This window comes from Thermobia domestica, chromosome 12, assembly GCF_964235325.1.
Source record: "Thermobia domestica chromosome 12, izTheDome1.hap1.1, whole genome shotgun sequence".
Taxonomy (NCBI): domain Eukaryota; kingdom Metazoa; phylum Arthropoda; class Insecta; order Zygentoma; family Lepismatidae; genus Thermobia; species Thermobia domestica.
In genome coordinates this window covers 224014725-224086813 of record NC_137465.1, presented here as the reverse complement: position 1 = coordinate 224086813, position 72089 = coordinate 224014725, and the positions used below count along the sequence as shown (strand labels likewise).

Below are 72089 nucleotides of genomic sequence, written 5' to 3'. Positions count from 1 at the left end.
GCAAAGGCCCCACTAGACCCTTGTAGCTACGGCTCTGCTTGCAACGGTCGTCACCTTTTCACTTTTTTGGTAGTCCTATCTTGTGTATTTTCACATTGTGATTGGATAAAAAAAATTCAGTTTCGAGAAACCCAAAATTGTAATTTCCCTCATTTCAACGATTTTTTTTTCTTAAAGCCACTTTAGGTAAGACAAGGTTTCTTATTTTGTCTTAAATGCCAGACACAAAACTTATCATTTATCTGTCATAACTGTATGAAATATAACTGTTCAGGCAAAATCAGGATTAGAACAAACGAATGCAAGATCGGTATACGATAGGGTATTTGTCGACAGAACCAAACTATTTGTAGAAAAGCCATCAGGAGATAGTCCCTGAGTTCTCTTACAACGCGCCGAGGGGAAAGAATGGTCCCTACTTTGGTGCTTGTGTTACCAACCAGGGTCACTATGTTTCACACCATTAAGAAAATTGTCATTGTAGATGCCACGGGCACCATTAAGAAAAAATATTGACACGGGAATAGTGGCAACACTGCAGCGAACTATCGGAGACCTTCTTTTGCTGGCACCGCTATAGTCACTTGAAAAATGTGTATGTGTATGTATATATATATATATGTGTGTGTGTGTGTGGGACCACGGCGAGTAAATTTATGGGGCGTAGTCATGGGCACTGTTGCGTTATTTGCACTTTTCATCCCTATAATAAATTTCAAAAATGAAGTTTCGAGCTCATGTCTTCTGATAGCATATCATTAGAAAACCCATCTACATGCATATAAAATATTTATTTGTTAAAGAAATTAACCCTAATCACCTTGAATTCACTGTACAAAACAGATAAGTATGTTTACTTTGTTCCCCTTAGAATTTATATCCTTTATTAATGCATGACATATTATTGTGTTATGCTCTTATGCTTTGCCATAGTGGATTTTTGTTTTTAATATTACAAAAACAAAGGGTCTCGTTTCCTCTTATTGTCTATACATTGCTCGGTTACTTCTTTTCGGTGAACTGTGTTAATATGTATTTGTAAAATAATGGTATGTTACGTGTGCTTCGATATATACATGTGTGTGTGTTAGGTCGCTATATATATTCCGGAATAGCCCGCATGTTATACAGCAGCCTACCTTCAAACCAAATGCGGCGGCATGAAAAGCAAACTTGCGTTCAATGTGGGTAATTATCTTCTTAATAAGCCAAAGCGCGTCATATTACCCACTATCCCCCTTCCCCTCACCACTCACAAGCTTCGCCATTTGCTATAATTTTGCAAACGAACCATCATCAGTGATTCGAGAACCCCCATTTCAGTTAGTGTATAACACAGTAATTTCTGATTTTCCTTTCCACTGCTATTATATGTCATTTTTTTCTATTTGTACATAATAATAATACTAACAAAGACTTTCATCTCCAAATCTATGAAATGAGTCAGTCATTTTACTGTGTTCTCATTTGGATGTAACATGACTTTCACATTCTTGAAAATCAGCGCAATCTTTCATTTTAAGCCTTATATATATATATATATATATATATATATATATATATATATATATATATATATATATATATATATATATATATATATGTACCGGGTGATTCAATAAGAACGTAGCAGCCTATATCGCAACTAATACTGCACGTAGAGCCTTCAAACAAAAAATTGCATTTCCTAATCGTATGTGTAGAATGCAATAAAAATAATAGGGAGACCAGTGGCGTCTCGTGAATACCTCCAACGGAGGGCAACTTCAAAATTTGCAATGGAATGTGGTGTAACTGTTGGAATCGTTCGAAAGGACATTAAATGTCATGCAACTTTTAGAGGACAAACTTTGTCATATCCTTTCCCATTTAGCCGCTAGAGGCGTTGTTCCAAACTTTTATCTGATCTCAGCTAATAATGCACATAGAGCCGTCAAACAAATATTGAACTATCAAATCGTATGTGTAGAATGCAATAAAAATAGTAGCGACACCAGTGGCGTATCGTAAATATCTCCAACGGGGGTCATCTGCAAAATTTGACATGGAAACAGGGGTTGGTTGTGCCTCCATTGAAACAAGCGCACAATGGGAGAAACGTCGAGAGGAAACACCTTGGCATATTTTTTCCTCGTTGGCAGCCACAAGGTCGCATTACTAGGTGAAAGTCAGATGATGCGAGGGTGTTTCCTCTTGACGTTTCTCCCATTGTGCGCTTGGTATTGACACAAATGCATGTTTGAGATTTATCAATATACCACATTATTACGCACACAATGAGCTCGTTATCATCGAGAAGCTGTTTCCCACGCAGATGAGCATTTAGTCGGCCCCATAGTTAGAAATCTGATGGTGGTGGATCGGAATCATCACATAAGTTCTTCCTGATTTTCATCATGTTTCTTGTCAAGAACCTTGGAACTCACCGAACATATTTTCTTTTCTGTATCCCACACAGAGAAAAGAACTTAAGTGGCGTACGTAAAAACGTAGGTTGCATGGGTAAATCCCGTGGTTTTCGGATTTAACATATGATTATATTTAACATCCTGCATCAAACCTATGATTGAAAACGTATGTTTTATAATACTTTCCGTATCCATACTTTTCGTATGAAAGAAGGAACTGTATTTAGGCTGTCAGGATCTCACATACGTATATAACAAATATTCATGCATGCAAATACATGTACGTATACGTATGATATATACGGAAGACTGTTAGATGTCAAACATCCTGCAGCGCTTTAATGTAACTTGTAAGCGGGAAAAGGCAGTGCGTATGTAGCATACGGATAACATATGCTCCGTACTGATTTCCATAGTAAACGTATTGATTCCGTACATTGGTACAATAGACTGCTATTCAGATAATGGATTTTTCTCAGTGCAAATGTTGGATTACCGTTCACAGAAATCCTTTTGCCATACCTGTGTGCTCAATGAGTTTCTCAATTACTGATACGTTTCCATCGGTTACGACAGTTTACAGTCTATCAGATCGTGATTGGTTTCAGATGTCGAGGAAACATCAAACCGAAACTTATGAATCTGTCGCCATACATTAGTCCGAAGTATTGTGTTGTCCCATAGACTGACAACAGCTTATTATGAAAGATTTTGCTGAAATGTTTCTATATTAGTAAATGAATTGGATTACTGCATCTTCGCACAGCGAGGTGGCTGACTAGTAAGTCCATGGTGGCTTATTCGTAATAATAAGACATAAAAATTAGGTATAACTAAGGTGGTAAGGGTTGAATGAGTATAGAATTTCATTTCTTTGGGTTTCACAATTATTGATTGTGTATTATTTTTGACCGATCCGTACACACATATATATATATATATATATATATATATATATATATATATTACGAAATTTTAATTCTTATAAAGTAAGAGATATTTCGCTAGAGAAATGAAATGAAATTTTTGAGTTTTACTTCCCACGGTTATGCCGGCTAGACTAAAGGAGACGGTGATGATGAAAAATGAAGGAAATGGTGGAATGAATAAATGTCGAGGAAACAATAGAACCCCGAGGAAAACAATGCGCTTGGTGTTTGTCCACCACAAAATTCGGGTTATGTTCCAAAGTTGGGCGTCCGTTTCCAGCAAAACTTTTAAAATTTACAGGAAAGATTTGGATAATCTGATCGTTTGTGTGCTTGATAATACATAATGGTGTCGAAAAATCTGTTTATTTGTTATATATAAGCGGTTATAAACATGGGACTATACCCCGAGCGGAGGGAACTACTTGGCGCAAGGTAACCGAACAGTTGCATTGTGGGAAAGTAACGGGCATCTATGTTATCAACATGGCGAATGTACAAGGGCAATGGGCTAACAATTTTAACATTTGTGAAGCAATACGTTGATAACGAGCAAAATCTTTTAAAAGTTTGTGAAGAGCACGGATTAATGAACCTAATAACAAATTGCAGAAAACGTGGAAAGGAGATAAGAGCGAAAAAACGTGGCTCAAGCGGACGCTCAACTTCGGAATAAATGCCCAAAATTCACTTGGCGTTAGCTGGGATCGAACCAAGGACCCCATGCACCAGAGGTGAGCTCTGTACCACTGAGCCACCGAGGCCCCATTTAGCTAGAGTTAAAGAAGAAATCAGACAATTTGAATCATTCTTTGATCAATCATTGAGCTATTCTTTCAAAGAAAAGAGAAAAGTAATCCCTAATATAAATCAATGGACTGAAAAATCAAACTCGACTTAGGAATCCAAAACTTTTGACTAGAGACGAAAACTGTTATATTAAGTTTTATGTAGTTATAAGCTCTCTTTGTAAGATAGAAATTCTGAAAACAAGAGCTGAAACACGGTTAATGTTCCTAATATGCTCATAGTTCCTAATAAAGGCACTTCCTTCTTGCTTCAGAAATGCTCAAGGTTCTAGAGCAGTAGCATTATTAGATCTTACTTAAAATGGTTGTTGAGGAAATAAAGTGTTGTTGTCTTTTAGTAATATCTTGTTATAATTTCCGTTCTATTCTTCAATTAACTTTCTTTCCCTTTTTTTCACTTCTAAAAAATATCCTTCAGAACTAATATAAAATTATTAAGTGGAAGTTGTTGGAGATAGCCTAGGTTGGCTTTTCATAACATGATTTTTATACATGTTCTTATCTAACTGAACATCTGTTTAGAATAAACTTTGCTGTTGTTTTCGACTTCCAAATAATTTTGTATGCAAGCATGCAGGAGGATGAAATCCGTTTATCTGTTTGTTGACAGGAATCAGAGCAAAAATGATAAAAGATAGTCTGATTGCAATATGGAATAGAAGTTATAAGAAGTACTTACATACCTACCATTTTTACATACCATTCTTTAAATTACAATGTTTCAACCGTAGCATCAAATCTTGGAACCATAATTTAATTCATTTCATGACGTCAAACAATGATGAAAGTTTGCACAGTGACGTAAGACGGGTGACAATACAATATTCCATTATTACTTTAACGCATTTCTACATTTTGCTTAGTTAATTAAGTTATTGATATACTCTCTACTAACTATATATCCTATTTGTTATGCAACCAAAATTCCCTGGTGGTGGTATGTACAGTATAACATCCAGGAGATCTTCGTAAATTGTGTTGCAGATTTCGAAAGTACAGTACGCCCCGAAAGTATTGACACCCCCATTTCTTTATAAATGTGTGTATTTGAGCTCCATTTTTTTTTCAGATGCTGACACAAGTAGCTACAGTGTGGAAGAACGTGTTCGAGCAAGGGCATGGAGTAATAAACCTCCACACACGGAAAAAACAATGAAACATTTTCAATGGGACCCCAGCTTGATTCAATAAAGATGCTCCGCCCAGGCGAAAGTTACTGCGATAGCAAGAGATATTCTTCGGCACTGGATCTATTTTGGATAAGAAGAAGGTAAGTTAACCATCAATACAGCAAGAAACATGTGTAGTAGTGGCAGATTCTGTGATGAGATCTCCCAGAAAATCATTGCGGGAAAGATCCAGTGAATTTGAAGCTCCAAAAACAATTATGCTGATACACATGATAAAAAGATCTTCAATTCAAATCTTTTAGGCCACCATTCATAAATGAATTTAGTGATGTAGACATGCGACAAAGACTGATGATGACGACATGAAGCTTGCTCAACTTTATTCAATGTGTTTGTCACGTTCCCACGGCGGGGCAAAGTTTTCTTCTCAGACAAGTGTTCAATTTGAAGATTTTTCGGAATATGGGTAATGTTTTTTTTTTTCTGGAGTAAGGAAAATCCGTATTATTATGGAGATTGAGAGCACAATTCCCTACGAGCTGCAAGTTGTGCACAATTATGTCAATAAGTGCTAAAAGCATGCACTAGTTTTCACTAGATGGTCACTGAAAGCTAGTAGTGCAACTGATCCGCATAAAGTCTGGGTAAAATAGCTCGAGGATGCGTGCGTAGAGAGCAGGCTCGTAAGCGATGGTTTGCATGGGCATAATGAAACATTTGTTGGTTTCATCATTTCCTAATAGTGGCAGTTGGCTCTTATGGTTGGAAGTAGTCCCAGTTTTTGTACCTGGGTAAGGATACCAACTCGAGAGGGTGTAGCAAACAAGGGGCGCCGATTCTGGGACTTTTTATATGCTTAAGAAATCACCAAATTTTCGTGTCCCGTGTTTTCATCACCGGTTGTGTTCTATCTTTAGACCACTTCCACTGACTTTTGCCCGGCATAGAATTTACCATTGCAGGATACTACGTTGCATCTATAAAATGGGTGTTGCACCTGACTAGTCTTTACATGCTTTCCACAGACCGGAAACGATGCAAGTGAGATAGGCGCCGCTTGAGGAGTCCAGAAACATAATAGTCCATTGCGCTGGTATCTGCACTATCCACTGAGATGTTAGAGAAAGAAATTGACTCAATTTCAGTTTCCTGTTTCATACAGTGATAAAATTCGAGCGATGTTTTCGTTGTGTGGCTGGATGCCTTGTCTTGATGTAGTTCAACATGGTTATCATCTTGTCCGTACAATGCTAGGATTGTATGCTGGTACATTTCAGTCAGGACTTGAGTCTAATAATAGATAGCATTGATTTTGACGGTTTGCGCCACCTTTCGGAGACACAGTTTGCCCTGTACGAAAAACGGATCAAAATTATGAACCCTTTTGGGAAATGGTGTGGTCGGTCCAGAAATCTGTGCTGCATATTTTCGTGCAACATGATGCACAGTGGCACGACCTGCACGAAAACTATTAACTTGACACATTTCTATGACGCGCGAAGCCGTGAACTTAGCATCGGAAAGGGCCATAGTGAATCCCTCCTAAAACCTATTCAGTTTCGGTAACATCAAACTACTCTGGATCACACTGCTCTACTACGTGTCTAATGAGATAATGGGTGATATCAATAAAAATAAGTAACTACTCCTGAGAAGTCCTGCTCGAGAATCGGAGTAACTACACCTGGAGTAATCTCCTCCCTCAATTTCGTATCAATAAAACAAGCCACTACTCAGGTCTAGTCTGCTCCAGATTTATGAACGTTTACTCGCGCTTCCTCTGCACGTAGCACTGAGTCGTATCAATAAAAGAAGTGATTACTAATTTCTCCCATTCATCGCGCAGTCATTTCGTTGTTTTTAACCTATGGCGTGTATCTTAAAAGCCATGAAACGGGCAAGTAGCAACGATAGCTTCAATCAAAGTGCATTTGTGGATATTCTAAAAGAGTTTCCAGTGGTACTTTCAAAGTCACAGCTACCAGAAAGTAAACGAAGGAAAGCCGAAACTTTGAAGGTAATTACAGTGAAATGCAACGAAATATCAAATACATCTACGACTGAGACACAAATTCAAAAGAGAATTTTTAATATTCGAGCGAGAATAAAACAAAAATAAAAAAGAAAAACAAAAAAAAAGAAAGAAAGAAAGAAGAAAGTAATATTGAAATCATGGGAATGAACCTATTTGAGCTGACGGATGTTGATTGGAATCCAGCAATATCAAGATTAACACGACAAGCGCATATCACGTGTTGTCCAAGGTCTTTGTAGATTGTTTGGCTTTAAGAACGAAATCAGACACTTGGCTCCTTTGTTTTCTTTTTAATAAAGTCCAGCCACCCACGTCATAAATCACGTCCATCTGATTGCATTTTCCACACTAGGGATGGCCAATTCCGGAATTTTTACTTTCCGGAATCCGGAAAGTAAAATCGGAAAATTCCGGATTTCGGAAAAATTCCGGATTTCGGAAAAATTCCGGAATTCGGAAAAATTCCGGAATTCGGAAAAATTCCGGATTTCGGAAAAATTCCGGAATTCGGATAAATTTCGGATTTCGGAAAAATTCCGGAATTCAGAAAAAATCCGGATTTCGGAAAAATTCCGGAATTCGGAAAAATTCCGGAATTTGAAAAAATCCGGATTTCGGAAAAATTCCGGATTTCGGAAAAAATCCGGAATTCGGAAAAATTCCGGATTTCGGAAAAATTCCGGAATTCAGAAAAATTCCGGATTTCGGAAAAATTCCGGAATTCGGAAAAATTCCGGAATTTGAAAAAAATCCGGATTTCGGAAAAATTCCGGAATTCGGAAAAATTCCGGAATTCGGAAAAATTCCGGAATTCGGAAAAAATCCGAAATTCGGAAAAATTCCGGAATTCGGAAAAAATCCGAAATTCGGAAAAATTCCGGAATTCGGAAAAAATCCGAAATTCGGAAAAATTCCGGAATTCGGAAAAATCCGGAATTCGGGAAAAAATCCGGATTTCGGAAAAATTCCGGAATTCGGAAAAATCAGGAGCTTAAAAAATCTGGATTTCGGTTAAATTATCACTCCAAGTTTAATCTCGAATATATATATATATATTGTGTTTCAAAACAACAACAACAACATTTGGGAGGTGATTCTTGACACCAACAGACCAACTTGGGCATAGAAAAGCTTCCTTTTGGAGCTATGACCAGCCGAAAATTTGTCGAAGAATTGGAAGGATAACTATAATTTGAGAATAAAATGTCAGATCAAAATCAGGTAAAACAGAATGCCCATTATTTTAAATCATGGATTTCACTAATACACAATTGAATGTGGTGATGGTGATCCCGGAAGAGACTGAAGAATTCTTGTTGTGTTTTATCCAACACTGAATAAGGAAAATAAAGCCCTATCAAATATGATATTTCAAAAACGGTAGTACATCGTTTAAGTTAGATCACTGTTAGAATTCGAAAAAAGCAGAGAGAGACATGTTTGGCTGATCTACTTTGTCTCAGTACAGAATAAATTCTTGGAGAAGAATATTTGCATCCGATGGATACATGCTTTATGTGTATGATTTATCATTTACAAAAATTATTGAAATATGTAGGGCTATGATAAATAGGAGTTTGCAGCTTTTTTAAGTGCAATTATTAAGAATGTATTGTATTTTAAGAACAATATACCTAATTAATTTCTTTGATCTCTCTTTTTTAATGTAGAATTTATCTTTGGTGTGCTTACATTTTTAAACTAATGCACTATTGAACTTTCTATTATACGACGTTTTTACCTTCGTTAATACCTTAATGTCTTTTTCCTCTTATCTTGAAGTTTCCCTAATTGAAGTTTCATAGCAACGTTTCCTTCTCGGTACCCTTCTACTTAATATGTCTTACGTTTGCGGTATCCTGAATGATGGAAAAGTTGAGAACAGTGGCACCGTGGCAAAGGCGAGAACAGGAGGCAGGTGCCCGCGCCCAGCTCCTTCGAGAAATGTTGAGTTGTAGTGTAAATCATGTAATATGATACAAAATCACGCTTTTCAGGATAGAAAGATTTTCTGCCCCTATAAATTTTCCTCCCTCTCCGCTTTTTCTCCTCCAAGAAATTAAAGCTGGGGACGTCACTGTTAAGAACCCTCCAGTGAGTTCCTGTATCCGAATTTAAAATACAACTGAATATTTTGGGGATAAGAAATAGTTATTGTGCCTCAATGAAGTGGAGAATACAAGTAAGTTCACTATTGGTGGCTACGTTGGTCTTGTAGAATTAATCTTAAAACTTCTGCCCAGAAAATATCACATAGACTGGAACTTGTAAATGTGAATTGAAGTTGCTTATACTATTTCTCGAGGCAGTCTCATGTCACGTTCTTGCATTTGGCTGTTAACTTCTTACTTCGGCATCGTTGGTTTCTATTCCCCCGTCCCCCCACTATTAGAAAACTGTCTGGATTACTTCGTTATGCGTGGTACGACTCGTAAATACGAATTTTGAATTTTGTGTCATGTTTAGATGGTAGATAAGGCTTCATATAGCCTTAACCTCGACATGTAAAACAAGTCGAAATAAATAAATCGAATCTACTTGATGTCCTTATACGCTATTGATTCAAATTAGTTTTTTTTAATTAATCAAGAAAAGGAGTTCTTAGCTCTTGAACACTAAGACCTCCCTTTTTCCTTAGCCCTATAGACCCCTTCTTCCTTACAAACAATAAAAATAGTGAAATTTATTAAAAGGCACTTTAATGTCGACCTATCTACAATCTGGTCGCAACCTCATACCAGTTGAGAATAAATGACCTAAAAACGTACTTATCGTTTACGGACGAAAAATGGACTCTACTCTGTATGTCTTTGAACATTGATTTATCAAATATAGTTTTTACTTGACCGATACATCTATAGTTCTAGTTTTTCTCTCAAAGAGGAGTACGTTAGTTCAGTGATAAAGCACTCATTTCTGGTGCGAGGAGTTCCTTGTTTGATCTCAAACCATGAAAATTTGTAGCGAATAACATTGTGTCCGTGAGTTTTGTCAGGATTTACTTGTTTCCTCTTACACTTTCATTTCATGAACTATATTGCAATAATTAGTTTTCATTTATCATTCATCACCATTAGCCTAAATGACATAAACGTAAGACTTTAAAGGCATCATTTCATTTCAGTTTACCTCCGAGAGTTCTTTGTTTAGTTTTACGTCTTACAGTTATGCCCTTTAGGCTAAAAGAGACGGATGATTAATGAAAGTGAATGATTGTAAAATTACTTTTTATGCGCTCTCAGCAAGAATCAAATCCGGGACCACATACACCAAAAGTTCATGCGCGGCCACTAGACCAGCGGGAAGGGTTCTCGGAGAGTTTATTCTGTATTGAGACAAAGTAGATCAGTCAAACATGTGTATCTCTGCTTCTTTTGAATTCTAATCATGTTCTTATAATCGTTGAAATATTAAATCCTAATGCGAATATTCGGACCCAAGAGTGATGGGAATGAATAATGTCAAAAACTTCATAACGAGAAACTGCATAACTTATACCATTTACCAAATCAAGGGTAATCAGGTCTAGGAGGCCTCAGGTGAGCAGATAATGTAGCCAAAATGGAAGAAAATAGAAATGAGATCAAAATTTTACTGGAAAGCTAATCAGAAAATGACCATTAGGAAGACCTAGGTGAAGATGGGAGGATTAAGATGGACCCAACAGAAATAGGAACACAAAGTACAAACTGGATTCAGTTGTCTACGGACGGAAGTAAATGGAGAGCTTTTGTGAGCGGTATTGAACCTCCGGGTTCCATAAGCCAAAGGATTAGAAATATTGTATTTCATTCTTGTTTATTTCCCTCCTTCAACGTTTAATAAAATACCCCAGGAATTCTCCAGTTTCGTTCGGGGTCACACTTGCGCCGCTGCTATGCCACATTTAATTGTGTTAATGGTAACTACGATTTTAAATAATGGATTTTAATTATTTCCTTTCACCCGACTTCGATCCGACATTTTGTTCTCGAGTTATGGCCGTTTTTGCATTTTTCCGACAAGTTTTCGGCTGGTTATAGCGCCGAAAGGAATCATTTCTATGCCCAGGATGGTCTATACTTTTCGTCTTATCTTGGTGTCAGGAATCACCTTCCAAATGTTGTCGTGTTGTTTTGAAAACAAATGAAGGGTACAGGGAAAACCATCAGTCATTTTTTTCTTCGAACATTTAGTTATTTGTGCCAGTTTGTGCAACACAATCCTATACTGATCCAGAACTAAGAAAAAAATAACATTGTGGTAAACAGCTATTAACACTTGAAGTTTTGGTGTATAAGGAGAGGACATGGAGTGTGAAAAATTAAAGTTCCGTTTCATCTGCTTGAAAGATAAATGAAGTATAAATCATTTTAAAGATTTACGGAACAACTAAATCCCCAAATCTTTCAAATATAACATTTTCAGAACCTCTTATTTGATTGATACTTAGGTAGACAGTACTGCAATCAGAGGTAGAGATTACAGAAAACTAGGCATGTTATTACCATATGCACATAATTTATTTTACTAACAAAACAATTTCTGGAGTAAAACGTTAGTCTCAGTTATTGTTGTTATAAAAAAACAGTCTGGATGATATTAATTTCCTGTTACGTGTCATATAAATCACAATTAAAATTGCCCGTGTGCAAAAATAGTTCGCAGAAGCAGTTTGACTGCGAAATTTCTGTATGGCTTAAGAAGCTCGAAGGTTCCTTACCATTGAAACAAAACGTCTCCATTACATAATATTCTGTGATAAGCTAATGAAATCTGGATAAACATTACAGAATTCACGAAGTTCATTGCTTATAGGCCTATAATGCACCCGTATTCTTAGTGTTTCTCAAGGTCTCCTTTCCAATTAATTTTCGAATAGAACTCTAAACACGCCATTCAATCTTCTATGGATGCAACGTATCCTGTTCATCTTACCTCGATTTTATTATCCATATGATATTCGGTGACCTACGACAAAATATAGTTAAGCGAAAATTAAACCTTTAGTTTAATGTCTCGAAGGTTGAAATTGCAATTGAATGGTTATGAAAAAATTGGTGGAATTAGAAAGTGAGAGGAAACGGGAGTACCCTGAGAAAACCCATGCAGATGATATCGTCCACCACGAACTCACTTGGCCTGGAATCGAACCAAAACCTCTGAACCGGATGTAAGTGCTCTACCAACGAGCCACCACAATATAGTTAAGCATTGTGTATTTTTCTAGAGTTGTTCTTCGATTTGTCTCGTTTCGCGCTAAATATTTTATCCCAAACTTAGTTCTTTGGTATTTTTAGTTTTCGCGCTTCTCGGTGCGTAAGCGACCAATTATTACGTTAAAAGAATACTATGGGCAGGATTATTTCATAATATATCATTAATTTCTTCGATATTGACATATATATATATTTTCCACTATTTTTTATTTTTTCGCTAACTTGTTTCTATTACTATGCTTAGATATTAAAATGTATTCTCACATTATTGTATAGTTTCCACTAATACAGTCTCGGTTCCACATAATGTATTTTGATTATCTACGAGTATCTATGTTGTTCCAGACCGAATTCATTTCCATCTTCAGTTCTTTTGCACTGACAATTAGTTTATTCCATTCAGTGGCAGTTCTTTACAGGGTACGAAATCATTTACAAATGATGAGTGAAAATACTATTACTATTTTCTTCTTCTTCTTCTTTTACTTCTACTACCACCATCACAACAACAACACCAACACCAACATCACTACCACCAACAACAGCAACAACAACAACAACAACAACTACTACTACTACTACTACTACTACTACTACTAATAATAATAATAATAATAATAATAATAATAATAATAATAATAATATGTTTCTTTGAGCTTCCACAGGGAATTAAACCCGGGACCAGAGGCACTGTAAGTACGTGCGCTAACCAGTCTATTAACCACAAGATCCAAACATTTCTTACTAACATTATGTAATTAATAAGAAGTAAACTGTTCTTCCAAATAAAATATATTTATTAGTGCCTGTAAAATTCCATAATACAAACTTTGTGACGAATACTTATTGTGTTAATTATACCAAAAGTAAACATTAATTATAAGATAATACTGTAGTTATAAATTGAATGTATATAAGTAATGTATAATCGATTCTAACAGAATCATACTCAGTGGCGGATCCAGAAGGTATAAACTGGAGGGGGCTACCAGTTCTCAGACTATAATACGTATACCATGATTTTATTATAAACTTTCAAACCATATAAATAATAGCTTAATTCTTTTTTGTCACTCAGAAAACTTGGGGGCAAGCCTCCTCCCGGCCCCGGGCTAGATCCGCCACTGATCATACTGTTACTAAATTTGCTTTGCTTAAATAAGCCTTGGTTTTAAAAAAAAATCTTATAAAAGTACATTAAAAATATTTTGTAAATGAAATTGTTATTATTAAAATTTGTAAGAAAAATTACATATTTTTAGTGAATGTTATAGAAATACACAACTTTTATTACTTACTTATAATAAACATAATAGTAGAATTTTAACTTAATCAACTCCATAAATGTATCTTTTAAAAAACAAGTGTTTGATTTTTAAATGTTTTAACCTTGTCAACCTTCTTTCCACAAAATTTGAAATTTCAACTCTGATTAAATGTAGTGACGACGAATGCTTTACTGTATAAATTTTATTATAATAGGCTACTTCACATTATGTAATAAAGGAGATTGCTATTCCTAATCACACCCTTGCAAATATACAACATAGACGAAAAGAGTTATACTACATTTATACCTGGGGATATAGACACTTTAACCTTAACTATCTCCTAGATTTAAACAATTGTAATGTGTACAAACAAATCAGTAACTTTTACCATAAAAATCAAACATAATTCTAATATTTAAAGTACAAAAATGACGGCAACAACGAATAAGAATATATATATATAGGGTGTTTCAAAACAACACCGACAACGTTTGGGAGGTAATTCTTGACACCAAGATAAGACAAAAAGTAAAGACCAACCTGGGTGGACAAATGCTTTCTTTCGGAGTTATAGGTTGACGAAAACAAAATAAAGAACTTTAAACGTCCATAGCCCCAACACTATGGAACCTACCGTAGTCTGGTCAAGACTTCACTTAGGAACTAGTATATGCGCTATTCAAATATTCATGTTTCAGAATCCTGCGGTACTCACGCAGCAATTTTTGGGAGGTAGTTGGTGAGCACTTCAAATTATATGCCCGTAGTCAAACTCCCTTTATAAAAAATGTTGCGTGAGTACCACAAGATTCTGAAATATGTATTTTTGAATAGCACATATATTAGTTCCTCAGTGAAGTCTTGCCTCGACTACGATAGGTCCCATAGTATTGAAGCTATGGATCTTTAAAGTTCATTTTTTCATGCATTTCGGAAGAAAGCATTTCTGCACCCAGGTTGGTCTATACTTTTTGTCTTATCTTGGTGTCAGGAATTCCTCCCAAACATATTCGGTGTTGTTTTGAACCATCCTTATATATATATATATATATATATATATATATATATATATATATATATATATATATATATATATATATATATTGACGTATCAAACGCTACTTCGCATCATAAAAGTATACTGAACCTTGGATCTTCAGAGAGATATAGAGAGATGCTACATTTTTATATGCTACTTTTCCATGTTCTTATTCAAAAAAATTATTATGTTTGAGTGATCTGGTGTCAGCCTATTTCTTGAAGCACTAATTACCTGTCCTGCTGTTGAAAATACTCTTTCTGAAGGTACCGAAGTTGCTGGAATAAGCAAGTATTTTCTAGCAATGTGATAAAGGCGTGGCAACCTATGGCAATTTGCAGACCACCATTTGAGTGGATTTTCTGAAATTCGCAGAGCAGGATCAGCTAAATACCATGTCAGTTCATCAACTGCTGCTGTTGTTCTTTCTTTGTATGCAGATCCTAATAAGAAATGAAGTCCTGTTTCAACGAATTCATCTCCTGCACATTCTTCTATACGCTCTGTCTCCTGCAACATGTTCCTCACCATATTGTGTATGTCCTCACGACTCTTCTCGTCTGTTATAAATGGCAATGTTTTATAACGAGGATCTAATAATGATGCTATAATGAATGTAGAGTTCTCCAAAGTCATTCTATCGAAACCTACACGTTGACGAAGATCTTGGGCGATTGTTTGTTTTATACACTTGATTGCATCACTATCTGCGCCATCTGGAACTAAGTGAACACTTAGCAGTCCATACACAATGGGAAAGACGCTCGATATGGACACATATTCTTGTCCTGACAACACTTCTGTAGCTATTTTCAGAGACTTGAGGCACGTTACCAGCTCTTCGATACCTATCCAACTTTCCTCAGTTAATGCTAATTTTTTCGAGTCCTGAACTTTCGTAACAGACCTGTCTGCTAGAATATCAACAACAGCCCGTTTCTGTTCAAGCAACCTTTCTAGCATATCATATGCACTGTTCCACCTTGATTTTACGTGCTGAATAAGTTTATGTAAAGGTAAATTTAATGTTGTTTGTCGTTTTCTTAGCTCACGGGATGCAACAGTGCTGTGCTTGAAATGCTTCACAATATCAGTTGCTTCATTTAATAATAATGTCACAGAGGGTAACGAAAGACCTTTGTTTACTGCAAGTTGTAGAGTATGAGCAAAACAATTAACACTTTTATATGGAAGTTGTTCACAAGCGTTTACTATGTTAGGGGCATTGTCGTGCACAATGCCAATAACCTTATCGGATATAGCCCACTTATCTAAAAGACTCTCAATGTGATTAGTAAGATTTTGGGATGTATGTCTTTCTTCTATCACAATAGATTCTAACACATATGTTTTTAATTGCAAGTCCTTTGTCAGTATGTGGGACGTCACTGTTATGTAAGATTCTGTTGTTCTTGATGTCCACGAATCTGTAGTTAAAGATACGAAATCTGATTCTGAAAGTTTTTGAAAAACTTGTTCACGAACAAAATCATAAAGTTCTTCAAGTCGACGAATGATTGTTTGCCTGGACGGTATTTTATATTTTGGTTCTACGTAAAGCATAAGCTCTTTGAAACCTTGACCCTCTACGTGAGATAAAGGTAGCAAGTCCATAACGATCATTTTAGTAATTAAGGAATCCAATTGTTGGCTTCTCTGGGTTGAACAGGGTCGATTCAAGTAACTTTGAATTTTGGTTTGCTTCTCGGATTTAGGAAGCTGACGACGTTTATGTTTGTTCTCAGATCCAGATGGTGCTGTTGTTTCAATGCTTGTCTCACATACATCAGATTCTTCCCGAGGGCCTGAAGCAGGACTTGGGGACGCCAGAAACTTCCTAAAAGTAATAATAATAACAGTAATGTATTACTGTTATCACTAAAACGAATTAAATTATATACTAATGTTAAGAACATTTTTTTTTTTAAAAAAAGCAACATATTATAAAACTGATACAATTGATTTATACACGTATTCTTTAAACAAATACTAGTTCAAGTGGTAGACATTGGCTTCGCATTCGCGAGGTCGTGGGTTCGGTTCCAGCTCTCGATCATCCTGACTTGAGTTTTCCAGGGTTTTCCTCAGTCCTACCAGGTAAATGCCGGGATGGTACCTACTAAACAGGCCCTGGCCGATACCTTCCCAAATCATTTCCATTGTTATTAGATATCCAGTATAAAATGACCTCTGAGCTGTATCTGGTGATTGTTGAATAAATAAATAAAACAAATATGAGAAACACTACAAAACTTTGATAATGAAAATAAAAAAGATACAGCGTTGGAAACATGAAAATTTCGATTTCATCTAAGTAAGTCATCTAATTAGAGAACTAAAAGCCTTAACAAAGCAGTATAAGAAATATATATAGAACTGTTTTCAATACTGTAAAACAGCTTCCTTAGACACTCTGAGATCTAATTCCATTATCCTCATAGTAAATGTATTGCACTTGAACAGATGCCGCGGTCAAAACAACCCCTAACCACAATTTTGATTTGTGCATTATATTATTTTGTATTAGATCTAAGTCTTCCTCTTGCAATTTGAATAGTTAAAGGATTAAAAAGCGTTGAACGTTTAATTATTTTTGCACTAGAATTTTTATTTTAGGGTTTTTTAATAATATTTCTTTATTTAAAAACTTAATAGTGTAAAAGCTAGGAAAAAATTTGAACTGACCGCAAATTGAACCTGAATTTATGGCTTTCCCTGTTACTGTTCACGGCTTTCTCCCGATTTTTCTGCATGCTATCCAGCGTTGCCTTATAAACCTATCTTACCGATATGGATACACCATTCATTTGCCGAACTATCAAATATTTGAAGTAGCAATATCTGTGACACAAAGAAAAAAGAAATGAAGTCTTGAAAAATTACGACAACCGAGTATCCTAGTCTTGGCTTTCCGTGTAAGTGCTTTACAAACTGAGAACTGACATGGAAAGACAAAGTCCCAGGGTTCAACTCCCGGTCTATCCACAATCCACAATGTAAGTCGCAAAATAAGCTAAAATAGAAACTAACGTTGAAATAGGCATTTTAAGCAAAATAAAACTTGGTACTAGTGCTTTAATTTGTCACAAAACCTACATACAGGACTTTGCTTTTCATTCTGAGGTAAGGGAAAAATGATATCTCCCGTTCTGCCTAAACGCCCTCCAGCACATTATTGAAAATATTTTTAAAAATCTTATCTTTATACGGAATAGCAATTCCCGTTCTGCCTAATCTTTTGAGACGGAGAATTTTGTGCAGGGAAGGATTTTTCTTCAGTAATTCCAACAGATTCTGTATGAAGTATAACTATTTCTTCAAGTTTCATCGTAAATTTTAGATGTTATTCTACTTGTTCCTCTCGGAAAAATGACTAGGATATAGTTCTGTTATTAGCAGTGTTATTCACATCTACTTTTAATATTCACATCTAAAGATACATGTGATTTTTTAACATATATATATACCAGCAGGGTAATGGAAAATTGATTGACTCACAAGGAAAGTTCTGGAGAAAGCACTCGGCTGCAGAGAAACTAAGCATACTACTTGAAGGACCAATCCATTCTGACTACTACAAGTTAATAAAATTCCTGTACGGTTGAGAACTGTTCGAGAGACTGGACTTGGAAATTCATATAAAAAATGAGTCTATGCGCATTTAAACGCGTTAAGTACAACATTATTAGCAACGAATATTAACATACGAATTGAAATCTATCGGAGGTAACAGAAGAAACTGTTTTGCAATAACTAACGTGTTTGTTACTTAAAATTAGTCATTATATGTTCATAATAATCATAGGTTAGAGTTGAAAATTGATCACTGCTGCTCTTCTGTTCTGTAAAGAAATGACACGGGCAAAATACTGCCTTGCATCATGAACACTTTATATGTGCAATTGCGTTGCATCCGTCAAGGGAGCAGTTCGCACAATCAAAGCAAAAAACAAATTCGATAGGTGATACGACAAGTGATTGTTCGGTAACATGCCTTGTGGAACGCAAACTGAAACAATCCAATGTATCGCGGTGATCGGAACTAATTCATTACCATGGATACGAACTTCGTTTGATTGTTTCGTTGGTACATCATAACGTCTGGATGAAGAAGTTTCATACTATGTACAAATCTCCTGCCATAATCTTTAATTGATCGGAATCCAAACACATCAAATGGTTGTACAAATCATGTGCAGTTCTTTGGTACATTCTCAATCATTACGTCTTTGCCATCCGTCATTCTACTTACAATGGACAATTTGTCTGTGAATGGACCACAGTGATCAAGCAGTAGTAAGTTTAAACCATCAAAACTGTATAATTACGGTATGTTGCTAGGAGGTGCAATCCTGCGTTTAACATTGAATCTCTTGAAAAGTTCTCAACCGTACATGCATTTGATTACCTTGTTGTAATCAGCATGAATTGGTCTTTCATGTGGTATGATTAATTTCTCTGCAGGCAAGTGCTTTTTCCCGAACTTCCTTTGTCAGTTGCAAGAAAGTCGTTTGACATTGTAACTGAAACGAACGTAAAACAAACTTCGGTCTAATATCAAGCCATTCCACAACAAAATTTTATTCAGTTTTCCAGCAGTTCATCTTCAGCACTTTAAAAGTCTCGCAGTACGTAAAAAGGTGTCACAATTCACACCCTCAAGACATGTTTGGCCATATACTAAACAAACCATGCAAGAGAATGCATAAGACGATCCTTAAAAAAGAGCGTTTGTCTTCTACATCACATCTTTTTTGAGTTGATTAACTCAGTTGCAAGAAAGCCGTTTGACATTGCAACTGAAAGGAACACGAACCAGACTTACCTCGGTTTAATATCAAGTCATTTTAAAACAAAATTTATTCGGATTTCCAGTAGTTTATCTCCAGCATGCTAAGGCCTGCAGTACTTAAAAGGTGTCACAGTACACATTTTCAAAACATGTTTCACCACATGTTAAACAAACAATGCAAGAGGATGCATAAGACGGCCCTTTAAGAAAAGAAGCCTTGGCCTTCTACATGACAACTCCTTTTTCGGCATAACCTGATGAGGTGATTTGTCTTCTATACCTGATTCTATATTACATGCAATATGTCATACGCCAGCTACTTATATTGTCAATGCATATACTAGGAATACTAAATATCACATATCACCAATATAGCCAATACAATTTAGAATCATCACTGTTCTAAATGTGAACAGTATGCAACTGCATATACGTAAGCCACCAAATCTTACACATAATTCCAGACTTCTTCTCAGTGTTGTGATTTTCTGTTCAACTCGCCTATATTTAAGCTTTAATTCCTTGTTTCCTACTTCCAACATTAACATAGTAGCTTTATTTTCTCTTTGTTCTTGTAAAAGTTGCACAAATGTAAAAATATTTGGATTTCTTTTGTCAGTTTTCTGTTTAATTTAGAGTGTCACCCCATGACAATATTAGTTGTTCTTCCCTCAACATTGTCATAATAGTTCCACATCTATCTGGAAAAAGAAAAAGAGTGAACCCAGCAACCATTCACCTTCAAAAGTGCCGAACTGAAACAAAATCTTATAAATCCCTTTCTTCCTCGATTATTAGACCTTTTGATTTGATTGCAACTTTACAAAAACATAGAAGTATTTCAACATGTGATATTGATATTTTGTATTGCTGCTATATACAGAATACAAATCAGCTGACAAGGTGATGCCGGAAAAGGAGTTATGATGTAGAAGACTAAGACTCTTTCTTAAGGGCCGTCTTATGTATCCTCTTGCATTGTTTGTTTAACATATGACCAAACATATCTTGAGGATGTAAGCTATAGTATGTAGTTAGTGTATGTATGTATAGGATGTGTATAGTACTTATCACGCAGAAAATAAATTTCTTTAAATCTGAATGAATTTTTGTTGTAGAATGACTTGATGTTAGACTGAAGTAAGTTTGTTTTGTGTTCGTTTCAGTTATAATATCAAAAGGCTTTCTAATAACAATCAGTTTTCAATTTCCCTGCAGGTATTTTTTTTTTTTAAATCACATTCATCATTAATAAAGTAAGTGCAAATAACACAGCTAATAACAGAATTGTATCCTAATCATTTTTCCGAGAAGAACAAGTAGAATAACAGCCAAAATATATGATGAAACTTAAAGATAGAGTTATTTTTCATACATAATCTGTTAGAAACACTAAACAGATTTAGGAATGCAGAAGAGAATCCAAGAGGACAAAGCCCAAGGAAAATTCTGCCAAAACGGACAAAATTCAAGGCACAGAATCATAGACGCAGCGTAATAAAATGATTAATATTTCTTTCTTTAACTCTAAAGCATCTAAAATGTTATCTGTAATTCTTCCCTTTATTGAAATAACATTTTTTAAATACTGGAAACCCAATAAAACTTTTGTAGCAAGACTTTTGTAGTAAGTATATTTCACATTTGACCTTTGCTTTAAAAATCTTGATCAGCATTTCAGAATTAAAATAAATAAATATTTATAAAACACCTAAAATATGTAAGGACGAGGATTTGCCCTTACTGTGTTTAATTTTTTGTGAATAAAGAATTAGTGTACAAGTGTATATAATGTTGTTATTGATAAAGGTAAGTCTGGCCAGACATATATTTAATTACATATACACGTATTATGTGTTATATATATTTATAATTTCATCTTTGTTATTGCTTATTTATATGTGTATATCTGCTTAAGCTGTGTACTCTAGCTTGGATTTCTTTTCAGCTTTATTTAACGAACTCAATATTCAAGTTTTTTCTATATAGGTTTTCTTATAGTGATCGATGGAATTTTCCAGAGGCTTGTGACGGTTGCTCGTTTTTCAAAAGATTTTTTTTGCAGATTTTTAAGCGAAAATAAAATTAGGTAAACTAAAAAGGGGAAGAGTCATCGACCATATAAAAGGAAGTCTCTTGCCGCATAGGGATATACTGCTGGATGACTATGGCTGTTAGAGCCGACCTGCGTTATTAAGGTCCTGCCTCGGTTTTTTTTTTTTTTTTTTTTTTTTTTTTTTTAACTTTCCTATCTTGTAGGGAACAGTCTGAATGATGGCCGATGACAGAGAATAAATTATTTCTTTGGAGCCTGAGTGATGGCATTAGAATTTTCTGATATTTTAATGAAATAAGTAGGGACTGGCCTAAGTGATGGTCAGAGCAAGGAATAAGTGACTTCCTTCAGTCTGAGTGATGACCAAGTTTTGATGACATTTAGCTAGCCAGGTTATAAGCTTAAATGATAGCTTATTGGGATAAGTGATTCCCATTATCTTCTAGTTAGGAGAAGTAGGTTATAATTTTTTTTAACCTCGGAAGCAGAAAACATTTTAAAGTTTTTTCTTTAGATTTTTTTTTTACCGCCAGAGAAACCTAAGTGATGGTTTTCTCTTTAGAGAAAGAGAATCTGTCGTTGAGCTAAGTGATGTCCATTGACAAACAGATCTCTTACGTTTAAAGACGGAAAGTTGTAGTCAGGCTTTCCTGATAGAGGTAGGCCTCAGATGAAACTGTGAGGGAATGACGGATCGGTGGAGTCTAACTAAGTAAAGTTATAGGAGTCTGTAGTCTGAGTGATGATCATCTAACTTAAGGGACAGGGCTCTGAAGTGAAAGAGTTCCGAATCTTTTTTTTTTTTTTTTTTGGCCTTAAAGAATTTCGTCGAATTACTACGATTTACTTTATTATCTGAATAAATATTTATCTACCCTGATAAGTCTAGTAGTTTTCATTTGAAAATATGACAACCCATATATTTGATGGTAAATTTAAATATTTGATTGTTGTTTAATTGAGATTGAATGCCCTTAGAGAGCCGAAACAGCCTGGAAGGAGGAAACCACAACAAATAAAAGATTGCTATATACTATCTCAAAAGAATGATTTTTTTAAAAAAATCAAATAACATCACAGTTACTTTTCGTAATTAAAATGAATGGTCTTACAGTAATATGCTGAACGTATTTCAAACGTATTAAATTATAATAAGTAGGACTACCCAGGACTGAGTAAATAGGTAGAAGCTATTAATGCAAAAAAGTATGTTCCCTAAATAAATGCAAATTTTATGTCTTGGCAGAAGCACATATCTCTTAATCTAAATATTATCGCAATGTTGTGTGTATAGTGATTTCAAGATTATTTCTAATACCTAAAAATTTTTCATTCGTATATACGTATATGGTTATCCCATCCCTCCAAAAAAAAAACCTTCGATCACGCTACGCCTCTACCTGCTATTAATTTACTATTTACTTTTTTGTTAATTTCATTCCTATTTGCTAACACTGTAGTATTTATTTTGTATCCCCTACTAAGTCTATATCGTCCGTATATTTAAGTAACTATTGTGAGCATTTAATGATAGTCTTTTGTTGTTACTTCTAATTTTCTTAATAGGATATTCTATACAAGATAATAACGGAGATAAGGTATTCACTTGCTAAAAAGGGTACTCCACTATCAGCTAGGAGAAGCATTTAAGCAAAATAATAATAATAATAATAATAATAATAATAATAATAATAATAATAATAATAATAATAATAATAATAATAATAATAATAATAATAATAATAATACACTTGAAGGCATTATTTTAGCTACACAGTACTATCCATTTCCATACCAACGTTTTCAATTAGGTTGTAAAGAATGTGATCAACCAATCTCACGGTACTCTTTTCAAGAAATGTGTTGACGACACTGTGAGAAATCTTCTGCATCTCATACACAAACACCAACAGAAAGCAAATATGCAATTTATGAGATAGAACTTCTTACCAGTCTTGGGAAGTAACGTAACGCAAGTAACGCGTTACTTTTTAAGTAACGTTTCCTAGTAACGCGTTACATTTTTTCCAAAGTAACTGTAACGCTAACGCGTTACAAATTTTTTAGTAACGTACCTAGTTTGCGTTACTTTTTTCGCGTTACATTTCGGATGAGTATCTACAAAATATGTACCGTATGTTTTTTCGGAAACAAATATTTCTTTCCTGTAAGTGAATTTATCAGAATAAAACTATCGAGCATGAACTACGTATGTCAGTGATCTACAGTCACAGACACACAAAGAAAGAGATAAGTTCATAGTGCCACTTGCTGTGTTTTGAAGATGAGGACAGCTTTAGGGAAATCACGTGAATTGATGGCAAGCACCTGGAAGATTTTGTCGTAGATTTTGACAGCTCCAAATCAATACACCCAGTGAGTGAACAAGGAGTGCAATGATACCGGTAGTTTATTTTATTTTGATTGGTGTTGTTTTTATAAAGATGGAGAACGAAAATATTTTACCGTTCGAACATTTGAAAGAGTACTTTTTACTTAAAAGCTGAGGATGATGGTGGACAGAATTTAAAAGTAAAGTGTCTGAAGTGCCCCGGCGGACAGTATTTATCAGCAACTAGGGTGCCATAATTAACGATTTACAGTAAGGGGTTAATATGAATAAACTGTGTTCTAATGAGCAGGCCTACGTTATTACTAGAAAATAGTTTGCTGATGGTATGTAAATTGGAGTTCTTTCAGTTCAGTTTGCTTATCCTGAGTCCCGTTGATTATAGAGTTTGAAACTAGCTTTAAAAAGCATGTATCGATTTTAGAGTTACTCGCAAATTTTGATTCACTCCCAGTTCATGTGTTCTCATTTTATTAGTTGCAGTGTAATGTTTCTCTATATTCTGTATTTTTAATTTTACATAACAACATTGTTATTATTATATAATTAGTTTAGCAGAATAATAATAAGCAACCATTTTTTCTAACGCGGAGGGATGAGCACGAGTCAAGCTAAAACTCGACTCGACCCGAATTCAAGTCGAGTTTCGAGTCAAGTCAAAGGTAATATCCTCGTGTCGAGTTCCGAGCCAATTCAACTTTTCGCGTCGAGTTTCGAGTCCAGTCGAGTTTGATAAATGGCTCGTTCGTTTTAACTCATCTTGAAATCATGGCCTGATTACACTGGAAAACGAAAGCCATGAGAAATGAAAGCTAAACAGTAATATGGAATACTTTTAGTGTTGCTAACGAGAGGGGACACTGCTCGCATCTCGTCTCGTCTCGATAGCGAGACCACAAGAGATTTTTTTATAACAAGCTCAGCTCGGCTCGGCTCAACTGAGAAGATGGCTCGAGCCGGCTAACTTGGGGTGAACCATCGGCTCGAGCTAGCTTGGTAGGGATGAGCCATCTTCTCTGTTCGGCTCAACTGAGCCGAGGGCTCTAGCTGAGTCGGTTGGGTGAGCTGTTGGCTCGGCTCACTTCTCGGTTCGGGTCGATAGTGAATGAGCTGTGAGCCGAGCTGCTCCAGTCGTTGACAATTCTAAACCCGGGACAAGCAGTTTTGAAGATATTTGGCCAGTGCCCTATAACTTTTAACAGTGTTTGGCTCGAGCCCGAATACTCAACCTAGACCCTCAACCCGAATTTAGAAGCTCGTGATCAATGTCCTTGACTCTTAGACTTCACACTACCGATGTTGGCAATCAACTAGTTTTTTAGTATTCAAATACAAAACGCCTATCTTTTATTTTTATATGTAGTGTTGTTATAATAATAATAATAATAATAATAATAATAATAATAATAATAATAATAATAATAATAATAATAATAATAATAATAATAATAATAATAATAATAATAAGTTGTTGTAGTAGTAGTAGTAGTAGTGTCACTGATAATACTTATATTGTCAATGTAATATACTTGAAGAGAGTACTCGAAACTACACACCGGATTTGGCTTGACTCGACTCGAAACTCGACCCTAATTCGAGTCGAGTTGGGGGAAATTTTTCGAGACGAGTTCTCGGGTCGAGCTCAAAGATGTTTGTTTCTTGTCGAATCGAGTTTCAAAGTAAACTTGCTCGTGTCCATCCCTACGAGTAACGCAGTATGGCATTTTATCAAATATTATATGAAAATGTTCATATATCAAGTAAAAATTTGTCCTTGCATTTACATAAAGCGATTCAGGACGTGCAATAATAATAATAATAATAATAATAATAATAATAATAATAATAATAATAATAATAATAATAATAATAATAATAATAATAATAATAATAATAATAATTATAATAATAATAATAATAATAGCGGTAGTAATATTAGCACGGAAAATTGAAGTCATAATTTTTTTCACATTTTTAAAATTTCGGACCTAAAAGTAACGCGTTACTTTCGAGGTAAAGTGACAGTTATTTTTTTGGGGCAAGTAACGCGTTACTAACAGGTTACATTTTAAGAGAAAGTAAAGTAACTTGTAACGCGTTACATTTTTACAAGTAACTTACCCAACACTGCTTCCTACCACTTTTTTCTTTAAGGAATTGCCTATTCTATCTGCTGCAGATGGTACTCATTTTATTGAATTGAACTGAATTGAAAATAATCTTATAGGTTCAACGTATAAAACAAAAGAACGCACACATAAAATACAGACAATGAGATATCTAATTCTGTGATGCGGTAGTTTAAACTACGCAATGCATAAGGTATCAAATGTGCTTGAGCTTAACTCCTGTACGTATATGTACTTAATACGCTTTCAGCTCTTTTTTGAATATATTAAATTATTTAATTTCTCTTAATACTGAAGGTAAAGCACTCCATGATCTGGATGTGAATACCAAAACTATTAATTTGAAATTTTGTATTTGTGACCTGCTGATGTGTGGCATGTTATATTTCTATACGTCGCATATGAATATACAGTCGCTCTAGAACTTAGTTTTATATACGCCAAGTGAAATTTATGGTGGACAAACACCATGTGTGTGGGTTTCCTCAGGGTTCTCCCGTTTTCTCTCACTTTCTTCATTCCACCATTTCATTCATTTTTCATCATCACCGTCTCCTTTAGCCTAACTGGCGTAACCGTGGGACGTAAAACTCAAAGATTTCATTTCATTTCATTGATTATAATTTAAAATTTATGAAAGCCCTATCTACTTATAGTATTATATGAAAAGTTTGTTATTGACGAACATAGAACAAATACTAAAGAGTTTCAGGAAAAACTTCTGGGAAAATATTGAGTACTAAAAAGACGAAAATACAAGTGAATATAGGAATAACGCAAAACGGAACTTTACAGAATCTATTTATTACTGAATTTCATACTAATAAAAAAAAGAGATATTATGTTGATCACATAAATAAAGTCGTGGCGTGGCCAGTCTTCTAGTGAGTAAGGCTGTGGAAACAGACGCTTGGGCACTAAGTTTTAATAGTTCGTATTGTATGGAATCTAATGTAATTCTTTGTTTCTGTGGCGATGAACCATTGAACTCCTTCAGCTATATAGGGGAGAGGGGGGTACATTTGAACAGGGGGTACCTTTGAACATTTAAGATAACAGGCTAGAAATAATAGCATATCTGGTGGTTTCAAAATTTTTAGTTTGGCAAAACTGCGTTGCGTGACGGTCAACTGTTATCTGCCATTGTAGTATAACTGTTGATGAACAGCAGTACTTTATTACATTTGTGGGGTGGAAAGTTGGAATTTTTGTGAAGTTTTGTAAGATTTTTGACAGAAGCCTGTGTTTTGATATTATCTGCCATTCATTGCAGAAGCAAGCACATTAATTTACTTATCTAATGTTGCCCATTGTATTTCACAATAGTTTGTACTATCTGGGCATTACCAAATTCTGTTTGGTCATGCCGGTTGGGGCAGTTTTGAACAAAAATTAGGGGGCACATTTGAACATTGTTCTACCTCTACTTTTCTGAAACTTATAAGTACCAGCAACATGTTTGTGTTCTCAGACAAGGAAGACAAATGTTCAGTGCCAACTGCTGATATTGTGTGTAGACTTTCTAATCCCACAACTTCTGGAGAGACAAAGCGTACTGCAAAAATTTTGACATTTCATGTTGATTTGCAGAATTGTAGGGTAGAATAAATTTCGTGTCCAGTACCCGGTTAGTAGTGAAAAAAAATGTAATTTCTTAGATCTCTTAGATTGCTAGTAGTAATAGGTTTTCCATTAAGCCTAACAGGTATGACGAGCAAAATTAAAAAGTGAATCATAATCATATTTTCACAGATATGCTACGATGATCATATTCTTTTAAAGTTTTCTTCAGATCACACCTACGCCTATAGATATGTTGACCACATATCCTTTTTTTTTTTTGTGTGTGTGTGTGTGTAACGTATAACGTACAGCATATATGCAGGCCCGTATTTAGGTAACTACTATTCTGTGCTCGAACACAGGATGTCACAATTTAGAGGGCGGCAAAATTTTGGATTTCTTTTTTAAAAAAAGTTTCACAATAAAGTTATATTTAACACTACCACACTCAAGAGTCCCGCGCAAGAGCGAGAACATGTTTAATTCGCTCTAATTACAGTAGTTATTAATTAGCTAGCTTATCTGATTATTTTTTAAAAAGTTATTCTCTCCTACTCCCACCCTAAGGGGTGAGGATGAACTTGAACATCATGAAAACTGACATCGTTAAACTCAGCGACCTCGAAAACAATGAATTCAACACTAATATCTGTCGTTTTCGATAACTTTTAAACTCTCGCCCGCCTCAGTCGGGAGTTGAGTATGACCTGGAAGTTGAATTGGATTAAAACTGCCACTATTCTTCTCAGTGACCCCAAAAACTATGAATTCAACTCAATTCAGATGTGTTTCCGAAGGGGAGCCAAATTATTTAGAGCACAGAGGCGCACAATATACAAATACGGGTTTGCATATATATTTCAGCAATTATTACTATTATTATTATTTCCTTGCCATACGCGATTGGTTAATTCTTGTGCCTTAAACCGTTAATGCTGCTTTGTTACGTTAGCCTTGTTGTTCGTAACGAATTCATCCTGAAAATAACGATTATTGTAGTAAAATAATGGTTTGTTCAAAACTGCCCCACGTATGTTCAAATCTACCCCATGCTTGTTTCAATCTACCCCCCAAGGGGGTACATTTGAACGACACCTCCTGCGTCCTTGCACAGAATGACAAGATCAAACAAAGTACTCTGTTTTATGGCAAACATAATGTATATTATATTTAGCTTTTGCTACAGTTCTATAAGGAAATTTACTGAGTGTTTGGAAGCAAAAACGAATTTTCGAAAACAGATGTTCAAATGTACCCCCCTCTCCCCTAGTTAACTAGTTTTTCACCACCGATATAGATGTTCCCAACCAACCATCTATATATTTTACCAAACAGCATTTACGATTTTCTGTTGTATAATACAAAATACGTGCATAACATGTAGAAAGGGTACACAGTCAGGAAAGTAGCATACGGTAAGTATAATTATGTAGTGAAAAAGAATGACATGTGTAAAAAAATGAAAAAAATAAATGAAATCTTTGAGTGTAACGTCCCACGATTATACTCTTTAGGCTATGGGAGACGATGATTAAAGCAAATGAATGATGATCGAAGAATTGATAGAATGAGAAAGAGGGAGGAAACGGGTGAGACAACCCCGAGCATTGACCCCAAGCACCAGAGGTAAGCACTCTACCACTGAGCCACTGTGCCCTCGATATGTCTACCGAAGTTATTCAAAATCTAAGAATACTTAATGTTATAATTCATTATTATTCCTATTTTTACAAACTACACGACAATTTAGAATTTAATGTGCTGCAACTAGATAGAATTTGTTGCTATGCACTATAACTTTATGCAACAATGACGGTACGAAGCTCTCTTCATTCCAAGAGATAAAACGTATTCTTATTAATTTTTCAGATACAACTGAGGTTTTGGAATTACACTAAAACCACACGTCAAAGGGGAAACCAGTACACATAACTGGGAGTCGGGCACAACAAAAATGGATAATTTTACTATTATAGAGTCATATCAGAATTTCTCGTACTTCAGTAACTCATAACCACGGTAATACTTTGAAATTGTGATGTTTTTCTTTCAAGTTCTCAAACAGTGAAAAATATCATCATATAGGACTGACTGGATCATAGTTTTTTTCATTTAGAATAATTACCTTGTATTTGAAAATGAACAAATCTACTAGTGTGTAATATGCACTTTCAAGTCTTCGGTTTATTACTTTTATATAACATAATACATATCGTATTCATAGAGTACTTTATATTTAGAGGTCAATTATTTCTTTTAACTGTGAGAAAGAAATCTCAATAAACGCATTATTCATGAGTGATTTCTATTACGAACATTACTTTACAAGCCAAGGTAGTAAAAAAAAAAAAAAATAAATAAATAAATAAATAAATAGAAAATCTAAACTTAACTTCTGGTTCGACAACCTGTGAAAGTTTGAGCCTACGGCGAACTTTCCTTAGCCAGGACCATGCGTGGACAGCTCGAAAACAACGAACGTCCTTAACACCGGCTTTCTTGACGAGAATCCTCTAGCTTTTTATTTAACTAGCTAACCATTTTCTTTCACAATGATGAGTCAATATCGAAAGTTAGGCCTCGCCAGGAATCGAACTTGGCACCAGAGATTGAACATACCATAGGTATGCACGACAACCATTCTTGTTTTTCAAAGGAAACCACCCTTATCACATTAAAGTTCCAATTTTAACCAATTGAATGCTTTTCATGGATTATATCGGAACTTTTACAACACAACACACACAAGTAAAATGAGGACAGTTGAAAACAAACATGCCCGAAGTGTGATTGGAACCCATGATACTTAGAGCGAGTGATTCTGACCCTACTCGACTAAGTTTCTCGACTAAACGCGAGCACATACGGTCGTATACCTCATATTCAAAAATAAGAACCCCTATATTTGCTAATTTCTATTCTAAATTTTGATAGTATATTGTAATACAGTATTTTCATAAAGAAGAATAGAAAGCAGGTTAATAAAGATACTATTATATAGAAGAATAACAGTTAAATTACAGTACTAAATAAACCACGTAAGTAACTACAGCACATATGAACTGCATAAAATAAAACTTTCTGACTGAAGCAGAGCAAAACATGTTCACTAATAACTTGTATTATATTTTGGATATGTTGTCTCACACATTAAAGGCAATGATTTAGTTATATGGGAAACCCAGGTAAATTTCTCCTTTCCTGGTTTCTCTTCCCTAGCACTAACTTAATTACTGTTTTCCCAGTCTGGGAATAATATTCCACTCACCATCCTAGAAATTCTAGGTTTAGCTATAACGATCCGTAGATTCGACATCATGTAGGATCCAAAAATGGTGAGATCAAAAAAGAGATGAAATCTCATTAAAACCGGTGTAAATAATCCTACTAAAAATTCTAAAAATATCGTTTGAATGTCAAAATAATAATAATAATAATAATAATAATAATAATAATAATAATAATAATAATAATAATAATAATAATAATAATAATAATATTACAAATCAGAATTTGAAGGATTTATATATGATTCACGAAAAAAGTATTCGTTAAGGACTCAGTTGGTCTTTTACCCCCTCAAGAAAATTCACATATAAAACACTAATTACCATAACTTTAATACAACTTATTATTAATATATGTGTTTTGCTTTGCTTTGGTCAGGAAGGGTTATATTTATTTGTTTATTTTTTTACTCAGTACGTACTTTGTATATTCTCAGAATTACAACGAGACAAAGCAAATATTCACTTACATCTTTATTTCTTAAAATTTATTCTAACAAAAGTAAGGAGTGTCTTGTATTCAATAGGATGTTAATTTTGTTCGTAATTATGTACACTCATGTCCAAAATTATTGTCGCATGTCTATAAATATGTTGTAGGAATATAATTTGATAACGAATTTGCCCGATATTTCTTATAATGTTAGTGTGTGTATAATCGGCAAAGACTGGTATGTGGAGAATTTTATGTCAAAAGAGCAGTAAATAAGAACAATAAAGCGAAAATAAAACTTTCGTGTCCATTCAGCAACATTACAACGATATATTGTATTCTATTCTTAATTGTATTATTTTTGAGCAAAATGTGTGATCTTTCTGTAAATATGCACTGGCCAGCTAGGTTAGAAAGAAGAAAAAAAGGAGAGAAAGCTATCTTATTGTAAATCAATGTATGTTTTGTTGTTTATTTTTTAAAAAAATAAATCACCATGACGTTGTATTTATAGGTTACTATAAAAAAAAACATAAGCAAGGTAAGACATGATAAATACTACTGGCTTGTGTATAGCCCGCTCCCCCAGTTCTTTGTCACCGGAACTGGAAGAGTCACTACTACTACTACTACTGCTACTACTATTACTATTACTACTATTACTATTACTACTACTACTACTTATATCGAGAACAGAACCCAACCAACCCCTGCGGGGCTTCTAACCCGTTCCTACTACTACTACTACTATTATTGGTACTAACTACCACTACTACTACTATTATTGGTACTAACTACCACTACTACTACTGCTACTACTACTACTACTACTACTACTACTACTACTACTACTACTACTAATTATACTAAATCTACCTTACCACAAGATTTACATCTTAAATCTTTATAACATGCGATTCCGATTCATTATGAACTAATATGAATCGTTAGAATCACTATGATTCGTTAAAAATCACTGGGGGGAGCGGGCTATACTCAATCCATACTATTTTCTAAAAGGATCGCGAAGATTATTATATAAAAAGAATATAAGAATAAACGACATTTGTATATTATGTCAATTTAGTTTATTCATTGTGGCTCGATAAGATAATGTAATATTAGAATCAGTACTAAAAACGAAACCAAAAAAGGGTTATCGTTATAACATTTTGTTTTCTCATTCTAATTTTCGTTTTTATAATTCTTTTCCTATGAAATTTACCACAAATCTACAATTCTCGATTATACACATAGTATCAGTATTAAAAGTACCCTGCAAAATCATTATCAAATTATATTCTTTCACGACAATCATTTTGGACATGAGTATACTAAGGCCTACTAGAAAATGAAATTCTTACCTCAAACTGTCTTCTTGTTGATTTTCTTGTAGATTGGTAGATGATGGTCCTGGGATTGCAGTTGGTCCAGGTTCATCGGTATTATTACTTTCCTCTTGCTCTCCACGAGCTGTCGGGATTGTTGGGTGTTTGCTATTTACATGATGCCACAAACCTCCTGTACTACTTCCGCTTCTCATCACTCTTCCACAATATTTACATTGGGCACCATTATGTGTTTTTTTTAAAATATTTCCACACTTCAGATCGACCCATTACGACTATGCCAGTAACCAAATTAAATCTTCAGCATTGAAAATTCGTGTTTTTGTCGAGAACAAATCAACGACTAGTCGACACTTTGCCGCGGACGCAACTATACATGTCAAAGCGAGTATACACTATTAGAACTACTGTTCTTTCAACTCTAACCAAGAGCCTGCTCTTTATAATTGGTCAAAATTAGCTGCACGATTGAGTTAAACTTTTTCTTCCAATTCATATATATTCCCTAAACGTGAGAACAGGGTGTTTTCAAGACGTCGTGTGATCCAGTCTGGCGCAAATTTCACATAATGTTCTGGTAAGAAACTCTTCAAGGTAAATTCCCGATAGAGAACCGTCCCATGGGAAAGCAAACTCTTATACTTTCATTGAAAGATAACAAAACAAGTTGTACCAAAATTCATTAATTTAAATTCTTGCAAAGTTTGGGGGCGATAGGCAATTTTTAAATTTCCCACCGAAGTGTGGTAATAAACAATAACTTTAGTTCTTTCCCACACTTCTGACAAAATAAAATCTCCGTTTTATTTGTAATTTTATTCACGTATTGTGGACATTTATAGAGAGAAAAAGATAAAAATATGTTAACATCTTATCTTCTTTCTATTAGCAGTGTGTGTCATGTGACTTTCCTTGGTTCGAAGCCTTCGGAAGTATAACATGGCAACATTTTGGGACCATTGCTTCCTTCTGTGTGAAAGAATTTCTTTAGGCGTTCACATGATAAGGAAAACCAATTTACGTGAAATTCATCGTCAAATCATTGCAAATAAAAAAAAAATCGTGAAATACTACAATATATGACAAACATCTTTTTATTCGTAGACAATTTCTCACGCTGAAATTTGCTAGTAAAGTTTATTTCTTATTTGTCTTATCTCGTTACTTGGCGACTGAACGTTCCGTCTGCTGTTAACTATATTGATATGACTCTACATTTCTCTTTCAATCGATATGTAAGCTCCTAGATTGAATATATTAAACAACTTGTTTTCATTTCATGCGGAAAAAAAATATCTAGTGGTAGGGTTACCAGATTTTTATTTACCCAATCGAGGACATCTTTTCTAAAGACGAGTTCGTGATTACGGAAATACATATAACTAACTAACTCTATGGCCTATGGAACCCGGAGGTTCAATGCCGCGTTCATAAAAGCTCTCCACTGACTTCTATCCTTAGCTAACTGCATCCAGTTTCTACTTTGTATTCCAATCTCTGAGAGATCCATCTTAATATTGTCCTCCCATCTGCGCCTAGGTCTTCCTAATGGTCGTTTTCCGGTTGGTCTTCCAGTTAAGATTTTGAAAACGTTCCTATTTTCTTCCATCCTGGCTACATGACCTGCCCACCTGAGCCTCCTATACTTGATGACCGTAAGAATGTTGGGTAAACCGTATAAATTATGTACTTCCTCGTTATGAAGTTTCCGCCATTCCCCATTCGCGTTTCTCTTGGAATATTCGTCTTAGGATTTTGTTCTCAAATACTTTCAATCTATGTTCTTTCTTCCGAGCAGCGACCATGTTTCACAACCATACAGAACAACAGGCATGATTATCGTTTTATATATTTTAAGCTTCAAATTCCTCGATAGAATTCGCGACGACAGGATATATTGTACTGAATAATAACACGAATTCTCTGCTTTTAGTCGACATTTAATTTCTTCGTGAATATGGTTTTCGCCTGTTAATATTGATCCCAGGTATTTGAAAGTATCCACTTTATCAAAAGTATTATTTGATATTTTAACGCATCCATAATTTGCCGTATTACGATTCCGACGAACTTCCACTTATTTTTCCTTCTTCCATGTAGTTTTCTCTACATTTACTTCCAACCCATGTCCCTACAAGGGTTTAATAAGACCTCTGCATTTCTTTCTATTGTTCTCCTATCATCCCCTATTAAATTTACATCATCAGCATACGCCATAACCTGTTGAATCCCATTCAACTCTAGGCCCTGGTTGCTATCTTTGATTTTCCTTATAGCGTATTTCAGGACAAAGTTGAATAATAAGGGCGACAACACATCTCCTTGTTTCAGGCCATTCTCGACGTGAAAGCTCGTGTACAAAAATTTTCCTATCCGTACTTTACTTTGGGATTCATTTAAACATATCTTAATTAATCTAATTAGCTTCTTTGGTATTCCAAATTCTGTAAGAATGTTGTGCAATGTTTCTCTCCTAACCCAGTCGTCAGCCTTTCTAAAATCAATAAAGAGTTGATGTGCCGGGGTATTGTATTCCCACTTTTTTTCGAGAATTTGGCGAATGATAAATATTTGGTCGATAGTTGATCGATTTCGTCTAAATCTGCACTGATAATCTCCAATAATTTAATCTGCGTATGGGGTCAATCTTGCTAATAGAATGTTTGAGAGGATTTTATAGGATGTTGACAGAAGAGAAATGCCTCGATAATTGTTACAGTCGGGTTTGTCGCCTTTCTTGTGAATTGGAACAATGATTGATTCTTTCCATTCTCGTGGCAATTCTTCCTTGTTCCAGTTAAGGAGAATGAGTTTGTGTATCTTGTTCCACAACTTTTCGCCTCCAGCTAAAAATAGCTCAGACGGAATTTCCTCTACACCCGGAGATTGTGTTTCTTTAATTTCTTTATAGCGATTTCTACTTCTATTCGGCTAGGTTCTGGGATATATGGTTCTGCGGTGTGTATTTCCCTTTCTCCATGCACATTAGTTTTTGGCTGCGTGTTAAGCAATTCGTCAAAGAAATCTTTCCATCTATTTAAGATGCTATCTGTGTCCGTGAGAACTGTTCCGTCAGCTTTCTTTAATATATAGGCACGAGGTTGATAGCCTTTCTTAAATTCGTTGATCCCTTATACATGTCCCGAACTACGCTTAATACAACAGAGACATTTAATTTAATGATAAGCCAGACATGCCCAAATCCTAGTGCACGGGCCACAAGGATATTCTCAAAATTTCCATATAAATGGAAAAGCAATAAAATTTTGAATTTATATTACAACTACTTATTACTGTGTATTTCCGACTAGAAAACTTATTTTTTTGGTATCTAATTTTAGTGAAAAAAAGTTAACACATTTGTAAAATCTGAAGCTTCCAAACGCCGCTGTATTTTCATTTTTTCCCCTAAATTGATGCCCAGCTCCACAACTGGCCCGATGTACTCAAACCGTTGAGCACCCGGGTCGAAAGCTGTAACGTTCAACAAACCTTTATCCAGCGACAATGTATACCCAAAGATGTAAAATCCACATATATTATTATTAGTTCTTCAATCTATTTTGTTTCAAGCAATTTTCAATCTTGTTTGTTTTCCTTTCGTTCCTTGACATTAAAACTGATTAGTTGTTGCGAGTTATTTTCACCAGTGATCCGCAACCTTTTGCTCCTCGCGGCACAACATAAATTACTAAATTACTAAATGGGGGCGCGGTGGCTCAGTGGTAGAGCTTCACCTCCGGTGCTTGCGGTCCCTGGTTCGATCCCAGCTCGCGCCGTGTGGACTTTGTGGTGGACAAACACCGTGCTCGTGGGTTTTCTCGGGGTTATCCCGTTTCCTCCCACTTTCTTCATTCATTTCTCATACTCACCGTCTCCTTTAGCCTAACCGGCATATAACCCGGTTGCGGATCACTGCTTTATACCATCACTAGCATAAGCCTCTAACGTTATTGTTTCATACTTCTACTGCTTACTCGGGTCTGCAAGTAATTCTTTGGATTGCTTATTCGTGCCGGGAGCTGAAGTTTAAGGAATACAATAAATAAACAACTTTCAATCTCAATTAGGGATGGCCAATTCCGGAATTTTTACTTTCCGGAATCCGGAAAGTAAAATCGGGGAAATTCCGTAATTCGGAAAAATTCCGGAATTCGGAAAAAATATTTTTTTCTTTTTGTAATCCTAAGAATTTTGTTCAAATGCAAACGAACAAATTTCCTTTTTGTAATCCTAAGAATGTATGATGCAAGTTAAGCTGAAACTTACATCCTAAAGTATACACTACTCAATCTTCCCATGGTTAATGAGATGTAGTCCAAAAGTACGATGTACTCCTAATATTTAATTTTTGTTTTACTATGATATTGTCCAGAGGTAAGACATATATCACACTGAGATAAACAACTTGACATAATGAAGATGTTATCATATGTAGTTCTCCAGAAAACCGTGAGAAACGAATTTTTATGAAGTTAAAATATGCGTCGCTTGTTGCCAGTGTGATGCAATTGATAACTTTTATGCTGGAATAGTATTATTATTATTATTATTATTATTATCAATCGTTGATGTACTGTAAAAGAAAAATATGAACCGTTAAGTGGTAGATTTTATCTGTTGTTTTTTGATATCTTCTAACAGTGATAACAAACTGCTTGTAAATACTGTACGCAATGATTATCAAGGACAATGGCATATTAATGTAAGGACTACTCTGCAGACTAGCAATAAATAACAGATAAACAATAGTTGCAAAAAAAAAAAGTAACTAACTTGGGCACGTCAGGGGACATCCACATTGCGCATTATGTTCGCGTGGTGTTATCATGTTCATTTGGCTAATTTTAATAAGGTGAGCCTGATGTATAAAGTTGTTAAAGTCATATTATTACTCCAAGGGCCGTACGATGGAGGTATTAACGTTAATATTAATGGCACTAATGAGCACTTACTTACTCTAATGGTTAACCTTATTTTTGAGATGATTCTTAGAAGTGGGCGTGTTGGCATGCAGTTAGAAGACCTATATCCATGATTTAAAAAGCACACTTTATCTGTGGAGTACTAACAATTTGCGTCACTATCGAACACTAACGTAGCACTAGCGACGTTTAAAGTCGAAATTGGGGTCTGACATAAGTGGCTTGTCAACTTCACGGACATTATATTTTCCTTGAATGCGAGAATTTTGCGCCCGGGAAATTTGCGCCCTACCACAAAAATAGGGAAAAATGCGCCCGCAATATATTTGCTCTGGGATGTTTGCGTCCTACCCCAAAAAGAGGGGGAAATGCGCCGGCTATATATTTGCACTGGGATGTTTGCGCCCTACAATTCAACTTATTTCTGTATTGTGAAAAGTAACTTCCACTCACACTTGAATTAGGCTTGTCTCTCATCGTCTCAGTGAATTACTCCATCCGTTATAATATTCCGAACAAATCAAAAAAATACAATTTTAGTTCACTAAAGGGCAATCCATACAAATACAATTTTTCATTATACTACAAAATTTACAATAAAAGTATAAATGACTGATATATAATTATTTATTAATATAATCAAAGAGTATAATTTAATCTACAAAAGGCTGTTTGGCTCTACCCAGATATTTCTGTTCACAATTCTTGCGAGTTGTTTGGCTTTTCAGGACACAAAATATAGAAAAGAAAATGTAAAGTGAATGTAAAATCAGTTCAGTAATATTATCAAGAAAATTATGTACAATGTGTTTACTTGCTGGAATTACACTTCAAACACACAATTGCGTTCAGTCGTTCTTTCAGAAAAAATGTTCCGGGGGGCACACTTAGTATTCCGGAGGGGGGTCAGTGCTGGTACTATTCTATTTATTATTATATTATAAACGTATTATTTTGGTCTCTGAGGGGGCACTCTGAGAGCTCTGGGGAGGCCAGGGTTCCCCCAAAATCATCTCTGGAAGAAGCAGTGATTGCGTTGATCCGTTGTGTTATTTTGGCTTATATTGAAGTTTATTCTCCCCTTATATAGCCACAATGAAAATAAATCACAAATGGCATGGCTGTGGGGGGGGGGAGGATTGTTTATGCTGTAATGTCAGCCCCTCCGAGCAAATGCGTAAGCTCGAATAGGTTCTTTTATTTCGCAGGGCTCAAACTTCCCGGTGGAGGTACATCGCAGGCGCAATTTTCCCTGTTCTTGAGGTAGGGCGCAAATTTCCCAGGCGCAAAATTCTCGACACCGTTCGAATGACCTCGGAAGACTATCTTTTTCAATACTTTTTTATATTCTTTTGCTCGAGATTTCTTCATAGCTTCTTATTAAAATACTTACTAACATATCCTCATTTTATTGTCCTAACCAATCAATATGGGCATGTTGTCAGTAAATATTTAGATTGATCGAGCCCCTGGTGTGTAACCACAGTATTTCATATCATCCCCTCATTAGAAATCTTCTCTAAACGAACCAATATATGTTGTCAATAAAATATTTTAGAATGATTGAGCCCCAGGTAATTAACCACAGTATTTCGTGACAGACCCCCCTTCGTATTACCATATTCTAGCTACGTGCCTGACTCAGCTAATTCTCTACATTCTTTACCAAGCACGCATTTTCTAAAGCGGAAAGTGTTCTGTAAATACCTAACATAAGCTCATTATTTTCAGCAGATGCACAAATTGGGTAACATTCTATCTACATGAATGTTATATATGTCGATTACTGGAAACCGCTTCTCGCTATCTATTACCATATTTACTATATAATGATTAACGTTAAAACAGGAAATGGTTGATTTGTACCGCTTCCGGTTTGAATATTACATTCTTCAGGGAACTCGATTCTTAACTATTGACTCTGTACATCGTGGGCAAAATTGATGGTAATCCATCAGATAGTTCTTGAGACTGTTTGTTTCACTGACGGACAGAATGAATATATGGCTATAGAGTTTCGATAAACTAAATTCTTTAATGAGTGATGATGGAACAAATACAAGAAAGGGAACCAAGAGTACCACCGGGAAAATTTTCGAACACAAAATTAGCCATCCAAAACCCACATGTCCTGGGTTAGAATACCATAGATGAAAACTCTACCACTGAGTCATCAATCACCCGCTTATTAGTTTTATTAATTATTATATTAATATAAATTAATGAATGTCTACTTATGTTAATTATTGAACAGTTACATTGTATACTTCGTAAAGTGAAAAATTATAAATTTGTATTTACTGTACATAGGTATGTTGACAATAAGCGAATGTTATTACAATATTTGTTGATATTTCTTTTCCTTCACTGCCTTTCGTCTGGTTAAAAAGTAGTTTGCAGTGCTTTGGAGCAGCTGCAGGTGGGAACGCGATAATGTTTCAGACATACCGGCGACTTTTTTGTGTGTGAAAATAAGACCTTCCTCATAAAGCAGTAAATAACTGCAGCAGCAATTGTCTACGTAAGTGATAAAGACATATCCAACTACAAGAAACTAATACAGTATATATATTCATTATTGTGTTTTTCTTTTAACAGCTACTAGCTAGGGATGGCCAATTCCAGAATTTTTATCCAGTAAAATCGGAAAAATTCCGGATTTTTTCCGAATGTCGGAATTTTTCCAAAATCCGGATATTTTCCGAAATCCGGAATTTTTCCGAATTCCGGAATTTTTCCGAAATCCGGAATTTTTCCGAAATCCGGATTTTTTCTGAATTCCGGAATTTTTCCGAAATCCGGAATTTTTCCGAAATCCGGATTTTTTCCGAATTCCGGATTTTTTCCGAATTCCGGAATTTTTCTGAATTCCGGAATTTTTCCGAATTCCGGAATTTTTCCGAAATCCGGAATTTTTCCGAATTCCGGAATTTTTCCGAAATCCGGAATTTTTCCGAATTCCGGATTTTTTCCGAATTCCGGATTTTTTCCGAATTCCGGAATTTTTCCGAATTCCGGAATTTTTCTGAATTCCGGAATTTTTCCGAAATCCGGAATTTTTCCGAATTCCGGATTTTTTCCGAATTCCGGAAAGTAAATTTTCCGATTCCGGAAAACAAAATTTCCGGATTCCGGATTCCGGAAAATTTTGGCCATCCCTATTCCACACCATACGTGTCCCCTTTCGCCTTGACATAAACAAAATACATTCTCATGTATACACCCTTTCTATCAACGTTGAGTTGAGTTGATTATTAGTTTAACGTCCTTTTCAGTAGCGTGCCTATATGAGACAGAATCCACTGATTAACGTGGAATCCAAACCACATGAGCTCCTGCCGGGAATCGAACGCGGGTCTCCTATGCCAAAGGCATGTACGCTAACCGCTTAGCCACGAAATAGCTCTTCCTATTAACGTATTACTCTCCAAAATACTAGGTTTCTTTAATGCCACTTGTGTATAGTCAAGTGCTCCGATAGCACCCGGAAATGTATATTGTTCTTGCCACTCTGCCTTTGCTGTTTGTATATTACGCACACTTACGGAAACAATCCATTTTCAGGTAGTCATAGACAGTACTTTGAGCCACACTAGAATCCCCTGACATTCCGACCTTGAATCCCGGATCACTCACGTAACGCAAGAAAACCAAGGGCACCGATTTCTCTGTAAATTGGGGGGGGGGAGGGCATTCAGATGCAGAAGGTATATATATCGGGATTTTAAGACAAATTGTACTCTAATTATGCCAAATATTGTATATTCATAAATACAATAGGGGCCCACATGAGCTTTGGGGGGCCCGGGCCCTCACAGGATCGGCGCCCTTGAAGAAAACCCTTTTCATCATTACGTAGTCCACCACCCCGAATTTCGGTTGATTCTCCTTAAAAAATGTTGTGCTAATCACTATATTTTCTTTCATAAACTTATAATGCTTTTTGTAATCTCCATTTCCAACATTTCTATGCAGTTTATAAGTTTTTCTACGTAGTAAAACAATCATATACTCTGCCATATTTCGCACGGAGTCACCTATTTAGCTTGCTCCACAAATTTGGAGAAGTTACTAGCATCACAGAGGAGTCTTTGATTTTTATTGATATCAAACGCATAGTAGTTACTCGGCTCGAGAATAGAGGTGTGGTTACTTCAAAAGGGCGGGGCTTCTCCGAGGTCAGCCGAGACGACTAGTGCTCAGTTCTCTTTTTATTGATACCAATGCGAGTAACTACTTCAAAATTGGGCGTAATGAGTAACTTCTCCGTTTTATTGATATCACCCAATGTTACTTCGTGGCAATCTTACGGCAATGGGTTGCGCATACAAAGTACAGTTCCACATTGAATTCGGCTCAATATAACTGAATCAACCTCTATATGTTTAACACTTATCTGTTTCTACTATTTTACCTACTGGTGGAGAGGGCGCGATGGCTCAGTGGTAGAGCGTTCACCTCCGGCGCTTAGGGTCCCTGGTTCGATCCCAGCTCGCGCCGTGTGGACTTTGTGGTGGACAAACACCATGCTCGTGGGTTTTCTCGGGGTTCTCCCGTTTCCTCCCACTTTCTTCATTCCATCATTTCATTCATTTCTCATAATCACCGTCTCCCTGAGCCTAACCGGCATAACCGTGGGACGTAAAACTTAAAGATTTCATTTCATTTTACTTGTGGAGGATCACAGAAACTTTAGGGAGGGTCGGTCACAGAAACTTTGTCTGCGATCCATGAAGCTGCCCTACCCGACGTCACAAGTTTGAACATTTCTACACAGTGAATATTATCAGAACAAAAACAATGTCTTTAGGTCCGCAAATTGATACTTCAACGGTTTTCAGACTTGCATGAAACAAAGGAAAAAAATGGAATCCATAATAAATGCATTTGTCTGGATCTTCTATTTTTTCAGTTACCAAGAATAGTTCAGTTATTTCCCATTAGGTATCAGGTTTCTCATTATATTTGGCCGAAGGGGAAAGTTACAAGGCATTTTTGAACAATAAAAGAAAGAAATTCCTACTTTAAAAAAAAGTAACCTTTTGTTAAGCATATATACAGCATCATTAGCTGAGTATTCTGGAGTCGAATTTCAATGCAATAGCCCTATCATCAATCGAAAATTTAAAGCTCTCCTCCCTGAGTGTTCACAATTCACACAATAGAGGGCACGCTCTGAAAAGGATATTTGAGACGCCAATTTCATTCCATCCCCTTCTCTTATTCTCTCTCTCTCTCCGTCTCCCCTATAGAATATATATATAACTATGTGTAAGTGTGAGTCTCTGTACGAATGTATGTGTAATTTTCTAGTCTGTAACAGATTCTGCTTCAACAGTTAATGAGTCAACGAGAAATCGCACTGTAGAACTTATTGAAAATTTTAACTACTCCTCCTTTTACACTCTTTAACGATCAATACACGGTGCTCTCTGCACCTGGAATTTTCAGCATCTCACTCACTCTCTCTCTCTCTCTCTCTCTCTCTTTTTCCCTTGTTCCGTATGTGAATTCAGATATACGAGATACGTGGGTTCTGAATACAAAAGGTAATACTGACCTTATTGCATATGTGGGAAAACGGACTACGAATTCTCTGTTGGTTTGTATAAAATCCAATGGCCTGTAATGGACAAGGATCCCCTACAGAAGGAAAACCCTGAATATATTACTACATTGTGCTTGGTATCTTTGTGAATAAATTAGTTAATATGCGTACAAAGAAACTTAATGCTACAAAATGAAGCTTAATACACAGGAAACCTTCTTCAATAATAGGAAAACAAAACCAGACGGCATAATGGATGCGAATCATAATGTGTGACTAATGGAATTTCAGACATGACGTCTTTATCTACTATGTTGTTCCAAAGAGCCAGCGGCTACACTGATCTTCACTTTGGTGAAACATAACGTCTTACAGATCGTGAGATAGTGAACTACCGTATTTTGCCGTTTATAATGCACATCTTTCTCTGCCAACATATTTGTGAGAAAATTACAGTTGAGTCTACTTTTGCCAAGTAGAAAGCAGGTGTGGGGGCGAAAAATGAAATCTTTCTTTCAGTTTAACGTTGTCCTTTATGCTAAGGGAGACGATGATTAAAACAATTGAACGATCAAACCGTCGCTCGCGAGCTACTAGTAGCCCGCGAGGAAGTTTTTGGTAGATCGTATTAACACTCCGGTTGGCTAACCTTCATCAGTGTTGCCAATTTGAAGTAAATGTAACTAAATCTAGGGGATCCTACTTCCGGAATAGAGACCAAAAATAATATTTCAAATTAGTGACTTTTGCTGATTCTAAATGACGATTTAGCAATGGTACTTACTTACAAATCTAGTGATTTTCGTATTGTGAACAAATCAAGCAGTAAAGCACTTTTTATATGTTCGTTTTCCTTTTACTGATTTGAATCAGCCCAAGCGTCAATGAGTTCAGCAAATATACAGCCTACTGTATATATTGCGTATGAAATCTCCAGACTTCCGTTATGTTTTCTGATAGGCTAAGTCTTACCCTCTAATCGAGGATAACTTTATCCTTCAATGTCATTTAGTTTGCCAAGCTTCAATTGAGATGTTCAGTCTGAAGTTAGCGTTAATTTTTATTCTATTATATTTATTAACCGCTAACTTGCGAAGAAAATATCCAAACAGTTTACATCTCCATAACTTATTTCGTAATGCACTGGGTCTTTTTGGTTGCCACAAACAGTAGGTCTACCACCATATTGCATATGGTTCTAGGACAAGAAGGAAGAATCAACCTTTTTTTCTTCCATGTATCCTCATCCTAAGAACCGGAGAAATGTTAAATCAAGTGATCAGGGTGGCTAAGGGATAGTTTAATCACGCCCATTTCAGGAGTCCATCATTCGACTGGTCCTAATAGCAACAGTGTAGTGCGGTGCAACATCTTGACAACGTCATAGAGTGGATACAGACTTCACGGTTAAAAAACCTGTAGGCAGCACAAAGCCCTGGAAGTTATTTCTCTTTTTACATTCTTCATAATTAGAGGTTTTCCAGTTTAACCAATTTCTTAAATCCCTTGAAACTCTAGCTTATCTTATAAAATGCAATGACTTGTAATAAACAAAGGCCTCTTGCGGAGAGAGGGAATTGAACTTTGAAAGAATAAATTTATATCAAAGACGAACGTTCTTTGGTGTAGTTCACTTTAATTTTGTTCTCTTTTTCTCTTTCTCAGACATACACACACATATATATATACACGCATATTGAATAAAATATTGGGATACAAGAACAAAATTAGCTTTGTATTGAATCATCGCAAGTACAATACCAGCAATGTCAAGTTTTCTCAAACAGAATAATAATTCGCATCGTTTTCTCTCCGTTAATTGCGATGCTTGTGAAATGCTCTGTTCATATTGTTTTGAATGACAGGCATCATTCTCTGTAGACTTAATCTCTAGGGAAGCAATGAAGGGTAAAATACCAAAAGCAAATCCTTGAGTTTAACTTACAAAGAAGCAATTCCTACGAGGAACATTTGTCTTATCTAATTATTTAAGGGGGAATCATTCTCATATCTCTAGGACTCCAAGCAATGCTCAACCATCAGTTGAACCTGTTCCGTACAAGTGTTTCACATTGCAGAAAATCCCATGTCAAAAATATAATGCTTTGTCACAAATAAGTCACAAGCATTTATTATATTCAGGGTTTAATCAAGCATGAGTTTAGAAATTGTCAGCATTTTTGCAATTAGAGATTTCCAACTATTGTATTCTTCTTCCTCTCCTTCTTTTTCTTTTTTTACTATTTAAAATCTGTTTTTTTTTTTAAATTATAAAATTCCATGTTAAAATATAATTGTTACTAGGAAGTCAGAAATATTTATTGTTCTCAGGGTTTAACTAAGCATAAGCGTAAGCATGCTTTTTAAAAACAAATCTTTATAGTAAGTACATACTATATTTATAACAGCTAATTAACCGTCTTAATATTCAATAACTAACAAAATAACCTATCATATTGAAACTCTTCTAAGCGACATGTGACAGTTCTTTACCCCCTGGCAACGCTGATCCATAGAATGGATGGAGTCTTTTAAAGAGGGTTGTAAGTGGCATGCAGAAAAGAAAAGGTTCTCTCCAATGGCTTCTGTTTTCTTCTCTACTTGAGAAATGTTATATTGTTTTGCTTAGTGAATCCTTTTCCTTCAACTTACAGAAAATCGACTTAAAAACCATTGCTTTTGCAACACTCCGGCTTCTTTTAAGCCCCAAACGAGGACATAATGGCAATAAGTTTCGGAAAGTGATGCTATTTTCACTGCTTGCTTCTCATTTTAGACAGCATATAGTTACAACGAAGGAGATGAGCCCACCCTAAATCCGGCCCTGTATACGATTATACATAATTTTTGCTTTATTTTGACTTCTAGAGTAGTGTTCTGTAGTTCATGGGCGTCATTTTTAGAACACCCGATATACAGTGGACTGTTTTTAATTCGAAGTCCAAGGGGACACGAGAAAAACTTCGAATTATCCAAAATTCGAATTATCCAACAACATTCATTTTCACATATACAACAACAAACAAACTAAAGTACTGTGCATCAAAACCATATTCATACGGTGTAGACTTTATCTTTAAAGTAGCTTATTATTTGCGTGATCGAATACCGCAAACTAACGAACGACATTGACTCCACATAATACAAACTACGTGTATAATGGAAAATATATTTACGTACAATACTACAACATACATTGAATAGCCCAAACAATTAAACACCAATAACAACTTGAATAGTCTGTTCTGCCTTTTAAGAAGTCGTAAACCACATTTGCTTAAATTTGATTGTTTTTGTGCGGTCAATAAATCTTGAATTTCATGTATTGCATGGAGTACGATATTAATAACATTTGGTTGACTTTATCAATTATTTATCTTAAATTTTCAAGCAATTCTGAAACAAGATGAGATTGGCACACGTTCTCTATCTTTACTTCTTCCCCAACTCACCTTCATCTTTATCATTACATAGATTTTTTATTTATCTTTTGTATTACTCTTTCCTATGGCTACATCTGGATAACTCAAAACACGTTAAAACTGTATTTCTCTGTTTACATCTGTTCAACATTAAAAAAAAATAACTGTATTTACTTCGAATTATCCAAAACATATGTTCAAAAGTTCGATTTATCCACGATTTTTTACTATTGTTTTCAATACAGTTTTCAAGGGGAATGGACTTCTGTTCGAATTATCCAATATTTCGAATTATCCAAGTTCGAGTTAACGAGATTCCACTGTATATTGTCTAAAACTCAAATTTGATGGACTATTACTCGAGAGCCATAATGTTCGGTATAGATACTGAGCTCGTCAAGGTCCACCTATATGTAAAGTTCAATCAAGAACGGATGAATTTCAAGTATCGCATCTTTTCTGAGAAAATGATTAAACTAAAAATTTGATGGTCGGTAAGTCAGGAACCAAAGACGTCCATACTAGAATGTTTCATATGAATACTGAGCTCGTCAAAGACTTCCTCCGTGCCAAGTTTGGTGAAGACGGATGAATTTCGTTAATCGCATGCAGTATAGGCCTATACTATCCTGGTCAAACGTTCAAAAGTCAAGTCAATAAAGTGAAAAGTAAAGGCAAAGATCATTCATAACAAACTCTCCGAACAAAATGTGAGCATACTAAAAACTTTATATTACATTAAACAAATTGTACCAGTTCTTTCTGACTGAGAAATTTCCTTTGCTGTCTGTTATTTCAATTGCAAACAAAAACCTACCGTTCAGATCAAATGGCATTTTAACCAACATGGTAGAGAAACTCGTGCTGAATGCATAGCAACTATTATATAAAAGCATTGCATCCTTATCGCAACGTGACACAAAACAAATTAACCGAACCTGTCTAATATCATGGTATTCTACTTTTATGGGATTAAACACTCGGGATGTTCTTCCTAACTCATCCATCACATTTAGAAAGCGATTACCCGCTGAACCCTCATCACGTCTTGATACAAGGATCAAAAAATAACTTGACACTACATGATATAACACATGCCGTGTATACCTACACATATACACATGCATAGAATATATATTACATTGAGTGACGTACAGCAAGATTTAAGTAACACGTTCATTTAAACGGCTGAAATATTAGCAGAGTAATTAAACACCTGTTATATAAAATTATACACGAGTTCTCGTACAAATTATGTTCTGTACTTTATCTATCTTATTGTTTAAGACGGAATAAGATATACAATATGAAAAATTGAACACATAAACGGATATTTAGTGATTGTATGATTTATATGAATACATCAAGGCACAATGCGAGAAACTGAGAATTTGTTTCTTGAACCGGAGCATCCATTTTCAGCACCAAAGCTACACCAGAAGTGTACCAACAATTTAAGGTGAAATTCGACTACACGTAATGCTTTCAATGCTCTCTTACCCGGAATCGAACCCACGACCACGTGCAACAAAGAGGCGCAAGCTAGCTAGTATATCTGGCGGAGGTCTGAATACTAGATCGAGAAAGTCTTAGAATATAGAGAAGTTTTAAAGCGTGTTTTGAGTTTCTATAAATTATTTTATATGGATGTAACAGATAATCAAGTGTTTCAGTTGGAGAAATAAGGTTAGAATCACTGTCAGCAGATAAATAATATTCTCGTGCGTAAGTTGGCTATACTGACTTTCAAGGTCAGATTTACGTTTCCCTCTTGTCTTGCAGTAGAAGTTGTTTCTCATTGGTACGAGGACTCCAGTTCGAGTAACACGTATTTACAATCGCTACGCGGTTTCAGAATCCCGCCAAGTGTGAAGTGCTCTCCGTCGTACGTTTTCTTCCAGTACCAGCTATGTGCAAATTCATACCTACAGGGTTGGCAAGGTGGGCTTAGATCCGCTGACACTTTCAGTTTTTTGTTGACGTGTATATTTAAATGTAAAATGAATTTAAGTAGCCCTCCAAAAAATTGTCTCTCAAACCCCTGTCTTAGTATTCTGGCTATTGGTCTGGGTAAGCATCCAGAACATATTGACAAAGCACTTGTTCCTGTTTATGGATGTATTATGAATGAACAATATGTGATGCAGTGGTGTCGTGAATCCTCGAGAGGCAAGAAGAGATCAAGAACAAAATTACCATCTGGTTTACAGTGGGGGCGCTACAAGGGAGCGAGGAGGGGCGACCGCCACCTCAATATTTCTTCTCGCTCCCCAATTTTTATATGTACGAACGATAATAATAATATTCAAAGCAAAACAAGTGTGGTTACCTCGCCTTCCCAAATGTTTCTTCCCTTCCCTCTTGCCCCATTTATACTACGAGCCTAGCGCCGCTACCAGTGGTTCAGCAGCATGTGTTAGAATTTTATGATTGTGAGATACAGAACGTAACACGGGTTCGGCCAATACTGGCAATTAAGTCGAGAAATAAGCCCTGTGTCACTAAATACATCGTAGTAGACATTTTGTCAAATACACAGTTTTTTTGGAGTGAATATTACTCGTTGTAATCTTCTTTCTGGACCCTCTTACGTAGTCCGTGAATGATTTAGTTGACCGATTCGTGTGTCGAGTGAATTGGTATTTCAATAGATTAGCGCAGTCAGTATCTCTTCTGTCCTTGTACAGCACCGAGATTATGAATTACTTAATCCCTATAGGCATTTTGGCATTATTAACAGGTGACTTAGTAGAAAGTTCCTGGGGTGGAGGAAATTTGAATAGTGATGAAAAGTATTATAACGAACATACAGGGAATCTTCGTTGAGTACTTGAGAATATATGGTCCGGGGGGAAATATTATTCTTTTTTCTGAAACTATAGGTGGAAATATTTTACAATTACTTATAATGTTTTTGATGCAGAATAATACCATTTCAATACTACATAGACGTAGACGTAGTATTGGACACTCCCTCACTGCTTAAAGCTTGAACCCATCCAACAAACATACTGGATGCGCCCCTGCTGTACTAACACTGTTTCCGTTTACCCAATCAGCTGTGAAGCCAACAATTTGTTTTCGTGGGAAAAGATTTTTTTTTTAATATATGATAATGGGAAACAAAAGGTTAGTTTTTAGACGAACTGCGTTTGGGGCGTACATACTTTTATTTACGTCCCCTCTTCCCTGCAGCTACACTCCGGAAGCGTGTCCAGCATCTCTGGTTTTATCAATAGGAACTTTAGACGTGAACTTTAGGAAGAGAACATAATCCTTTTAATTGTAGTTCCATTTCTTAATTTTTCTTCCTTAAAATATTTTTTTAAAAGTGTTCTTTAATAGTAACTTTTTAATAATAAGTTTTTTTTCTCATTAATGTCACTTAGCACTTTAAGAATGTCACAATCAACAAAAAAAAGTTAAGACCTTTTGTAAATTTCTCTTTCTCATTCTCTCTACGTATTTTTTTCTGTCTCTCTCTCCTTCCTTTTCTTTTCAACAACCATAAAACTTCTTGTAACTCTATAATTGGTTTCCCTAGCCTCAGGATTTCTGTATACTTGTTAATAACTGCGCTTTAATACGCTTCTTCACCTCTTTCTTAATCAAAATCAATCTTCTTCTTCAGCTTTTACAGGTATGTACGTTACTGTTAGAAGAAATCAAGCAACAATAGATATAAATAGCTACCTAATAGTGTATATTTTTCATATATAGTACTATATATATATATATATATATATATATATATATATATATATATATATATACGAGGGCTATCCAGAAAGTATGAGACGTTTTGGCCTATCGCGGCAGTGTGCGGGACTAGAGTTGCCATCTTAGTGTCAGAACATTGCCACACTCAGTACGCATCTAGTTGTAGTAGTGTTGTAGTATATATATATATATATATATATATATATATATATATATATATATGATAGATAGATAGATAGATAGATAGATAGATAGATAGCCGCGGATCCAGGATATGACCAAGGGAGGGGCTAAACCATAGAGTGCCGCTTTATCCAATGTAAAGAAAGTAGAATTGAGGTGCATAAACAAACAGAGAGAGAGAGAGAGAGAGGGAGAGAAAGCTATATACATCTATACATCAGCAATGGATTTTGTTTCGGGAGGAGCTTGAGCCCGATAACCACCCCCTAAATACGCTACTGTACATCAGTCAACCGTTCCCATATTAAGTAACACAGCAACTAAACAAATTTCGAGCAAAGCCAATTTTAATAGCTATCAATATCAATATTCGAGACGAAACCGAGACTTTCGAGACTGACTAAAGTCTCGTCTTGATCTATAGATGTTTGTTTCGATCTCGATCTATAGATGTCTGTTTCGGTCTCGATCTCGTCTCGATGTATAAAAGTTCGTCTCGGTCTCGGTACCATCCGCAGCCTGGTAAGAAATTGACTACAAACTAGATGTGTATCATGTCACAACGGGATTTTACACTGAAGTGTCTGCTTGAGATACCTTTTCTTTTAAGGTATGTTTCATTTCTATATTGTATATGTTGTAGAAAATAAAAGATAAACTGAATTAAATGCCTGATATTCGTTTAGAAACACCCTGTATATTGCACTCTTTAATCATTTATTCGAAACGTTGTGCCCGGGGAAGATAAAATTTCCAATATAACTCAAAACGTGTATTTTAATGTATGAAAATATTGCTTTTCCAGACCATAATCTTACCCACAAAAGAAATTCTTGTAATTGGTCTTGTTATTCAGCACCAGTCGTGCACGATATACACAGGTATATTGCCGGTAGACAGAACAATTTGTTTATTTTACGAATAAAACGAGATTGGAAAAAAATAACATTTAAAATCACCACCGCAATGTCATATATTCTATAACGAAAACGTATATATATGACGAGACAAAAAAAAAAAAAAAAAAAACAATTTATTTTATGTATTTACGGATAGATGTCGCATACATGTATTTTTATATGGAAGATTTAACAGAGCTTTCGAGTTTGCGTGACGATTCGAAAAGTTGCGTGAACGCTGGAGGTGTCGTGAGGCGGAACAATGAAGCACCATTTCGTCACTACAACAAGAAAACGAAACAAAAATCAAACAAGTAATAGGATTTGCAGACAATAGAAAGAAAGAAAGAAAAAGCAGAACGAAATACAAATATAATAACCATAAAAAAAAAAATACCACAAAGATATCAACCCGATCTGTTTTTGCATGTCTGTTAAAATAACAACATATGTAATGCTTTAGTCTGTGATGGATTACAGCTATTTACAAATGGGAAACTGCTCTATCTTCACGTTTCATCACGTGTATTGACTGGCGACTTTACACAAAGATAGATGACAGCTACACGAAGCCATGCAATAAACTAGTATTTCCGATTGTGTAAACTTATCTAGCAAGCGCTGATAGTACCGATAATTTCTGTTATCAGAATCATGTATGGATAAACTGAAACTGCTTATCTGCTTTTGAACGCTCTGCTCGAAAACCTGTTTTTGGACTAATTTCTCAGTGGTGAACGCAGAAAATTGTTATAGTTGTGTTCATGACATTTTCGCGAATGGAGAATTTTACACTAAAATCAAATCTAAAACAGTATTCTCTGAGAATGTGAAAGAATTAGAGATTGTAGGCAATACACGAAAAACCTGTTCATGAGGAAACAACAAGTGTTTATTAAGTACAATTTGTTTGTGTTGTTATGGGTATATATAGTTAATCTAAGGATAAATAAGATCCAACTCACAAAGTCTGTTACGCAATAAGAGTAGAGTCCCTAAAACTCAGCAAACGATAACCTGGCAGTCCGGATAACTCGGCCACATCAGATTTCTACCGCTTCCAATTTGAATAGAGGTTTAAGGGAAGAAATAGAATCTATTCCTAAAATACTGAATGGATTCAAATAAAAACATCAGTTTCTCTCCATCTCTTACCATTTTTGCTTCGACACCTGTCGACAGATGAACAGAGAAGGTCGTTCTATAAGACTTTCTATTCATACTTGTATTTTGGAATTCTAAAAGGAATTTTGTTGAGAAAAAGTAGATCATACAGGTAGAGGACATTGAAACTGAAACACCTACTGAATAGAAAGCCATAATTTGTATTTTATAAGATGTTTGGTCGCCTGTGACGGCCAGTACAGCAGCAATACAACTTAAGAAGTATTGATAGAGGTCCTTCGCCGTTTGCAGAGAGAGATTTTCCGCGCAATGACGAGTTTAGCACTTGCTCGTGGTGGAGGGAAACGTTTCCCCACTCGATCCTCTACAAACCCCATACAAGCTACAACAGTATGATGTACACTTGTATTCTCTTTTATCTTCGAGCAATATTTGGTTTATAAATATGGACAAGCCAGTTTATTTTATAGAAGAAAAAGAAAAAATAATATAAGATTATTATATATATATATTTTTAATATATATAATTGGATATTGATATGTAACTAAGAACGATGAACTGGAGGTTGTCATAGAAACAACAAACAAGTTATAAGGTAATATAATGAAATGTAATGTAATAGACTCGCTGTTATGTAGAATGTGAGTTAACGTTTTATGAAGCTCCAAAAGATAATAAAAAATTTAACAAAGTAATTTGAAGTCGGTCAAGTTTACTATTTACGAACCAGTTATATAGTGATATATATATTGTTATAAGGCTCAATAATGTTGAGATCTGGCGATTGAGCGGACCATGGCAGATGTTCAACCTCAATGTCATGGTCATTGAACTACTTTGTGACAATTTTAGCAATGGGGTTTTTGAACCATAGTGTGCAAATGATCCTCCAGAATGATACTATAGTTTGGTAGTGACACGACCGTCTAGAACAATTAGGGGGCCCAAAGACTGCCACGATATTCACCCCAAAGCCATCACGAATCGGCCTCCGTGTTTGACTCCGTGTTGACAAACACTCTTCCTGTTATTTGTAAAACAGTGTAGTTGAACTCATTCGAAATATGACACTTTTTTCTCAATCCAATGTCTAGGTTTTATGGCTTTTGTACCAATGAGCAGGTTTTGCGGCATTTATGCTACAGATGAAATACTTTTGTATCGCAACCCTGCTATGGGTATAGGCCTTATGCGGTGTCAACGGACTGGTTTCGTGTACACATGTTCTGTGAGGTGTGTATTCACTGCTGCGCTGATTGCCGATGCGGTGGTTTTCCGTTTTCGTGCTACAATCCTAGTCAATGTTCTGACGTCCCATTCAGATAACTTCCGTTTTACCCTCCAGTTGCTCGTCCTGGATGTGGTTTCGCCCTTCCTGTTCATATGCACACATCACCCTACATACTGCAGCTAGTTAGGCATACAAAGTTTTACAGGTTTGGACACAGATGCACCTGCTAGACGCGCCCCCTACGATATGCTCTCTTTTTGAAGTCGGATATGTTCCCAATTATATCACTCTACACACTCTACACTCTATTTGACTTTCACTGACGAACTTCTTCTAATGGGGTAACTACCAAGGCCCTGCCTCATTGTCCAAAAGTACGATATAAACTACCAGATGGCAATTATTTGCGCAGGGGTTGTAGTTTCAGTGTTCACTACCTCTACAAGCACAAAATTAATCCGTATATGAAACACTTTGAAAGAGGAAAGTAACCTTAATACCTCCATGTGGTTCATTCATATTCATGATGTACTATTTTTTCACCACCAAAACTGATAACAATGTGAGGCATTTTACGTATACTAAACATTAAGATAGCATTAAGCCCATACCAATTCGGCAATAAATAGTCATCTTACCAAGTACCGTACATTCCACTATAAAAAGAAAATACACTTGCACCCATAAGAGTTCCTAGTTGTATTTTATGTTTCTACTGCTGCCCATAAAACAATTTTACAAGAGACTTATATTTTGCACAGGGCCGTAATTTGTTGGGGGGCAGGGGGCAATTTCCCCCAGGGAAGCTCCTCGCCGTTCAAGGGGGCCCACTTTAAGACAAAATTTTCTCACTCCTTGCACGATAAGAACATGAAATGATAAATAAAGCATCAAGCAGGTTCACTACATTACATAAACAAAAAGCATACAAAAATGAGTTGTGGATCCATTTCAGTAAATATGTCTACTATTAGGGACCCTAGAAATAATATTTATTCGTATGGCTTCGATATTTGTCAATATTGTCCCCTTAATTAATTTGTCATGTATGGAATGGCCCAGGGGTGTAACTAACGGCCCCGCAGACCTTGTCGTGAGGGAGGGCGCATAGGCTCCATGGGCCCATAAGGAGTAAGAGAGAGAGATGAAAAGAGGGGGTCCAAGAATTAGAAAAACACTTTAGCCCCCAAGGAAAAGTCTAAGCTAAGGCGCTGATTTTGCACTTACTGCAATAGTGAACGATTTGAGAGCTGTGCAAAACTGAAGGCCATTATATTGGTTAATGAATGTCTCTTGAAAGCATTCGAATTACCAAGCAGTACAGCGGAATGTATTAGTAAACTAATGAAGCAAATTAAACTTCTGTCTGAATTCTACAATATTATTCGGGTGTATAAAGATCAAACATATAACAATCGATACATATCATAGATCTGAAAAAAATATGTGAATGAATGTAAATCCCCATATGGAGTTTTCGAGAAATCGATTTTGTTTTGTAAACTTAAAAAGTTGTATTGTACGATAATCAGACAATGTATTAGGATGAAAGTGACTCTGAAGTATATATACACTTATCTAGCTTTAAATTTTGATACTAACAAGATGGCAATGCATAATATGGTAAGTACTCCCAGACGTCCCGGATTTACATCATCACTCCTCCCAAAAATGGTTCAAAAGCTCCAAATGTCCCGAGTTTTCTCCAAGACACATGTTAATATCATTCGTAAAATATATATATTTCAAATCCCGCTTTTATTAGTCTCAATACTCAATCAATAGGAATAATCTATTCTCTGTCACTCATCATTTTTGAGCGCGACCATATCTTAGACATAGAAAAAGCCCTTAATAAAGTGTAGCTTGACAGTCCCATATACAAGATGTTCCAGGCTACGATATCAGTTTTCCTCTTGGAAGCTGATCAAAAGCTAGCTCCACCAGCGCATTTTCCGTATCGACCACGCAGGACACCTCACTACCATGAGAAGAAGCAGTGTGGGAGTACCGCAAAGTTGCTGCCTCTCCCCACTGCTTTATAATCGCTACGTCAATGGCATATCTATCACCGCCAACATCATGATGGCCACGCACGCTGATGACACTGTCCTGTTTGCGAGACACTTCAACTACAGATAAGCTGAACTCTATCCACAGTGCCATCTACAACTAATTGAGGCCTGGACTACAAACTGGATAATCCACACCAACTGACGATCCCTCAATCTCTCCCTACAAGGCACCCATCTTCCCCTCAGCACCGAGGAAAAATACCTTTGAGTCACCCTAGACAAGAGATTCTCAATCTTCACCGACTCGAAGAAGGTGACACATCACCTCGAAGCCCTCCTCCTAATCTTCCTCAGCTCCAACTCACCCATGAATTACTACATGTCTACAAAATTGTATCCTTCAGTACTGATGTATCTCCGACACCTCACGAATTCATATCTGCGACACCTCTAGGTGATCCAGAACAAGGCATCCAGGGCGAAACAGAACACTTTATAGACATGAAAGTGGTACAACTCCACGACGACCTAAACCTGTATATATCTCCTGGGAGAGCTACAGAAACATGCAGACAGTTTTCTTCTAGCAATAACTAAGACGATCCACCCATCTAGGGGTTTTCGCGTTTCCTCCCACTTTCTTCATTATCCCCCCCCCCCCCATTTTGTTCATCATCACCTTTCTTAGTCTCGGAGCATAAACGCTGATTTTTTAACTTTAACAGAAGTGACGAATAACTATCTTTGTGGACAATGACTTTGAATTTCGCCCAATTGGGACTTTCGTTGCACGCGGGATGGAGCTAAAATAGTAATGCAATGATACTAGTAACGTACGTTCAGCACGATCAGAATATGCCGAGGAAAATAATTTCCTAGCTTCTTTTTTGAAGACATTGTTGCTTATGGGATGAGATCCAATGCATTTAAGCATGCATAATTATTCTTTATTTATCAAGGATCTTGTACAGAATTTCCTTTCCATGTAGTATTGTTGGCCTTTATATGAATATATTATTATTACCTTCTGTTCTACACATTTACTCCTTATGCTTTGGTTATTTGAATATTTACTCGGTTTGAACTTGCCCAGTCTCTCTCTGTGCTCGTTCTGTTGACTAGAGTTTCGACTTAATGTGGACGAGGAATGCATAAATAACTCTCGTAGAATTGTTCCACCTCACTGCTTCACTTCGCTCCCGTTCGACCCCAAACTCTAGTTTAACCTTTCCCGCAACAACTCGTGTTAGAAAGTTGGAAACCGTTTGCACTGGTAACGCGCATAACACAACGTGGCAAACAAAGTGACGCCCGTTTGCTTTTGCCCTGCCAAATAGAACAGCGAAGGAGCAGTCAATAGAAGGCAAATTAGGAAGTGAACAAATCTAAGGTAAATTTTCAGTCGCAAAACATGTTCGTTTTATTGTGTAGGTTTGTATAGTGTTGTTTGTTCGTTATACGGAAGTTAGTTTCTGGTTAATTTCTGTCACTTAGCTTCTCGTTTACCTCAATAATAAATATGTTTTCAGTTATACATAAATCAGTGGCGAGTTCTGAATGTGAAAATGGTTAGGGAACATTCAAATTCATTCATTCATTCATTTGTTTGTTTGTTTGTTTAGCCTTTTCAATGTAGACTTCTTTTCAGCATTAAGTCTATACGAGGTGGAACCTGAACCTCATTAATGTATTCAAATGCTCTCCCACTGGGTATCGAACTCAGAACTTTGTCCACCAAAGGCGCGCACTATTCAAATAAGGATTTGGTTCGAACACATGAACATGATTAAATGAATAAGAACTAAACTATTCTCAATTAATTGCTAATTTAGATTAAATATTTATTTTCCTGAGCCAATAGGATATGTTTAGTTCGGGATGATTTTGTTGGCACTAGACTCCTCCCCCCCAAAAAAGAAATCAAGTAGCTCAAAGACTATTCATTAGATTTTCAGCATCCGTATGATTATACGCACATTGACCAATGGGAACTATTTCGATACTGAAGAAGATACTTAAAATATTCGCCTCGACTCTTGCAGAGATGGAGTGGATCGTGGATCAAGTGGTTCAAGATTTGTCAGTGGACCGTGGGTCAACAGGGCGTGACCATTGTGACCCACCACTCATCGTGACTCACTTCGAGCCTCCATAACCCACTACGACCCACCGACTCAGTTTGCTCAGTGCATCTTCTGAACACTGGTGAATTTGTCTACGATTTACTTTTATGGATTCCATTTTTCTTCGTTTCTCAATTGTATCTATTTACTTATCTGAGATGAGTATATCTAAGTAAAAAAAAAAAAATAAACCTTCAGATACTTTTTATATTGATATTTGTAGTTGTAGTAGTAGCAATAGGACTTACTATCTGGCTTTCGAAACACAGTCGGATTTTACACTTTTTTCCTTTACGTTCGCCTACTTTATCTTGATTTTGTCTGGGACACAGTTGGTGGTGGCTCAGTGGGAGACTTCAAATTTCATCCTGTTTTCCACTGAAAACTGTTTGTAATTCACAAAGAAATAATTATATATAATAATTAAATTAAAATTCATCGTACTAGGGCTCATGATGAACATTTTGCCATTTTATTGCCTGAAGGCCAGATTCACCGGTATTGTAACAAATCGGTGGTTGAGCGATTGATAGTAGAAATTCAAACTCCAAGTGATAATTTCAAAGCCTTGTTTTATTACAAGTGTAAACTCTTTAGTCAGTGGAGAGCAAGGCGTTGATCATAGGTCAGAGTTGATGACGATGGGTTTTGATGGGTCATAGTGAGTCACGGTACTCATGTGTCATGGTGCTTCGTGGATGCAGTGGATCGTGGGTCACGATGAGTGGTGGGTTAGTGAGTCATGGGTGAAGTTTTCATTGACCCACGCCATCTCTGGGCTGTTGAAGTAGAGCTCAACAAGTTTTATATTTGCAGAACTGGGTTTTACCAATCGAGCAATGACACGTCGAATCTCGTTTTCCAGTTCGTTGGTGCCTCCGTACTGGTATATTTCGTTGTGTGTTGTTTGCCCTATGTTGAGTACTCAAGTCGTGAGTTTTGCTCTTAATGATTTCTTTGTGCGTGGCCTTTCCCCTAAACCCTTGAGTCAGAGTTTAAAGATAAAGAAATTGTCGGCTCTATCTGACAGAGCAGTTGAACACCCTTCCAAAAGAAGCCTTCCAGAAATGCTTCCAGGCATGGATTCAATGTTGGAATAAGTGCATTGCTAGCCAAGGACAATGTTTTGAAGGAGATGGAATGAAATTCAATGTAAGTTTTTTTCTTACTTTGTTTCAAAGAAAATTGAGTTGAGTTGATTTTGAGTTTAATGTCCCGTTCAGCAGCGAGGCTATATGAGATGTTGACCTAGGAATTAACGTGGAATCAGAACCACGTGAGCTCCCGCCGGGAATCGAACCCGAACCTCCCTCTAATAAAATTGTAATAAAATAATTTTATATCACTCCTCGTATATATGGAATCAGTAATAAAATAATTTTATATCACTCCTCGTATATATGGATTCAGTAATAAAATAATTTTAAATCACTCCTCGTATATATGAATTCAGTAATAAAATAATTTTATATCACTCCTCATATATATGGATTCAGTAATAAAATATTTTTATATCACTCCTCGTATATATGGATTCAGTATCACAAGAACATGTTTAACCTTAGATTATTCTCTGATTATTACAACTGGATGTCCCTAAATGTGAACGAGTTTTAATTCAAGTATCTCCTTAATAGACTTACAATACTAACGTGCACCAAAATATGTTGTGGCCTTAAAGTGAATCAAACTCAGGACCACTCGCACAAAAAGACGTTGGCATTAAACCTTCAGCCTGAACCGAAGGAAAACTTCTACAAAAACTCCGCACGATAGAATCTACATAATGCAATGATTAAAACTGACTGCTTTGTGGTAATAGGGAAATCTTTCTGACACCATACTGTCACGATTTCCAAAATTTAATTACTCAAACGGTTCATTTTGCCTCAAGGGCTTTGTCATTTTTCTTTTGTGATTTTCTACCCCTTCTTCCCGGCACTAATTGCATTCCTTGTACGGCCTTCCACCTCCAACTGACAATTTGAGGGAACTTCAAATGCCTTGCTTGAATACTGTATGGCTTCTTAAAGAAAATTAAATATTCTGCATCAGTGCTATACATAAGGTAGAAAATATCACGAAATGATGAAGTGTGAACACAGTAGAAAGTGCAACATTATATATATTAGTCCCTACTTTTAGTCGACATTTAATTTCTTTGTGGCTATGGTTTTCGTCTGTTAATATTGATCCTAAATATTTAAAAGTATCCAATTTATCAAAAGTATTATTTGATATTTTAACGCATCTATAATTTGCCGTATTACTATCCAGACGCACTTCAATGTATTTAGTTTTCTCTGCACTTCTAAACCCATCTCCCTGTGAGCCTTTAATAAGACCTCTTCATTTCTTTCTATTGTTCTCCTATCATCCCCTATTAAATTTACATCATCAGCACATGCCATAACCTGGTGAACCCCATTCAACTCTAGGCCCTGGTTGCTATCGTTGATTTTCCTTATAGCAATAACTATACTACAGATTGAAAGGTGATTCGTCCGAAAACAATATCGTCTGCCCAAGGTCGTATCCAGTATTTTCTGCTGGGGGGTGCACCAAAAACTACTACTACATAGTAATTAAATTTGATTTTTCTTAATGACTTTAGGCATGTGTGGTGAATAACTAATATTGTTTTCCTAATAATCCTTTTGCTTCAATCTTCAGAAAATCGACTAAAACTATTGCTTTTGCAAAGCTCTGTTTACTTTTAAGCCCCAAATGGAAACATACCGGCAGAAAGTTTCGGAAAGTGTTTCTATTTTCATTACTAGCTTCTCATTTTAGATAGCGTATATACCCTACTTACAACTAAGGGGGGTGTACGTGCACCGTTTCACCCTTTTTAAATGTGGCCTTGCGTCTGCCAATCAGCAGCTAGGGATGGTATCGAAACCGAGACTGAGTTGGACGTTCTTATACCGAGACAGAGACGGATTTTATATAACCCACACGGGACCGAGATCGAGGCAGACCTCTACAAATCGAGACGAGACTTACGTCAGTTTCGAAAGTCTCGGTCTCGGCTTGAATATTGCTAGCTACTAAAATTTCTTTTACTCAAAATTTGTTTCTTTTGCTGTGTTAGATAATATGGGAACGGTTGACTGATGTACAGTGGCAGATTTAAGGGGTAGCTATCGGACTCAAGCCCCTCTCGAAACAAAATCCACTGTTGATATATATAGCCTTCTCTCTCTCTCTCTCTCTCTCTCTCTCTCTCTCTCTCTCTATATATATATATATATATATATATATATATATATATATATATATATATATATATATATGCAGCAGCGGATCCAGGATATGATCAAGGGAGATGCTAAACCATACTTTGCCAATTTATCCAGTGTAAAGAAAGTAGGATTGAAGCCCATTTTATCCAGTGTATACCTAAGCGTATTATGTTGTATTAGATATTGAACTGCTCTGCAATACCACTAGATAAACAAGCATAACATAACATAAATTTGTATTTTCTCAAATTGCACTATTTAAAGTGTTACATATTTCTAATTTAGATATTAAATGAAATCACAATACCACATCCATTATTCAGTGTAACAAAGGACAATACAGTATCACTAACATTAACATTTTGCAGATTTCTAATAAATGGCATGGACGATGCAGTGCGCGTCAATTGTATCTTAGCGTCAAATACTATGATCATAGTGTAATGTATTTCGAATGAAGGAACAAGGTTACAAGAAATGGAGAATTTAAATTTTCTAAATACTTTACTTCAAAAATGGGCTGATATAACATGTCTCATCATATAGAGGCTTCCAAAAGACTTAAATGACACTAATACCATTTACAATTTGTTATTCCAAACCGTTTCAGAGATACCAAACACATTGGTAGTGGTTGTTATACTGCTAAAAATGAGGTATATTTGTGTTAAATTTTTATAATGATTGTTGCTTTCTTTTGCTTCTAAAACATTACAACAATAGTGTTTGGTGGTTTTAATTACAAGAAGTCGCAGATTCATTATTTTAAGCAGTGTTGCCTAATTACAGAAATTGCTAAATATTTTTCTAAATATAGTGTAAAAAATAAACTAGGAAAGCTGCAAAACATTTTAAAATTACTCGTAGTTTGTTTTATTGTCCAAGAATATTTTCAAAAGATGACGTTCTTCATAGTCTTTAGGCTACTTATAATGTTAATGTCAAAGTTTTCGTTCCAGCAATACATGAAAATGCAAATTCTAACTGGAATTACATGTAACTGATAACTTTTCAGTAATACTAGTTGTTCCCCCTAAGCCTTAGGTCTGGTGTACACTTTAGATTAAAACCATGCTTAATTAAAAGTTATAATTACACCTTAATTACATTTTACTTGTTTTAGTTAGACTACCGGCCACCTCAAACTTGATCCATAACATATAGCTATATGCAGTAGCAGTTTGTAATACACATTGTGCTGATTTTATTTTGGATTCAGTTTAACGTCCCACGATTATGCTAGGGCAGCTAAAGGAGACGTGAAGCTACTGTTTGTAGTGGAATCAGAACTACTTCGGTCGTTCAACTGTACCACCACAAGGAACTGAACTCGGGACCATGCGAACCTAAGTCAAGCATGCTAGTCGCTGGACCAAATGGAAGTCCTCACATTGTGTTGATTTAAAACATTGAGTCAGTGTTGCCAAAGCCGAAGGTTAAAAAAAGTAGCATGTCTGTGCACCAAAAGTAGCGGATTTAAAATATTTGTAGCCCAAATATATAGAATCAAATTATTTGGCAACTAATGATTGGTACTAATGAAATAATTTTAACATGAGCTGGAAAATGTGATGGACGTATTGCAAGAAGAAATTATGATCGATGGACGAAAACAATTCTAGACTGGACACTACGAGAAAAACAGCCTAGGAAACGTCCGCATACAAGGTGTGATGAAATGAAGATGCACTGGCGAGTAACCTGGAAAAGAATTGCGCAAGATGGATAGTTGTGGAGAAGACTTGGAAAGGTCTTCATCCAGCAGTATTTGATTATGATGACGGTGATGATTTTATTGTATCTGGATCTCAGAGATAAACTAAACCAAGTCACAGTTTCGTAATTTTACAGAAGCGAGAAACCGATTCCTTAAGTAAGATTTATAGTACTGTTTTCCAAACTATACTAAGTAGTTACAAAGTCGTAGGATGCTTTTACACTTACATTATTACACCACTAGAAAGAGCATAGTCTATTAAAAAGGTATCCATAACTCAATCTTTTACCAAACAGTGACTTAGCATAGTCTACCTCTAAAGTTCAGATATATCCTCTCGATTCCTGGCACTAACCGATCCTCATTTTATGTGTAATTATTTTTTGAAATATGATGATTGTTGATGCCATCTAATGAACAAGATTAGTAATAAACGCAGGTGGGAGGTACACAAACGTTACAAAGCAGTTTGTACTACGATACAAGCCTCAGAATAGAAGCAAAAAAATAAAAACCAGAAGTGCACATATGTGTACCTATGGACTGATGAGAATACATATATAACTTTTAAAAGGTAAGGTAGGGAAAAATGGATCCAAAATTAAACGAAAGTCGTACAGCGAAATAAAAATAATTTAACTATTCAATTCTTCATGTCGCAGCAAAACTACAGAAATTAATACAAAAGGAAACTAGAAAGTTAAGAATCACTTGTTTTTGCAAAAGAGAGAGAAAATAGATACAAATAGCTCGAATTATCTCTGTAACACACAAACAAATGACAAGAATCAAACGTATACTAAAATAAAATGTCGCTTTCCCGGTATCAGTGTTTACAATTAAAATGTGGTAATAATTTATTAAAATTTCAACGTTGCTACATCAAAAGATATATGATATCAGGGACGCGCAGAAAGTGGGTTCTGGGTGTCCAAACACTCCCTTCCTTGAAATCCCGACTTTTCTGTAAATTTTACCTAATTTTAGGGGGCGATTTTACAAATTTTAATACAATTTTTCCTCACATTCAATTTGAAAAATCCCAAAAAAGGCTTTGGACCCCCTCCCCCGAAATAAATTTCTGCTGACGTCTTTGCATAACATAATTGAAATTCTATGGTTAATTTCAACAAATAATAATAATAATAATAATAATAATAATAATAATAATAATAATAATAATAATAATAATAATAAACTTTTTTATACTTTAGATAAACTAATGCGAAGAGCATATCAACAGTAAAACAAGATATTTCCGAAAGGACACAAATTAGTGTTTTGTCCTACTTACTGGAGTAACAATAGATCTAATTCTGTGGGGCCCCAAAGTTGATTTCGTCGACACAGAGAGACGACATTTTTCCTGACGTACAATGATACGTCTGCAGTCCATGACAATTTATTCAAATTATAGCACTAATTTCTTCAATTTCTTAGATATTATCCTTTATTCAGTTCTCAGTGTAGAAATTTCGTAAGCCTGACTGGGTTTTTCGAGGCCTTTATGGATGAAGGTACCAGGGAACTGTCCCAGTTGCCCCTGCCTCATTACGGCACTATACATATGCTTATGTAATTAATTACGACGTTATGAACGTGTATAAGAAACATAATGTACTTAAAGTGAGATGCAAACTATGTGAAACATCGGACTTTGAATCTAACTTGTTTGGTGATCCAACCCGATACCACATGTAACAAAGATGAGTGCCGTAACTCCCATACCCCAAGGTTCAGGAAGTTCGCGTTATAAAGTGTCAATTAAACACGGAAATTGAAACAGTAATAAAGCATTTGATTAATTTGAAACAAAATATATTGTAGTAATAATTTAACCTATTTGTTAAGATAATGAAAGTAATATTCTGTTCGCAAAATGACGGTCAAAGTAGAATTTATTGGACAATAAATGAGAAATTGTAAAATTTCAATTTCGGTATGATTAAATACATTCGTGCTACTGTGTTTCGTTATCCGCTAGGAGGTACTGAACAAATCTGATTCCAAGGAAGGAAATAAACTATTGCATAGTACTGGAGTTAATTTAATAGAGTTTAATTGTGTAAGCAGTACTGAGGCTATATGAGACAAGGTCCATTACTGAAAGTGAAATATGGGTTATTATTAGGGTTTTATCCCAGGTATGTCATACCCACTGATGACTGGAACACACGCATGGAAAACATTAGTGCTAGCAAGTTAGGCATGAAGAGGTACACCATACCATAATAATAAGTCAAGAATGAAGACAAAAATATAAGAAGCGGAAACGACAGACTGTACGATAATAATACTTTCATAATTTTAATTTCACACTATTTATTTCGAAACTTTCGAGACGAGACCGAGACTTGGAACTCGAGAACGATACCGAGATCGAGACAAGTATCCGTTGACCGAGACGAGACCGAGACGGCGATTTTTGACTCGAGACTAGATCGAGACTGAGACTGCTTTTATAAAAGTCTCGTCTCGTCTCATGCCGATATCATCCCTAACATCACACAAGCGATGGTGAATAGGCGGCCATTGTCTGTGATTTTGGATCACTGAAAACTGATATCAGTCTCCAGTTCAGCATTTAGCACATGTCGTCGACCTATCGACGCAGACAAGTCTGCATGCTTTATCGAAGCTGATGCTGTATGGTCCGTCCAGCGATGAGGTAAATATGGTTTCTTTTGTGTGTTGTCGTTACACTCAGCGATCCACTACTTGATCCTTTTTCCGTTTGCCTCTTTACGATACATTACTTGTTTCCCCACATAAAGTTCATTTTCCAATCTTGATAGTGATAATAAAGTTCATTCAATTTACAAGATACGTTGCAGTTCAGAGTTCTCTTCTGGACAATTTCAATTTTAGAGTTACTAAAATTTACATATCAGCGGCCTCATTATTTCAATATCGTTAACTTTCATCAATAATTAGTTCCCTTTAGGGTAAAGACCATAATCGTGGTACATTAAAGTAAAAAAATTCATTGCATTTCAGTCTAAGTAGAAACATACATTTTGCTTATTTTGATGAATGTTTATTATTATTATTCGTTCTGTATCTTTTTGACACATTTTCTATCCGTTCAATTTTTTTTTCATTTCTATGAAGAATATTTTGAAGCATTGAATTAGTATTGTAAAATTTCCGGAAATTTTGAACCTGTTGGTAAAAAAATTTTTTTTCTGTTTTTTCCCGTAAAACTGGAAAAATTGGGAAAAGAATAAAACTCTTTGTATTACGTTAACTTTACCAGTAATGGAATCTATCTTTTCGAATGCGTGAAAAATGTAAGTTGATAAATTTGAATATTGCCATTAAACAAAAAAAAAAAAAAAAAAGCACTCGAAACAGTGGCGGATATAGTCCGGGGACGAGGGCACTAGGTCTCCCCAGTTTTTACTGACAAAATAATTTAAGCTATTATTCATATATATTATTGGAAGTTTATAATAACCTCATGATATACCTCCCATAGTCTGGATTGTGCCTGCCCTCCTCCCCCCAGTTTTGATCTTCTAGATCCGCATCTGACTCGAAACTAGAACAGTTGCAATTACTCTTGAAAATTAATCGTCTGCACTCATTTTCATTATGTGTTTTTTTAAGTCTTTTATTAATGGATATGTATTAATTACAGAACTTTTACACTTATGTACAAGTTGACTACCATGAAACGTTTCTGTAGCAACAAATAGGGCTCTTGAATGAAACTGAGTTCTTAATCTCTTCTTTGATCTTGTGAAGTTTTGTTAAATTCAAACAAATTATTTCTTAAAAGAAAGAGGAGTAGGCAAATTTCATTAATACGTCTGTACTGAAACATGTAATTGTTTAATATTCTAATATAGACTTTTATTTAAACACTTTTTTGTAAAAAAAAAAAAAAAAAAAAAAAAAAAAAAATCCCGTAAAAAAACAAATACCTGTTCTCTAGAAGGTCAAATTATCTGTAATAATTACGATTTTTTTTAAAAAAAATGTAACAGATATTGCTGAAGGAACTTCGTCTCCAACTGAGGGGACCGCGGTGGCTCAGTGGTAGAGCGCTACATTTCTCATGGTGCAAGGGGTCATTGGTTCCTTCCTAGCACGCACCAACTGAACTTTGTGTTGGACAAACACAGGGTGCGTGGGTTTTCTCAGGGATCTTCAATTTCCTCCCACTTTCTTCATTCCACCATTTCATTCATTTCTCATCATCACCGTCTCCTTTAATCTATAGCCGGCATAAACGTGGGACATAAGACTTAAAGATTTCATTTCATTTTATTCACCAACTGAAACAAACGTGTTTCATTTTGTTATTGTCTGATATGTACTAGAATTTCCCTATTCAAATACAAGGAACATAAGTGCTCAGAGATCATAATTGTAAACTAGTAAATATAAAATAGTTTACATTTCAAAAGCATAATATAGTAAAACATTTGAAAATTTAAGTTTTTCGGATTTTTTTTTCAAGATTGGGAAAACTGTAAAAAAAAAAAAAAACTAGTTTATTACAAAATTTCCGTTTTTCTTCTTCAGGCCTTCACAACACTACAGTGTATACATAATTCATTGCCAGAGATTGCGGAAAATAAATTTTAAAAAAAGCAAGTTTCTGCTGCGATGTGCGTAGAGTGCTGCTAATTTTGTAGAAAATTAAATGCAAAATTTGACCTTAAGACACAAACAGAAAACGCAAAGTAAATAAATTAATGCAATAAGCATCTAATAGCAATCATGGACGTCTCCGGAACATACACAAACACAATTTCGCTGGAAAACCGCCAAATGTATTCTTTATCCTTTCGCGTGGCTGATTAGCTAATTCTTAACATATGTGGTGTCTCTTGTGCGAGCGAGTGTCCTCGCATGATTCAGCTCCTCTGTAATCATCACGTAGCGTGCGTGTCAACATGTGTGGCTGTATCTTGTGTGTCACGTTAGATCAATTACTGTTTCCTAATCGGATCGCATATTGTTTGTTTTTTTTTAACCATGATGTCCTGTGGCATAGACATCAGCTTCACTCATTGTGACGTAAGATTCTTCCTGACTTATCAACTCCAAATAAATACGTTCATTGTTTCTCATTTGTTTGCTCTAATTTAATATTAAAAGTTTCGTTTACTTTATTCTGAATATTATAGAACAATTAATCAAAGTTTATCCATGGTTGAAGAGGAGAGAAGGTTTATTGCCACAGAAACAAATGTTTACCAGTTGATATTGTCCTTTATTTATTCAATATAAGTTGGATTATGAGTTTTAGAATATAGTCAATCAAGTCTTGTCTTTGGTTCGATTAAGTTTGTAGTGTACCTGTTGTCCAACGGTTTTCCCGGAGTTCTCCCCATTTCCTTGTAGATTCTCATTCCACCAATTCTATCATAATAATTCACTTTAATTAATCATACAGTCTCCCTTAGTATACAGAACACAACTGTGGGAGGTAAAACTGAAAGATGTCATTTTGCATTTCAGTTAACCCATTAATGCCCAAAGGGTCATTAGCCGACACACTTAATATGTAGTACACGATTTTTTTTTTTTTTTGCTACAATTGTAGTTTGCTACATGTGTTCTAGGTAGAGATGCAAAAAAGCCGGCTTTTTTGAATCGATGGTTTTTTTCACATAAAAAGCCGGCTTTTTTGGGAAAAAAACGAGAATTTTGGAAATTTTGGCTTTTTTCAACTTCATGATTTTTCTATCTAAATAGCTTTCTTATAGTATATTCTATAGTTAGATAAAAATTCCATGACCTGAATGTGATATTTCGCTCTGAAATTCACCATCAAGATGGATGGAGCACGTGTTTTACGAATTAAAGCTAACATGAAGAATGTAGTATTTGAGGGTAATTTTAAAGGTTATTTAACTTTATTTTAACTTTTGAGTTATCGACATCTTTTTTATTCTCTAGTTTGTCATCCGTGTTTCATTTCTAAGAGCTTTTAGTACTCTTGCTTCTAGCGCAAAAGTTAAACTTGCCCGTTTTTCTATTTATCCGTCAAAGCGTACGTTTTTCAATATATCGGTCAAACCGTACTTCCACATTTCTGTTATACTGTAGCTGTGAAGTGATTTAGCAATAATTTTCCGGACACAACCTTGAATACCAATTTATACAAATAATCAGTAGCGGATTTAGAAAAGTACTTTAGGAGGGTTTTTTCTGATTGTTTCGTTTCCTAAAAAGTCCTAATTTTATTTGGGAAGTGCTTGAAGTTTATGAGTACAGGCATAACTAATATTTCGTTTCGTTTATATGTTTAGCAATAATCTTCCGGATACAACTTTAAAAATAATTTTATACTGAGAATCAGTGGCGGATTAAGAAAAGTAGTTTGGGAAGGGTCTCTTACTAATGTTTAGTTTTTTTTAAACATTCGTAATTTTTATTTAACGGGAGCTTAAAGTTTATGAGTAAAGGCATAAATAATAGATATTTCGTTTGTTGCAGACATTCCGTAACTTTGGTGACCGGTCTTCAGTCCGAAAGACCGCTCCCCTAACCTTCGCAAAACCGTCACTGCTGGTAATTAGTAATAATAACGATTTAAAAACAATAAAAAAGGAAGTCGCCCAACTCACAGTACACCCACTATTTCTACATTCACAGATGGAATGAAGAAAAGCTTTGTCAGAATGGTCGAATGCTGGTTGAATCCCGGACTTCCCGATAGAAGCGCAAAAGCTAATCACTCAGTCATGTTTGTTGTGCAGTTGTATTTAGCTTAACTTAAATATATTCCGTAGTCTTTTTTTTTTGGGGGGGGGGGGGAGTTCCGTAATGATATGTTGAATCCCTCTTGTTAAAAATTCAGAAAACTTGAGGATTGGGTAAACTGTGATGGTGGTTCTATAAAACTTAACTGTAGAATTTCAAGAATATACAGAACCAAAAGCTCTAGATGTGCAGCCTTTAAGTGTATCATATAAATCTAAGTATTTCTCTTATGTTTTATTTTAATTTTATTTTGTTTCAAAAATAGGGTATGGAATATTTTGAAGTAAAAATACTACATACTATTTTGCTAGTTATTTGTGCATTCTTTAAAAAGAAGTGTTTACTTTTAGGGTTGGCTGATTTACACCAACTTTTTTTTTTTAATAACTGGTTTAAACCACAAAAATAAAAGGAATGAAAAATGCGAATCGTGTGAACTTCATGGTAACGTTTCCAGATATCAAACCACCTGCGATAGTTTTATTTCCCTTTCACCTTTTAATCAAGGGGTCCCATGTTCAATTCTCGGTCGAACCACAATCCTTTTTTCATGCGTAACCCAAGTAGCGGTTCGGATGTCAGTTTAAGCGAAAGTCTTCTCCTTGATAACCTCGGTATTTCGTAAGGATGTTAAGCCTAAATATACGAAACAAACCAAATTGTATATTTCTACATGCCTAAATGCGTGTTGTTTTATAAAGAAGCCAATATTGCTTAAATACATTGATAGAAATTGGCAAAATTTATCGATTGCCTACGTAGCTTCCAACATTAGCTTGGATTGGACTTTCAATGATATCTACGTACCGGTACTAAATTTGTAATTTAATACCTCAATTTTAGCGTACTGATTATGGTACGTTGACCTTTAAATTTTACATGCAAAGCAATAACAAGATTTTCCCGTTATTGTCTTACATTTCAAGTAATGACGGGATTTTCCCAATGGCTAGGGCGGGAGATTCTCAACTTAAGAAATTTACTCACCGCACTTCTTTAAGCTTATGGGAGTTCTTCCGGCATAACCCCGCTGTTGCATAATAACATCAAGGCGAAACAAACTTAGGCTATTTCTGTGAATATAAATACATAAAGCAAAAAATCGAAGTCAAAAAAGCCTGGTTTAAACCAAAAAAGCCTGGTTTAAACATCCCCCAAAAAACGGGTTTTTGGCATATTCAAAAACAACCACGGTTCTTGCCAACTCTGCTTACTTTTGTATATAGGAGGTTAAAAAATTCTTATTATATACATTGGTTAATCCTGTGGAATTCATAATGTAAATATGTTGAAGAAAAATTGTTTGAAATATTTTTTCGAAATTCATAGTTTATTTTCGATGTTTTATATTATTATCAGCATCAACCACTTATTAAATGATTTTTTGTGTTATAGAGAAGCGATACAAAGTCTGTTTTATGAATTTAAAGCAGTATTTTGAAAAAAGCCCAAAATTTCCGAAGCAAAAAAGCAAAGCAGAAAAAACCGAGTTTTTTTTTCAAAAAAGCCGGTTTTTTTCCGAGCCCTTGCATCTCTAGTTCTAGGGTCTAATTGAATAATGAGATCTACCAAAATGAACCGGAAGTTCATAGTTCTTGCACAAATGTCAAGGTTTTCTTCTTGTAATGTAATTGACGCTACAGAGTTATAGAATAATTTACGTGTTTTTTAATAGTTCAATATTTTTCATAGTCCGTGATTTGGGTGTTACAATATATAAATAAAAATGCACTGTGACTGAATGGAATATAGCATTAAACCTTGTGACTTGAAGATGCTACAGGGGCAGCGGTGGCTCAATGTTAGAGCGTTCACCTCTGGTGCTTGGGGTCTCGGGTTCAAACCCCGCTCCCGCCAAGTGAACTTTGTGGTGGACAAACACCGTGTGCGTGGGTTTTCTCGGGGTTCTCCCGTTTCCTCCCGCTTTCTTCATTCCACCATTTCATTCATTTCTCATAATCACCGTCTCCTTTAGCCTACCCGGCATAACCGTGGGACGTAAAACTCAAAGATTTCATTTCATTTTTTGATGATACTACGTTTTCCTCTGGTACAGTGTGTAGACTTACCTATATTTTGTTTTTAGTTTTGTTTGGCATAATCATATTCTTGGTTTTCCTTCTGGTTTTCCCATTTCCTCCGAATTATCTCCCTTTTCATTATTTCACTCTTAAGTACACGGTTTCTATCTTACTTTACTATTCCTTAGTGTAAGGACATCATCTCAAGCCATTAAAACATAGGTCTATGCGTTCCTGTCGTAAAATGGACGAAATAAACACGCAACTTCTGTTAACCAAAGCATTCTACACTGTAAAAACTTATAGGTCACATTTACTGACCGATTACCGTCAATTCTGGCTGCCAACCATTACTTTAAAAATGTTACGGTATTACTATAAAATGTATGGTTATAGTCCATTAAAAAGCCGTATTT

At 35.6% G+C, this 72089-nt stretch overlaps 1 protein-coding gene and 1 non-coding gene across 2 annotated transcripts; one reads left to right on the top strand and one right to left on the bottom strand.

Annotated features, from left to right (window-relative positions):
• Positions 1-14894: 14894 nt before the first annotated feature.
• Positions 14895-34844, bottom strand: LOC145667063 (E3 SUMO-protein ligase ZBED1-like). The gene is made up of 2 exons (XM_081734761.1): positions 32794-34844; positions 14895-16656 (listed from the first exon to the last, which is right to left on the bottom strand). The coding sequence occupies exons 1-2, from the start codon at positions 32970-32972 to the stop codon at positions 14973-14975; spliced, it is 1863 nt and encodes a 620-aa protein (XP_081590887.1). The 5' UTR covers positions 32973-34844; the 3' UTR covers positions 14895-14972.
• Positions 34845-42131: 7287 nt separating this feature from the next.
• On the top strand, positions 42132-42203 carry TRNAR-CCG (transfer RNA arginine (anticodon CCG)). The gene has a single exon. It is a non-coding gene; the product is annotated as a tRNA-Arg (tRNA).
• Positions 42204-72089: the final 29886 nt, after the last annotated feature.

Excerpts from the sequence above, each read along its gene's own strand:
- LOC145667063 (XM_081734761.1), bottom strand. The coding sequence starts at position 32,972 with ATGAGAAGCGGAAGTAGTACAGGAGGTTTGTGGCATCATGTAAATAGC. Across the intron at positions 16,657-32,793 it reads CAACAAGAAGACAGTTTGAG|GAAGTTTCTGGCGTCCCCAA; the intron begins GTAAGAATTTCA and ends TATTACTTTTAG.